Source organism: Trematomus bernacchii, unplaced genomic scaffold (genome assembly GCF_902827165.1).
Source record: "Trematomus bernacchii unplaced genomic scaffold, fTreBer1.1, whole genome shotgun sequence".
Taxonomy (NCBI): Eukaryota; Metazoa; Chordata; class Actinopteri; order Perciformes; family Nototheniidae; genus Trematomus; species Trematomus bernacchii.
The window spans coordinates 7673053-7745141 of record NW_022987567.1 but is presented as its reverse complement, the minus strand read 5'-3'; the positions used below and the strand labels follow the sequence as shown (position 1 = coordinate 7745141).

General features: G+C 39.1%; 4 protein-coding genes and 1 pseudogene across 5 annotated transcripts in view; 2 read left to right on the top strand and 3 right to left on the bottom strand.

Annotated features, from left to right (window-relative positions):
* The window catches only part of LOC117478971 (protein crumbs homolog 2-like), a 24702-nt gene extending 14424 nt beyond the window's left edge, over positions 1-10278 (bottom strand). Inside the window, 2 exon segments of the mRNA XM_034125952.1 lie at positions 402-1094; positions 10124-10278. Of these exon segments, the coding sequence (XP_033981843.1) occupies positions 402-1094; positions 10124-10190 (760 nt within the window). The 5' untranslated portion in view covers positions 10191-10278.
* A 5134-nt stretch (positions 10279-15412) lies between these two features.
* Positions 15413-28747, top strand: dcp2 (decapping mRNA 2). 2 transcript variants are annotated; one of them, XM_034125962.1, is made up of 11 exons: positions 15413-15657; positions 16420-16571; positions 16733-16860; positions 17334-17432; positions 18968-19120; positions 19514-19626; positions 21680-21784; positions 22383-22488; positions 26344-26433; positions 27032-27083; positions 27333-28747. In XM_034125962.1, exons 1-11 carry the CDS (start codon positions 15590-15592, stop codon positions 27428-27430), a joined length of 1164 nt encoding a protein of 387 aa, XP_033981853.1. In that variant the 5' UTR covers positions 15413-15589; the 3' UTR covers positions 27431-28747. The 2 variants fall into 2 exon arrangements, with proteins under 2 accessions (XP_033981853.1, XP_033981852.1); XM_034125961.1 differs by having other exon boundaries at positions 27330-28747.
* Positions 28748-32773: 4026 nt separating this feature from the next.
* LOC117478769 (zinc finger protein 239-like) lies at positions 32774-43140 on the bottom strand. The gene is made up of 2 exons (XM_034125672.1): positions 43105-43140; positions 32774-33860 (listed from the first exon to the last, which is right to left on the bottom strand). Exons 1-2 carry the CDS (start codon positions 43138-43140, stop codon positions 32910-32912), a joined length of 987 nt encoding a protein of 328 aa, XP_033981563.1. The 3' UTR covers positions 32774-32909.
* A 4214-nt stretch (positions 43141-47354) lies between these two features.
* LOC117478950 (bile salt-activated lipase-like) lies at positions 47355-56869 on the bottom strand. Its single transcript, XM_034125925.1, has 11 exons — positions 56732-56869; positions 55268-55415; positions 54853-54972; positions 54250-54447; positions 53436-53566; positions 52509-52616; positions 51112-51226; positions 50477-50663; positions 49304-49507; positions 48200-48403; positions 47355-47642 (listed from the first exon to the last, which is right to left on the bottom strand). Exons 1-11 carry the CDS (start codon positions 56798-56800, stop codon positions 47492-47494), a joined length of 1635 nt encoding a protein of 544 aa, XP_033981816.1. The 5' UTR covers positions 56801-56869; the 3' UTR covers positions 47355-47491.
* Positions 56870-68319: 11450 nt separating this feature from the next.
* The window catches only part of LOC117478954, an 11573-nt pseudogene continuing 7803 nt past the window's right edge, over positions 68320-72089 (top strand).

Genomic DNA, 72089 nt, shown 5'->3' with positions numbered 1-72089 from the left:
ATAATTACAAAAAAACACAAAATAACCGTTTACTTCAAGTAAGCAGGATATATATATATATAAAAAAAAGATGATAGTGCAAATGAGAGTGCAAAATATTTCCATAGCAGCGTAAACGTGACTGGTGCTGGATTTGTTTGTGTCTCTGTGTGTGGGGGGGGGTGTTAAAGTCCCGGTCCAGTGGGGGCAGGGGTGGAGAGGTGAGAGGGGAGAGAGTTCAGCCTCCTGACAGCCTGATGGACGAAGCTGTGTGTGTGTGTGTGTGTGTGTGTGTGTGTGTGTGTGTGTGTGTGTGTGTGTGTGTGTGTGTGTGTGTGTGTGTGTGTGTGTGTGTGGTGTGTGTGTGTGTGTGTGTGTGTGTGTGTGTGTGTGTGTGTGTGTGTCATTTGGGTTTACTGTACCTGCGAATCCCTCCAGGCACTCACACTCGTAGTGGTCCTTCTCGTTGATGCAGGTGCCGTTGTTCTCGCAGGGTCGTGACGCACACTCGTTGATGTCGATCTCACAGTTGTATCCCTGGAACCCGGGCACACAGAAGCAGTGAAACTCCGCCTCTCCGTCCAAACATATGGCTCCGTTCTGACAGGGCTCGGACAAACACTCGTTCACATCTTCCTCACACGTCTTCCCCTCGAACCCCGGTGCACAGTGGCACTCAAAGCCCTCTCGCCTCAACAAACACGTGCCATTGTTCCTGCAGGGTTCATCGATGCAGTCGGTCATGTGTGTCCTGCAGTCCTGTCCTCCGAAGCCTTCAGGACATCTGCAGAAGTATCCGTTCAGCTGGTCCACACACAGGGTTTGGGGCTCAGAGCACGGGTTACTCTCACACTCGTCCACCTCTTCTGTGCAGTTATCACCTGCCATACCGTCCGGGCAGATGCAGTGATACTCTGTCTCCCCGGGGGTGCTGGAGCAGTCTCCACATGGAGCGAAGGAGCAGGCGTCATACAGTTCTTCGCAGTGTTTGCCCATGTATCGAACACCGTCTTTGGCACAGATACAGGCGTAGTCGTTCATGTTGTCCACACAGGTAGCTGCATTCTGGCAGGGTGCAGAGAGACAATCATTTGCAGTGGCGTTGCAGAATATTCCTGAAAAACAAAGAAAGAAATAATCAATGCATGTCAAAAAACACATCTACTACAGTTAGCTAAAGGCCTTCCAAGAAGAGTCAGCCATTCCTGTGCAGGACTCACATCGCTGTTGCAGCCTTATCCATTTCTGCTATAGTGCTCAGATCTGCCAGAAGTAAAACAAATAATTGCACTATTCTGTCCTCTGTCCGGCTGTACTGCTGTGACCTGTCGCTATCTTGTTGCTATGTAAAATCTAGGTTTTTCACAAATAAATAGATAGCATTATGACATATAGGCATGGCCCGCTAATTAAAAAGATATCATTGACAATATCCCGTATGTCTCCATTCAGCAGCATCAACCGAGCTGATGATCTGAAATGACCCAGTGGCTGAAATAGCCTCCCTGGTTTTAAACCTGTTACAGTTATTTATTCGTAGCTCTAATCTGCTCTTCATGTGTGGGAGAGTCTGGCACGGGTCAGACTGTTCTATCCTTTCATTTATCACACAGCTCAGCCATGCTTACAGTGTGCCACTGGCTGCTTGCTTTTAACCTTAAAACTGGATCAGATACGTCTTGCTGTTTGATGTAGAATGAATGTGATGATAAGACACACACACAGAGAGATTGATGAGGGGTTTCTGATTTGAGATGGGAAATGTCAGATGAAGTTACCCTCAGCTCCATTTATTTACATATATTTGGAAGCAGCAGTGTGTACTTGTGTTTATTCACAGGTGTGATATGCATTGAAGTACAACTACTCAAGTATTGTACTTAAGTACGATGATGGGGTACTTTTACTTCACTTGAGAATTTTTATCTTATGCTACTTCTACTAAAATGAGAGCTGTGCAGGTTTACATAGTGGTAGTGTGGAGCAGAAATGTGCAACATGTTGTGCAGGATTTACATTTTTTTAAATAATAAGATATTGTTTTTTATAATCTATTTGTGCAACTCTCTATTTGTTTGACATTGTGTTTTCACCATGAGCACCAACAGGAGGAGGTTTCCTACTTTGTATGAATGAGCTTTTCATCAATCTTTTTCCACTAATCGGCTTTTACGTTTTTGTTTTCCAATACAAGCTTCTCCTCAAGTTTCTACATTGACCTCTCCAGTTCCTTTCCAAACAGTTCATAGATCTCAATAAACGCTCTGAGCCGTACGACAACAGCAATAGGCTCAGAAAAACAAGGGCCGTGCAGCACTATTTTTTAAGGCAGCAGAATACACTTTCTCCTTATTGGGAACAATTTTAAAAAGGCAGAGGTGGGAGAAGTACTCAGATCTTGTACTTGAGTAAAAGTAGAAGTATCAGAGTGTAGGAATACTCTGGCCGTTTCTCAATGTCGAGTAAACCTGCTGCAGAGCCACTATTTCAAGTATACTACGTCATCGAGTGGCGCCGAAGGACTGTTTAAATGCATGTTAAATGGCCAGCATTCGGCGCCACTCGATGACGTAGTATACTTGAAATAGTGGCTCTGCAGCAGGTTTACTCGACATTGAGAAACGGCCTCCGTTACAGTAAAAGTCCTGCATTCAAAATGTTCCTCAAGTAAAAGTAGAAAAGTATTCTCATCAAAATATAGTGAAAGTAGCGACAGTAAAAGTAGTCATTGTGCAGATTGGTCCATTTCAGAATAATATATATGATATGTTTTATAATGATTGATCATGAAAGTGTTCTCAAAGCTGGTAAAGGTGCAGCTAGTTTGAATGACTTTGTATACTGCAGGGTAGCTTGTGAATTTACTCCAGGTGGAACTAAAGTCTGATTTAACACTTGGTTATATTTCACATCATTCATCCACATCTGTAAAGTAACTAAAGGTATTAAATACATGTAGTGGAGGAAAAGTACACCATGTACCTCTGAACTGTAGTGGAGTAGAAGTACACAGTATAATAACATAGAAATACTCAAGTAAAGTACAAGTACCTCAAAATAAGTACAGAACTTGAGTAAATCTACTTGTAAAAAACCCGCTATGTGGACACAGGCCTTAACTAGGGCTGAATCTTATGTTAGTTTTCAAATTTGATGAGGATTAAATGAAGTTGAGGGGCGACTTGTATGAAGGGAGATTGTTTGACTAAAGAAGTTAAATGAGAATAATTTGGCATGCAGTTTTATGTTTCCACGGGCCCATTGTCTTATAATCTGTCTGTGGCCTACTGGGAGCACTAGTAGGATTTCTTGTGTTGTTTCACAAAGACGAATGCAAGCACGAATGTCCCCGCTAATGAACATTGGACCACCCTAACAGGTTCTAATTTATTACCTATAATTGTGATTATTGTCTCATTTAACCAGTGCACGTTATGACTGTTCTGTGCATTCTCCTGTATGAATGGCTGCTGCCGGGGTCGTTCTAAATGTCATATCACAAAGTGTACGGGAGTTACAATACACACACTGTCTCCTTGCAGCAGCCAATGGCATCAGCTCTCTGGGGAATGAGTCCACATTCCTTTTATTAGACCAATGTCTACTCCCAGTTCAAACCCCCCCCCCCCGTCCAATACTCCCAGCCTCCCAGCCTCCCAGCCCCCAACACTTTGATCAGTGTCCTGTTTCCAAATCGTCACTGAAGTGGAAGATATTAACAATGAATGGTGTTATGGAGGGGAAAGAGAGGGGGGAGGGGGGGCAGAGAGAGAGAGAGAGAGAGAGAGAGAGAGAGAGAGAGAGGGAGAGAGAGAGGGGACGGGGAGTAAAAATGAAAGAGAATATTTATTAAAGTAAAACCGAGAAATGTGCTATTTCTACTACTACAATTTAACTATAATTTGGTCTTTTTTGGGCATTTTGTGGGAAAACGGAGAGATAAAATCAGATAAAGACATTATGATGGTTTTTTATGACGCTTTTTAAGAAGCCCATAAATCAGTTTGACACCATGGCCCCCCCATGTGAACACCCCTTATTACAGCAGTGTCAATACAATACAAAATAAACAGCATAGTCAGATCCAAGACATAAAATAACACTTTAACTTATTAATAAAATGCATTCTCTCCCAGAGCTTTAACGAGGACTAATTAGCAGGTCTGTCATGCATCTTTTCAATCTGTTTTTCTACTTGTTTAAATAATAGACCATTCAGGAAAATCCATTTAGTTCAAAGACAACGATCATGTTGGTGCTTCATAACATCACTCACTCGTTTCTGTCAAAGTTACAGCAATAAGGTTCATTTCATTCGACTGACTGTGTTTTGTGTTTCTTTATTCTCACATGTATTTTGATTTAAATCAGAACAGGTGTTGAAAATCAGTCTGGACATCTCTATGGACAGGCAGGCAGGTGCCAGTAAGGTATAAGATAAGGGAATTTTGGTTGTGATTAATAATTTATCTGAGCATTTCTTTAGTTCTTTACTATAATGAATGCATCTCTACTAGTCTGTCTGTATGTGTATCACAGTGTATCTAATATACTGAAGCTCACTGTAGCTGACCTGTTCCTACATCACTATAAACACACACGCACGCACGCACGCACGCACACACTCTATTTTATTTTTAATTAATCCCACACACACTGTCTTACTGTCACAAATACTCACTACAGCATCAACTGTGTATTATTCCACCACTGAAAACAGTCCCCAACAAATACACTATTTTATAAGAAAATATAAGCCAATACAGTCAGCCAAGGTTTTGGGATATGTGGGAGGTGGTTTTAAATATTATTGTGTTCAGTAATTCAGCTTTTGATGTTAGGGTCAAGCCATGCTATGAGTAAAAGCAGGTACCCTTAACCCCATGTTTGATCATTTTCTGCTGTGTCTAATAATATATATTTTCGAGCTGGCCTCAGCTTTACGACTGCAGCCTCGTGTCACCCTCTCCAAGCAGAAGGCTCTTGTCATTTCCAATTCTTGTTGAGGTGCATCTCCCCCCCCCAGACACTAACTGTGTTTGAACCATTCAGATTACAGCCACCTGCAGACACACGCCCCAGGTGGCTGTCGAGGGTTTCAAGATTAGGCTCAACTCTGCTTGATGTGAGAAGGAGACTAGGATAAACATGGTAATCGAATGAGAAGGTGATCCTTTGCTTGCAAGAAACTTAACATGAGAGGTGTTTGGTCAAACATAAATCAAGCACTGTCACGAGGAGTGTGTTCAGACAGATCTATCTATCTATCTATCTATCTATCTATCTATCTATCTATCTATCTATCTATCTATCTATCTATCTATCTATCTATCTATCTATCTATCTATCTGAATTCAGTTATACCGTCAATACATATTACATTAATAATCAACTATTCTTCTTATAAGTTAAGCCTCTGCTTGTTTTTTAATGCTACGTTCACCACTTTCCACCATAGTGTTCATCCGGATAGGTTCAGATTACTAGCAATTATTAGTGGTGTACCTCAGGGCTCAAATCTCGAGCCACTACCTTTTTCCTTTTTCGAGCACGCTTATCCTTTTCATGCATTTAAATTAAACCCTGGAGCTCAATCAATGGCAACATTTGTTATGTGCTCACTTTCCACAGTATCTTAGCTAGGAAAGTATAGTTAAGATTAGGGTTAGGGTACAGGCAAACAAACTGGTCCAAATAGGGTTAGACCACTAAAGGGATAAATATGGTGTAAACAGTTGGTCAAGGCTAAGGCAAGATGATGTTTTAAGTTAATAAAAATGCAAGGATTGTTTGCAATCTGTAATAGGGAGTAAATGGATTACATTTGTATAGCACTTTTCCAGTCTTAGCAACCACTCAAAGCACTTTTACATACACACATATCAGCATTTACTTAATCACACCTATTAAAACAAAGGCATATAACTATTGTGATTCATTTTCTTAACCTAGGACACTCTGAGATAGTGAATGGATTGATCCACGGACATTATGACCACTATCTTGAGCAACATATCGCCCAGAAAGCTACTTAAGGACACACTATCCTCTGAATGTATGTGAGCTGTGTAACTGTCCAATATAGACCACCACGGTTTTGCTCATTCAATTTTAAAGCTGCAACAACTTCAACAACGCCTCAGCATGGTCACACAAACATATCTAACAGCAACAGTTTGCATCAAAATGATTATTTTTAATGGATTCAGATGGCAAAAAAAACCTAACCCCTAACTCTCATACTGTAGTGTTTCGAGTGGACCTCTATCTGAATTCTTAAATCTCTCGAAATCAGAAAAAAAAAGATTATTATTAATATTTTCTTTCAGATTAATACTTTTTCTGTGATAAAAACGTCATGTATTTTAGTGTTATATGTATTAGGATGTGTGATGGTGTCACACCCTATCACTATCACTCTATCTGGCACTTTTTATTCCCCAATTCCTTCCTTCACTTCGTTGGTTTTCACTATCTGAATTCTTAAATCTCTCTAAATCAGAAAAAAAAGATTATTATTACAATTTTCTTTAAAAACTGTGATGAAAACGTCATGTATTTTAGTGTTATATGTATTAGGATGGGTGATGCTGTCCCACTCTCTCACTCTATCTGGCACTTTTTATTCCCTAATTCCTTCCTTCATTTCGTTAGTTTTCACTGTGACCAACCCTTCCCTCTTTTTTTGATCCCCATCGTCACCCCCCCTAATCTTGATCCTTTCTCCCCCACTTTGCAGGTTTTCTGGCCTCCTTGACCTCCGAGCTGTTCCATAATCCCTCCGGCCTCTTTGGGCCAATCCCTTTGCTCCTCTAATCTCCGGGTGGCAGATACCTGCACAGATTACAGCCTCAAGCCTCACCAGCATGTGTCCACTCTCTGTCGCCATATTGTCTCTCACATTCTCCTGTCACGTTGAACCCACATTTCACCAGCTTTCCTTTCTCTAACCTGCATGAAATTAAGTAATCTTGCCAGGATTTCGTAACAAGAGGAATGTATATTTCACATTTCAGTTTTAAACATTTTTCACCTTTACTATTTTATATATGCATTTTATGCTGGAGATTATAAAAAATGTGTATGAAAGTACAAATCTAGTATTTATACTGATGTCAGGAATAAAGTGAGCATGGCAGAATTGGTTTGTATATACCAGAAATGGGAAGTAACTAAGTACATTTACTCAAATACTGTACTTGAGTATTTCCATGTTATGCTACTTCCTACTTCTACTCCACTACATTTATTTAACAGCTACTTTTAAGAAAAGTATTTAAGTAATTAAGTATTTTGACGATACTGTATTGGTACTTTTACACTAGTAAATAATCTGAATCCTTCTTCCACCACTCCAATAATACTCCAAGACTTATTCACACCACTCTGACCAAGATGTAAGGTTTGTTTCGCTTTGGTCCAGAAACAATTATTATTGGATGAATTTAATCCATTCAAAACTGTGTCCTAGCTTTTGAGAGACAAAGAATATATTTTTCGATTTGGAAACGTTGACGTGTTACCCGAATCCAGATTTAAAATACTCTACTACATATTTCATGCATCTCAAGACCAAGCATTGATGATGTTTTGGGTTTAAATGTCACATGTCTTAAAAGCAGATTTAAAGAGGAGCATGAACCGGACACACACACACACACACACACACACACACACACACACACACACACACACACACACACACACACACACACACACACACACACACACACACATACCATGTATACATCACTTCAGGGGACATTACATTGACTTATCCTAACCTTAACCATAACCAACACATGCCTTACCCTTAACCTAACCAAGTCTTCACCCTCAAATTAATGATTCCCCTCATGGGGGCCTCCATTTTGTCCCCATAAGGGAGGCGAGTCCCCACACGTGACTGTGTAAACAGATGTAGGTCCCCATAAGTATAGTAATGCTAGGCCACACACACACACACACACACACACACACACACACACACACACACACACACACACACACACACACACACACACACACACACACACACACAGTACAGAGTCACATGCAACACTATGAGCTGTCCATCATTCATGGTAATCCACACGAGGTGCAGGAGACACAGATCAGACAGTATAAAGAAAGGTGACTGTCTGCATCTCTACCAGCCATGCTCCATAACATGCAGTTTAAAAATAAACTCCCTAACACACTCAGCTAATTCTCTCCTGAGATCCACAGAAAGCACTAGAAACAGGTTGTCTCAATGATATCGCCCCTTGAACTGTAATAATCTGTCTTGATGCCCCTGAGATAAACTCATCTTGATTGATGCCCATTCTTTATTTGTGCCTTCAGTTGCCCGGCCCACATAACTATAAACTGAAAGTATTTGTGTTATTTTGCCTTTTGTTAAATAAGTGCAATTACTTAAATATGAACATGTTAAATATATATATTGAGTAGTTTGCAAGCTTCTGCTTCTTATTCCAAAACATTGACATTTATTTTGTGCATTTCTGTGATTTTTAAACCATGTCAGAAGTGTCAAAGCTCTCTTTAAATGGATCTCATACTAAAAAATAATCCTTAATAAAGTAATCTTGACAAAACACACAATGGATGGAGGCAAACGCACCATTATAAGAGCTATGAGTGAGTTCTCACTTGTTTTACATCGGTATATTTAAAGTTATCGCAACTGATGGATGCATTTTTTGAATGTTTTTACAAGAATGAGAAATGTATTTTGAGATGTTTAAAAAACTCTGTCTTTTCTGTGACAGATATCAGAGCTTGTCCACACTCACTGGGGTTCGTTATGAACACTGGAATTTCACTGCACATTTCATTTTCAGGTCATTTGTCCAATGTACGGTGGGCCTGAAGGGACAATTCCTGAGATATTTGTATACTGCTTTTTTATGCTAAACCGCAGGCCATATATAAATATAATAAGAAAACTGCAGAACTGCTAACTTATGTGTAACAATAGTAGTGTTTTTATGAAGAGCAGCATGCAGCCTGTCTGTTGTCTTTCTAAAAAAACATGTATTTAACCGCGAAAAACTGAATAGCCTACTGCTGTTAAATTATGCAATGTCTTTTGAGTATAATGTTCTAAACTTCAGTTCACATCATTATCATATTGTTGTACTCACTTTTATGTATATATTATTTATATTTCTTGTAGACTTTTCTTCTTGTTTTTGATTTGCTTAACTCGTTTCTAAAATAGTTTTTATATTAGTTGTATTTTGCTCATTTCTTTACAACTTAATTCCACTAACTGTCATGCATCAATCAACACCAGAGCAAATTCCTTGTTTGTGTAAACCTTATTGGCATTAAACCTAAATTCTGATCAAATATGAATTCTGAATCAAGCCGAGAGTCACAGGAGAGGGCTGCCTGGTGTTTCTTCGCTCAACAAAAACAAACTTTTTGGTCATTATGTGAGCTCATTCTGCGCCTCCATTCATGCGCATGGTAGATATGAATGAGATTCTCTGCACTGATCTCCTCCCTGTTTCCTCTGTTTCAGCGTGCCTCTGATTCTGACCAGTCATGTGTCAAATCTCATAAAAAGTGAGGATAAAAAAAGTCCTACGATCAACAGTCAAATCTTACACTAATGTTTAAGAGTCCAGGAAAGATATGAGTCTACAAATCATCACACAGTGTCAGTAATTATCCTCAAGGCTACTCAGTATTCTGGGAATTTACTGGAAACGAGCCAATCCACTCATCATTGTAGTAAAGACAAAAGACAACCCCCCCCCCAACCCAACAGTCTCCATCTATTTCAGGCTCCTAATTGTAGAAATGCACTTGTGATGAAGCAGCCCCTCTGAGATCCTGACTGTTAAGTGACAGGACAATCCTCACTCACCATTCAAACATCGTACCGTGTTCGTCAGTAATCATTCGGGAAGTACATGTGTGGTAAAATAGTTATTGTGGATATTTACGTCCTTGTACTGTAATAACTCTTTCCATGTAACCTGTTGCTCTCACCGAATTGGATTAAACTCAGAATGTCCCATGGGATTTACAAAGTAATTCACCTCCAAAGCTTTAGCAGTCAATTGCAATTACACATAAATGATCACCACGTTAAACTGATCACAGGGAATACAAAGTGTGGTCCACTCACCCCATTTGAACATCATCATCGTCAGCAGTAGTGTCTTTAGATTCAGATGCGCCTTCCCCAACTCCATGGTAAATCCACTGAACACCAAAAGTATGGAATATAAAGAAGAAGTCCTAGAGTAGACACATTGTGCAGGAGAAGCTGTGTTCCTGTGTTTAGAGGCGACCCATGCTTGTCTACTAATGAGTGCAGCAGCAGCCTCTCTGACTGCCTCTCCGCTCTGGACTCACACAGTGTAATCAGCCATGAGAGCCCAGAGAACACAGGAAAACACGAGCTGGATTAACACCTGCTAACACGCATGCTCATTCCCCGAGCTCTGTACTGCTAAGGGAAAGGCATGAAGACAAGAAGCTGCAAAACATAAGACAAAGTATCTAAGTAAATTAGTAAATTAGTAAATTAGTAAGTAAGTAAAATGCATTTATAAAGCGCTTTTCCCAGACATAGTCACAAAGTGCTTGACAAAGCATATATATCTGAGATATTGAGATTAAAATGTATTTTTCAAGAGCGACCTGGTCAAGAGGGCAGCATGAACAAAGTTACAACAAATGAACACTAAACAATACAGGCAGACGAATACAGCGGTCGTAAAACACCAATTAAATGGCACATTAACCAGTCAATATGCAAATAAAAGAAACTATCATAAATCATTAAAAACTGGCACAATTTAAAACGACTTCATTCAAGTCTCAACGACCAATGGATTCTTGTTCTCTGTCCTTTAAGATTGACCTGAACATTAAAACATCATACGAATCATAACATATTAAATAAAAACACAATAAAAATGTCTTTAGAGGACATGTGTTAAAAGAAACACATGTATACTGTTTAACTGTGGAAAAGGCACACGAGAAGCGACATTTAAAGCAAATTGCAAATAAGGTACAGTTTAGATTTCTAGTTTTAAGTTGTTCATACTTTGATTTGAGTGGGGGTTTGTTAGGGTTAGGGTTAGGCCCGGTAGATACAGAAATAGAGAATAGAGAAACCTTACAACAAACCGATCACAACAAGGTCTGTGGATTATCTGGAGTAACCTGATCATGATTTATTTGTATGCACAGAAACAGAGGTATGTATTTGTCAAATGTAAGCTAAATAAGCTAAAATTAAGTGTACCAAAATGCAAAAAGAATGCATGTATACAAGGGTGGATCTCAGTTTAACTTTCATAAAGATCTGTGTGAGTGTGTTATTGTGCAGTTTTGAGTGGATTTGTCTCAATGATATGATGATGGTTTGTCTAAGAAAGTCTCCACATATTGTTCCCTTACTTATTGTTGAAGGGTCTTTGAGGTACAGCCTATCAGGGTTGCAAATGTGGGTGTAATTTATGTGTTTATATACTCCGCTTCAACTGCACCTTTGACGGTATAAAAAGGGTAAGAAAATAGATGGGCGAATTGAAACCTTGCATACGTCTTTCTTCACTCACTTTGTTGACAGATGTTTACAGACGCAAACACCTCGTTGGTATAAATCCTGCGTCCTTGTGTGACCCATCTGCACCCTGGCGCTCCAGTGAATCCAGGCCAGGTTTTAGTCTGAGTGTCTTCAGCAGCTTTCGTGGCTCCTTTGTAGCGTGAGGCTTAGCAGTCAGACATCCATCACTTAGCCTGTTAGGGACTTGTTACCCCCCTGAACGCTCTCCCAAACACCAGCTGTGCCTGTCACCCCACAGCCACACACACAGTGATTTGCACCCATGAACTTTATGTCACCTACAGAAACGGGCACATGATGAGACCATTGTGCCTTGTGCAATTGGGTCCACTTACTTTATAATGAGTAGACTTAAAGCTTGAATAGATAACATTGGAGAAGCAAGCATGACTATACGATTATATTATATTTTTAATTAGTCTAAGAATTGGTAACACTGTCAGCCCCCTCCCTTCAGACCTCCCTCCGAAGTCACTCCTCCAAAACGTGTATCATTAACATAAAAGTATGATTATTAACGTAAATTATTGACATGGCTACTGTTACTATTCACACCTGACAGCTATTGAAGCCAGAGGTAGGTAAGTATGTAGGTAAGTAGGTAGGTAGGTAGGTAGGTAGGTAGGTAGGTAGGTAGGTAGGTAGGTAGGTAGGTAGGTAGGTAGGTAGGTAGGTAGGTAGGTAGGTAGGTAGGTAGGTAGGTAGGTAGGTAGGTATAGGTAGTTAGCTAGGTAGTTAGGCAGCTAGGTAGCTAAGTAGATAGCCCCCTAGGTAGGTAGCTAGCTAGATAGTTAGCTGGTAGACTGGATGTCCAATAATTCGTTCCAGTCTGAATGAAATGACTGAATTCATAATTTGTTAAAGTCCTTCAAAAACATTGGTCAGAGCATTTGATTTACTGATTGTTTTTAGGATGTAAAAGCATTTTACCAAACGTGAAAAAACCCTGTTTAAAATACGTTTGCTTTATGACAACACGTTTGTACCTGAATTTGTTCACATGTATGACACAACCACAGACAGCTCAACTTGTTGATTCCTGAGCTTTATCAGTGAACCACTCACTCAGTGACTCACAACAAGTTCTTTCATTGTTTTTTTCATTACAGTAAGTACACAAAGTAACAGAAGCATGCACTGTCCTTGAGAGGTCCCTTCCTATCAGGAGCAGATATGGACGAGTGGTGAATCACAAGAGGAGTGCGCAACATAAATGATACATGTTTTTATACCGTTCACTAATCATCCGTTCCTTCCCATGTGCAGAGGTGGGAAGTAGTGGAGTACAAATACTTTGTTACTGTACTTAAGTACATTTTTCTGGTATCAGTACTTTACTCCACAACTTATTTTTCTGACGACTTCTTACATGTTGAACACAAATACCTGTACTTTCTACTTCTTACATTGTGAACACAAATACCTGTACTTTCTACTTCTTACATGTTGAACCCAAATACCTGTACTTTCTACTTCTTACATGTTGAACACAAATACCTGTACTTTCTACTTCTTACATGTTGAACACAAATACCTGTACTTTCTACTTCTTACATGTTGAACACAAATACCTGTACTTTCTACTTCTTACATGTTGAACACAAATACCTGTACTTTCTACTTCTTACATGTTGAACACAAATACCTGTACTTTCTACTTCTTACATTGTGAACACAAATACCTGTACTTTCTACTTCTTACATTTTCCAAACAGGCTGGTTCCTTTAGTCTGAATGTGTGTTTGGTGGCGTGATCATTATTATTTAGAGTCATTGCGTGCCTATTGATTTGAACACGATCCGTGTATCCATCATTTCCTGGTCTTCTCTAAAGAAGAGGGACCAATGAAAACGTTGTCATGTTGCCGTTGTTCAGCATGGAAACATTCATTAGCTAACAATGACATTATTGTTCTATTAATATAAAGGGAGGTCAGGTACTCTTTAAAACAGCTGCTAGTTATGGGTACTTTTTACTGAAGTACATTTCAAAGCCCTCTTTACTTTGACTTGAGTAAAGAAGTTTAGTCAGTACTTCTACTTTTACCAGAGTATTTTTAAACACTCTGTACTTCTACTAGAGTAAAGGATGTGTGAACTGTTGCCATCTCTGCCCATGTGACATTGAAAGACTGCTTGCATCTTTGAGCTGGTGAACTGTTCGACCAGATCAGAGTACTTGTCAGAGTAGGTTTCCTGTTCCCTGTGATAAGCTGATCAGGACATGACACTCTGCCCAATGCAGCACACTCAGGACTTATGTTCGTGTGGGCAGGGATGTATATCTGTGCTTAGCTGACACACTGGCAGCAGCACCGTCAATCTTATCATGGTTCAATCATCAGTCACACATATTGTTTGAATGCTGACTGACAATTGTGAGTAAGAGATGACATGACCTCTATCATATAGTAAAGTTTAGTGGAATTAGTTTAAAAAAAAACATGCAATTTAAGACCGGTGAAGAAAGGGACATTGCTTCACATTGCCTCACCAGATTTAGTTTGATGATTTGGCACAAAGAGGTGTTAGTAGGGGGGCAGAGCACTCACCCATTTAATTAAATCCCAGTATTAAGCATGTGATTTGAATTCAAGCCCAGAATTGTGAATTCTTTGGGATTTATTTCAAAGAATACCTAACCTACCATACAGCTGCAGACGATGAATATGAAACTCCTTCACAACTCAATAGCTTTAGGTTTAATTGTGCAAAATATTACACGTTTAATTATGCACGTGGAGGTGTGGGTTTATAAGATATGAGTGTAAACAAGGATGAAAAGGATCTAATGAGAACACCCTACACTGGTTTGTATTCGCCAGTTTTGAAGCCTCGAGTTAGATAGTGAGTCGGCTCATTGTTTAAGTCATCAGATTAAAATGGCGGTAACAAGTCTGGGAGTTATTGTAAATTATGACTAAAAATTGAAATAGCTTGAGCAAGGTAGCAAAACAGCTTTCTAAACCTAATCAATATTGCCAAAGTGTGCCAGAGGTGGGAAGAAGCTAAGTGGATTTACTCAAGTACTGTACTTAAGTACAATTTTGAGGTACTTGTACTTTACTAGAGTATTTCCATTTTCTGCTACTTTGTAATTCTACTCCACTACAGTTCAGATGTAAATGGTGTACTTTTACTCCACTACATGTATTTAATCCCTTTAGTTACTTTACAGATCTGGATGAATGATGTGAAATATAATCAAGTGTTAAATCAGACTTTAGTTCCACCTGGAGTAAATCCACAAGCTACCCTGCAGTATACAAAGTCATTCAAACTAGCTGCAGCTTTACCAGCTTTGAGAACACTTTAATGATCAATCATTATAAAACATATCATATATATTATTCTGAAATGGACCAATCTGCACAATGACTACTTTTACTGTCGCTACTTTAACTATATTTTGATGAGAATACTTTTCTACTTTTACTTGAGGAACATTTTGAATGCAGGACTTTTACTGTAACAGAGTATTCCTACACTCTGGTACTTCTACTTTTACTCAAGTACAAGATCAGAGTACTTCTACTTTTACTCAAGTACAAGATCTGAGTACTTCTACTTTCACTTAAGTACAAGATCTGAGTACTTCTACTTTTACTCTAGTACAAGATCTGAGTACTTCTACTTTAACTCAAGATCTGAGTACTTCTACTTTTACTCAAGTACAAGATCTGAGTACTTCTCCCCCCTCTGAACACTGCACTGTTAATAGAATATAGTGTCCCTTTCTTATTTCAGACTGTGATCGACATGCTCCTGCACGATAGGTGGCGGTATGCACATAAGAGTTTGTATTAATCCGCAAAGAAGAAGAAGAAGAAGCAAACGAGGAAGAAGCAGCAGAATCCCTCCAGTTCTCGGTGGATGAACAAGAAGACTTGTTTTTAAAATTTCTAGGTGATTTGGTGTATCTAATGTTGGTCTGGGGCTCACCTGAGGTGCACGTGCAGATGGAGCTGATGTTCTTAAGGCTGTAGCGCCTGTTTGCTCTGAGATATCGCGATGTTTTCCTCCAACATGGAAACAAAAAGAGTGGAGATCCCGACCGGAATGCTGGACGACCTCTGCAGGTACCGAGCACCGGGTCCTTACCGACTTTACAGACCTCTTTGTTTGCTCATTGTACATTTAAGGGATAATAGTAGAAATAAATGTGACTTAATGGGATTTTGTTGCTAGGCAAAGTCCAAAACTGGCGCTCTGCGTTGATGCATGACGTATTGTTTTGTTGTTGTTGATGTAAGTAACTAAGTAGATTTACTCAAGTACTTTACTGAAGTACTATTTTGAGGTCCTTTTACTTTACTTGATGATTTCTATGTCTTGCTACTGTGTATTTTTACTCCACTGTATGTATTTAATCCCTTTAGTTACTTTACAGATTTGGATTAATTGTGTGAAATATAATCAAGTGTTAAATCAGACTTTAGTTCCACCTGGAGTAAATTCACAAGCTACCCTGCAGTATACAAAGACATTCAAACTAGCTGCACCTTTACCAGCTTTGAGAACACTTTAATGATCAATAACCACCTCCTGCTTTGTTATCTTTGAGCTGCCAAGTTAAATTGAAGCTTAGCTCCTATTGAACAGTTATTTTCTTACATACACTGGCGCAAGTAGTTCATTTATTTTTTGTTAAAGACTTGAGTAAAAAACAAATTCTGTTTCACAATTATTGATTGACCCTAGGACATCTTCATTCATTTAATCTTTCTCAATGTCCCTACTTTGTGCTACTTGGTAACTCGTGAGTCTCTCAGAGTGTTTACACATCACTAGCTTCTTATTCTGATCCCGTTTCGCCCGTGTTTTCTCCCGTGTTTCTCCAGCCGCTTCATCCTGCACATCCCCAGCGAGGAGAGGGACAACGCTATCCGGGTGTGTTTCCAGATCGAGCTCGCCCACTGGTTCTACCTGGACTTCTGCATGCAGAACACTCCCGGAGCTCCTCACTGCGGGATCAGAGACTTCGCCAAAGCAGATATCCTTACATGTCAAAGACGTAAAGGTCACCTATTATTTTTTAGTTACTGGGAGTTTGTTCCAGATATTTGGAGCATAATAACTGAACTTCTCCATGTTTAGTTGTGACGTTAGTTGTGTTAGCATCAGTAGACGTTCCTTTCCTTGACGGCTGCAAACTGTTCCATCACTGTCCGTTCCTGCTGCCTAATGGAGAAGACGTCCAGAAGATCCTGGAGCAGTGGAAGGAGTACAAGATGGGAGTGCCTACTTTTGGAGCCATCATTCTGGACGAATCTCTAGAAAACGTGAGTTGTTGTTTTATACTTTTACACTACAGCAATAGGCTACCTGACGAAGCATTTATTCTTGCAATCAAATATAACCACTACCATTCATCGCACACCGTCAGTGAACACGCTTACCACCAGGGGCGGACTGGGACTACAAATCAGCCCGGGACTCTCGACCGGCCCACCTCGGTGCCGCAAGTAAATACCACGAGGAAATTATCCGAGTGGCCCACATCGTCCGACCGGCCCACTTCAGTCCCGGCCCATCGGGATTCGTCCCGATGGCCTGTTCGCCCCTGCTTACCACCAATAACGAGGGAAAAATACAACATAATAAACATAGAAAATAAAGAAACCTTACATGTGGCTCCTGCAGAAACTATGAATGCAATGATTGTGGTTATTGAGAAAAAACTAATCCTATGCTTCGAATGAAAATGGAAGTAGGAGAGAAAGCTAACTGTACATTTCTTCTCTCTTCTCTTCAGGCTCTGCTGGTTCAGGGATACCTCGCTAAGTCTGGCTGGGGCTTTCCAAAGGGGAAAGTTAATGAGGATGAAGCTCCTCACGACTGTGCCGTGCGAGAGGTGAGTCTCATGTTCCCTGCTTTACAATCTCTACCAACTGAGAGCTTTCAGAGCCATGTGTTGGTAATGTTTGTAGTTCATAGCTAGAGGTGGAAGAAGTACTCAGATCTTGTCCTTGAGTAAAAGTAGAAGTACTCAGATCTTGTCCTTGAGTGAAAGTAGAAGTACTCAGATCTTGTACTTGAGTAAAAGTAGAAGTACTCAGATCTTGTACTTGAGTGAAAGTAGAAGTACTCAGATCTTGTCCTTGAGTGAAAGTAGAAGTACTCAGATCTTGTCCTTGAGTGAAAGTAGAAGTACTCAGATCTTGTACTTGAGTAAAAGTAGAAGTACTCAGATCTTGTCCTTGAGTGAAAGTAGAAGTACTCAGATCTTGTCCTTGAGTGAAAGTAGAAGTACTCAGATCTTGTACTTGAGTAAAAGTAGAAGTACTCAGATCTTGTCCTTGAGTAAAAGTAGAAGTACTCAGATCTTGTCCTTGAGTGAAAGTAGAAGTACTCAGATCTTGTACTTGAGTAAAAGTAGAAGTACTCAGATCTTGTACTTGAGTGAAAGTAGAAGTACTCAGATCTTGTCCTTGAGTGAAAGTAGAAGTACTCAGATCTTGTCCTTGAGTGAAAGTAGAAGTACTCAGATCTTGTACTTGAGTAAAAGTAGAAGTACTCAGATCTTGTCCTTGAGTAAAAGTAGAAGTACTCAGATCTTGTCCTTGAGTGAAAGTAGAAGTACTCAGATCTTGTACTTGAGTGAAAGTAGAAGTACTCAGATCTTGTACTTGAGTGAAAGTAGAAGTACTCAGATCTTGTCCTTGAGTGAAAGTAGAAGTACTCAGATCTTGTCCTTGAGTGAAAGTAGAAGTACTCAGATCTTGTACTTGAGTAAAAGTAGAAGTACTCAGATCTTGTACTTGAGTAAAAGTAGAAGTACTCAGATCTTGTACTTGAGTAAAAGTAGAAGTACTCAGATCTTGTCCTTGAGTGAAAGTAGAAGTACTCAGATCTTGTACCTGAGTAAAAGTAGAAGTACTCAGGTCTTGTACTTGAGTAAAAGTAGAAGTACCAGAGTGTAGGAATACTCTGTTACAGTAAAAGTACTGCATTCAAAATGTTCCTCAAGTGAAAGTAGAAAAGTATTATCATCAAAATATAGTTAAAGTAGTGACAGTAAAAGTAGTCATTGTGCAGATTGGTCCATTTCAGAATAATATATATGATATGTTTTATAATGATTGATCATGAAAGTGTTCTCAATGCTGGTAAAGGTGCAGCTAGTTTGAATGACTTTGTATACTGCAGGGTAGCTTGTGAATTTACTCCAGGTGGAACTAAAGTCTGATTTAACACTTGATTATATTTCACATCATTCATCCAGATCTGTAAAGTAACTAAAGGTATTAAATACATGTAGTGGAGTCAAAGTACACCATGTACCTCTGAACTGTAGTGGAGTAGAAGTACCTCAACATTGTACTTGAGTAAATGTACTTAGTTACTTTACACCACTGTTCATAGCTCATATTCCCGGGTGTTTTTCAGGTGCTGGAGGAGACGGGCTTCGACATAAAGAATCGTATTTCCAAAGACGTGTTCCTCGAGCAGAAGATCACGGATCAGGTGGTTCGGCTCTACATCATCCCCGGGGTGTCGCAGGACACAAAGTTCAACCCACGGACGAGGAAGGAGATCAGGGTAGGAATACTTCTGTCCCCTCGTCTCTTCACACTGCTTAGTCCCCTGTAGGTGGTTAAAGTCTCCTACGTGTATTGGGGTTACAGATGGGGTCCAAATCTAGCAAGCCACATGAATGTCTGGGAGCAAATACATTTTATATGCTACACGAATCCGTGCCAGGATCCGTTGGATTTTCTGAATATTGGGTTGCACTTTTATTCATGTACCTTTTGTTATTCATGTTTTATTATCTTTGCTTTTAAATGAGTGTTTTTGAATGCCATTTTATAAGATGTTTCTTAATGTCTTTAAAGCACTTTGAATTGCCTCGTGTTGAAAGGTGCTATATAAATAAACTTGCCTTGCTTGTTGTCGCTGAAATAAACATTTCTAAATCTTCCTCTCTTGCAGAACATCGAGTGGTTTCCTATTGAGAAGCTGCCGTGTCACAGGAACGACATGACGCCAAAGTCTAAACTCGGACTCGCCCCCAACAGATTCTTCATGGCCATTCCCTTCATAAGGTGAGCAAGGTTTTCATCTATCATTAGTATTTTTCCATTAGAGGAACATATATGTTTTTGCCTTCTTTCTGAGAGTGAGACGAAAAGAAGTTCATAGGCTTTATTGTCATCTGCACAGCTACAGTGTAGGTATGGCATTTCAAATCTTAAAGTGGACCTATCATGCTATATTTGAAGAATATAGTGTAGGACCATACCTATATAAGGCATATTTATACTTTTTTTTTTTCAAAATACCAAACAGATCATGCATTTTAGCCATGCCTCATTTCGCTCAATTTGACATTTTTTAGCTCTGTGTTTGTAAGGGCAGATAAGGGCAGAACAGCACCACCTACAGGCCTGGCATATGTACTACAGCGTCTCCAGCGCTTTCGAACGGCAATGGCCGTGTCTGTCTCCTCCTGATTGGTGGAGTTGGCCCAATAGCCGTAGCGCCACCGTCCTGACGTCAGGACAGTGTTCAAATCTGGATCAGTTTTTATCAGATCCGTTGCAGCCCCTTTTTTAGAGATTTGGGTATGGAGGAAAATAGAGAGGGTTGTGTTTTCTGACACTTGGTGAGTTCCCTGGAACACCGGGGACACATATTCATGTATAAAAGACATACAAAAGTGCATTTTGCATGATAGGTCCCCTTTAAGTCACAGGCTCCTCCAACAGTGCAACACAATAAAACTGATAATAGTGCAAGTGATCAGAATCAGAATACCTTTATTAGTCCCACAGAGGGGACATTTGCATCGTTACAGCAGGAAAGAGCCACAGACAGCTTAATGTTACCTATGTTAAGAAAAAAGTACTAAGTTATGATATAATAAAAAATATAATATAAAAAATAAAGGTAAAAGAAAAATACTTTCCAAAATACAAATCCTGTAACAGTTCTTAGGATTTAGCAGCCAGGTATATATTACACAGTTATTAATGGCATATGTATGTAATGTATATATTGCACATATTGCACATAGTTTGATGGTATTTAACTGCAGCAAGTTACACAATTTACAAGATACAAAATGCAAAAAAACACACCTTGTAACGGTTCTAAGGATTTAGCAGCCAGGTATAAATTACACAGTTATTAACGGCATATATATATATTGCACATATAGCACATATTGCACATAGTTGATTGGTATTTAGCAGCAAGGGGTGATATAGTCTGTGTTGTGGTGTGTGTAGGGGAGGGGGGGTCTACTAGGGGCTGTGTTGGTTGTATAGTCTGACCGCTGCAGCAAGGAAGGACCTGCGGTATCTCTCCGTGTGACAGGTGGGGTGCAGCAGCCTGTCACTGAAGGAGCTGCACAGTGAGGACAGGGTGTCCTGGAGGGGGGTGGGACATATTGTCCAGCAGGGAGGACAGCTAATACAAATAAAATAGAATAGAAATAGTGCAAGGAGAGTCTATATGAATTTTACATCAAGTCAAATTCCTCGTATGTGTGAACCTACCTGGCAATAAACCCGTTTCTGATTCTGATATATACAAGTAATTGGAATATGATATATTAGATAAATAATTTGTATACAAATCTTATGTATTATTATCCCTGTATACTGTGCTCTGTCTGAAAACGCATAACAATGTATGACTCCCTCATTGTTGATAAAATGTGTATATTTGGACTTAAAGGTGGGGTAGGTCATTCACTTCAGAAACACTTGCTATATTCCATGGAATGCTCTTAACATCCCGATAGCAATGAATATATTAAATGCTTTGACAATAAATACATTAAAAAATGTCATCTGTGGAAGCCGTAGTACTGTAAAAAGCACGACCAATCATCTGAGCCGGCCCGGCTAAAATAACTGGATGGCCTACCTGCCTGTCAGCCTTCCATCTGTGCACAAACGTATCTCGTGCCCTCATTGGTCATGTGCGCGTTCGTGTGTGTTGGAGGAGGGGCTCTGTAAGGAAGGCTGCGTACTTTCAAATTCTAGCGCACTCGAGCTGGTTTCTCCGTTCTTACCTACCCTACCTTTTAAGTGAAAGTGATTTATTGCCTCATACTGACTGATGTTACTGATGTCCTCTCCCTCTCTACAGACCGCTGAGAGAATGGATCAATAAGCTGAAAGGAGAGTCAACGGACAGCGACGACGACTTTGCAAACAACGGAAACACTCCAAACAAACCTTCAGACAACGCTCGGTAAAGAGCTACATCAGTCTTCAGCAGAACAAACCATCTAACAGCTAGAAGTTGTGTTTTTATGAAATGGGACTTATTTCTGCCGTTCCCTCTGCTCTTATGAGTGTTTTAGATTTTTATCAGCTGCTTGTTTTAGTTTTCTAGCACACACACTTAGCTTAGTCTCCAGAAACAGCTAGCATCTTCTTTTATTGAAGAAGCTAGAATAAAAAAACACTACTTGCACAGGCCAAAGGTCACTTTAGTCTTTGAGAACCTACTTACAAACTAAAATGTCTCACTTAATTGCTTCATGTTTGGTTTAAATGTATTTAGTGTGTCAGATTTGTCTGTAAAATGTCATCATTTTGTGTTAATCTGCATCGCTTGGGGCTGGCTTTTAACATACACAATATTAAAAAGTTAAAGAATTTGATTTGATTTGTCTGATGATTATTTGGACATCCTCTAATAACCACTTTTGCTAATTTGGTGTGATTACAAACGGGTCTAAAGAGATATTAGTTGTGTTTTCTTAAAGTTAACACTGTTGGACCCTTAAGAAGAAGTTAGAGGCATACATAAAATGTCCACTTTATGTTTCTCTTCCATCTTTCAGGTCGAAGTCTCGCCGCCTCCCAGGTAATGAAGCATTTCCAGGAGAGGCATGGGCCAAAAACAAGCAGAGGGCGGCGGGCCAGCTGAGCCAGTACGAGATCAACCAGGTGAAAGAAAAGACACTGACACTATGTTACAGAAACACTTTACATTTACCATTATTACTAAATGTTAGATTTATAGTTCATTACATCTCAAAAGCCCCTTCCCCACAATCAAATCAAATCAACATTTATTACAACCCCAAATCACAAGAAATGCCTCAAAGGGCTGTGCAAAGACAAAAACAAAATACAAACGTCATAGCATAAAAACATTATACCTCAACATTAGTATTTCAATGTGATGAAAGCATGTGACAGAAGTGATGCTAATGTAGATGGAAACTAGGTGATGGAAATTAGTTGACAAGGAAGACTGATGCGAAGAGATGGGTTTTGAGTTTGCGTTTGAAACGGAAATAGCTTCGCGGATCAGAAATGGAAGACGATTCCAAAGGGAATGAAAAGGCTCTGCCACCTACGGATGATTTTTTAAATTCTGGGGACGGAAAGGAGACATTATGTGATCGTGGGAGCCTGGTAGATATTTGCGGGGTAACTAATGATGACAGATACAGAGCTGCTAGTCCATGTAAGATTTGAAAGGTTAATAGTACAATCTTGAAGTCATATCTGGGAGCCAATGAAATGAGAACAGAGGTGATATGATCACATTTTCATTCTTCACAATTCACAATCATCATTCTGAAAGTGAACATGTCTATAGAGCGGCGCAGTGATGACGTATTGTTGTATGCCAACCCGGAAGTTAGTGTAGCAACTATAGGTTTAATTGTCTACCTGCACATGCATGTTTATGCCACAAGGGGGAAGGTCATGCTATTGTTTATTATTGATTTATTCTTTATATAAAAAGAAGAAGTGTGTCGTGTGCTGTAGATGCCGACTTGCAGAGGTGGGACCAAGTCATTGTTTTGCAAGTCCGAGTCAAGTCTCAAGTCATTGTTTTGCAAGTCCGAGTCAAGTCTCAAGTCTTTGCACTCAAGTCCGAGTCAAGTCTCAAGTCTTTGCACTCAAGTCCAAGTCAAGTCTCAAGTCAGGATGGGCAAGTTCAAGTCAAGTCCAAGTCAAGTCCAAGTCCTAAACTTTGACAAAACGAGTCTTAAACAAGTCCTTATGTGCTTTTCACCAAATGTAATGACATCCATCAACAGAATAATACTTAATAATCAAACTGCTCTTTATTAGTCACATTAATAATTTAATAATCAATTTTCTCTCTGCTGGTAAAGTAACGTGTTTGTCTTCTATTGTAAGAGGGATCAGTAAGGTAAGGCTACCGTGACGGTTTGATTCAGAAGGAGTTTAATGTATTAGATCCCTGATGTTGAGGTAACCAGAATGTTTATTTCCACTGTGTACAGCATGTTATAAGGGACCCACAATCTATCTTTATGCAAGGGATAATGTGCAGCGAGGCGTCTCTATGGGGAAAAGAACACCTGAATCTAGATCCCTCTGCAGGTGGTACTTTAACTATATTTTGATGCTAATACTTTTGTACTTTTACTTGTAACATTTTGAATGCAGGACTTTTTATTGTAACCGAGTATTCCTACACTCTGGTACTTTTACTCAAGAACAAGATCTGAACTTCTCCCACCTCTGACAATACATCCTGAGTGGTTACCACAAAAAAAACCCTGCTCTGAAGGTTATTTTCATTTTACAAATCCTGCACTCAGCTTTGCTTTCTCCAATATCATTGAAATGCAGCCAGATGCTGCTTCTTTTTTCGGTTTTCGCAAATGCCTTGACTTCTTCCGACGCGCTTGCATTTAAATCCGGCTCCCCGTGGCTCTGTAGCTGGCCTGTACCACTACACCTGCTGTCTTTGGAGCGTCTGCCCCCCACCCTTCTTTCACATAATGGTATGATCCTAGTGTGTCCTCACATATGATTGGCCACATGGTGGCCCAGCTAAATAAAGACCCGCCCCTGCCTGCAAGGATTCTCAGCAAGAGTTGCAGCGGCTGAAGATTCTGCTCTCCCCGACGGGAGTCTGCTCTTCTAGCGGCATCTCGCGATCGGCGTGTTGGAGACCCCTGAATTAAATTATCAAGTCACCTCAAGTCAGAAGGCTCAAGTCCAAGTCAAGTCCCGAGTCATTGGTGTTCAAGTCCAAGTCGAGTCGCAAGTGTTTTGTGATTTTGTCAAGTCGAGTCCAAAGTCATCAAATTGGTGACTCGAGTCTGACTCGAGTCCAAGTCATGTGACTCGAGTCCACACCTCTGCCGACTTGGGTTGCGGTCGAATAGTCCGTTTTGCCTAGGAAGGTTCCTAACGGAGTGAAATGACCCGGATGTCCCTCAGTGGCAGCCATGATAAGAGCCGTTTGAATTCTCTAGATGAAAGGAAAGGAGGTTTCAAACTTCCTTTATAACCTCCTTTAGCTTAGGAACCACTGGACCTCCCTAACCGAAAGGAGAGGAGAAAATGCTGCCCCACAATGCCTTGCGGCCGCGGCATTTGCCGTCACACAACAGTCGGCCGTTCACGGAAACAACCGATTATGAACGAGAAATGATATCATGAAAGTTACGGTGCTTATTAAGCATTTTAAAACGTATGTGGTAAGTTGCCAAAGTGCTTTGTTTTGAACGTTCATCAGTATTATAATCAAAAAGAGAAATATGAACGTTAGTTTTTACTGAAATGATCAAATAAAGTCAACATTTCACAGTCTTTACTGAGCTGTGTGGGGTTTGTTCAACTTTTAAAAGATGTTTGAATGGTGATATACACAGTGATAGATGTTAAGGACTAACGTTTATAATAAATACATTTGTATATTTTAAGATCTTTTCATACAATCATACGTATTGGGATCATTTGTATTAATGTGGACCGGAGGGAGAGGGTGACGAGCATAAGTTTCACTTTCCTTTTTTATTTCAATTCCAACTTTGGTCATGAAGAATATGTTTCTCTGTTGTCCCCGTTCATAAAGCATAAAACAACAGCATCAGAGCACGGTGCAGAGTCTCTAGATGAGTTTACAGTAGTCCCTCGTTCTTATTAAACATCCATGTTGTAGTCCGCTGTATAGAAAACTGTAGTTTCCATAGTTTCCCCACAGCAGCAGGCGCACATTTATGACCTCCGCTGGCGCATCATAAACACGTCGGATAGTGAAAGTGCAGTCGATTCTCTAAAGTACCGCAGTCTCTTCTCCTAAGTCCTTTTGAATTCTCCTATCCACTATCCCTTAACCCCATGACGTTTCACTCCGAGGTCAAGGGATAGACGATAGGGTTAGACGTTAGGAGCTGATTTTTGGACTATTCGACCGCAACCCTGGTGCCTGTGTGTCTGTTTGAGTAAATAAAGGAACTTTTTTCGACACCTATGATGCTCTTGCACTCTGAGTGGTGAAACATTAGCATCACACGATTCAAGATTTTCAGATTCAAGGCTTTATTGTCATGTGTACATTAGCTACAGTGTAGATATGGCAATGAACAACTTAAGTCACAGGCTCCTCCAACAGTGCAACATGAATATATATAGGACATAGAACAAATAAAACTGATAAAATAGTGCCAGAGAATGTTTGAGATGTGCAAGTAAATACAGATAAAATATAAATAGTGCAAGAAAAGGCTATATACAAGTAAATGGAATATGATATATTAGATAAATAGTTAGCAAGATGCAAACAGATACATGTTTATGGATGTTCTTTACAGAGCTGTTTAATAGTCCCTCAACAAAATGCAATGGGAATTCTTTCATTGGATGTCAGAATATTGCAGGAAATAAGATTTTTGGGAAACATGTTTATGATTACCCACACCACATATTACCACCTTATTATGATTGTTGAAGGGTAAATGCAATCACCAGAAGAAGAGCTGCTCCTTCACAGTTAACTCATAACTCCTGTTGTTTCCTCTGCAGAGCCCAAGTTTGAAAAGTAATGGTAAAAAGAGTCAGGACTCGTCTGCGGTGAAGAAAGGAGCCATTGATAATGGGGCCAACAACCAGCAGGTACAATAACGGTTTCAGATTTCTGTTTTAAAGTATAAAGAACATCTGATGTTGAACCTTATAGATAGATAGGTAGGTAGATAGATAGGTAGATAGATAGACGGATAGGTAGATATATGGGTAGGTAGGTAGATAGATAGATGGGTAGATAGATAGATAGATAGATAGACGGATAGACGGATAGGTAGGTAGGTAGATAGATAGGTAGATAGATAGATAGATAGATAGACGGATAGGTAGATAGGTAGATATATGGGTAGGTAGGTAGATAGATAGATGCATAGATAGATAGATGGAGGCTGTGGCTCAGTGGATAGTATGATGGACTTCAAATCAGGGGATAGCAAGTTTGAGTCCCACTGCAGTCAGCATGTCCTTGTGTCCCTGGGCAAGACACTTCACCCCATATTGCTCCTGTGGGGATTGTCCACAGTACTGAATGTATGTAAGTCGCTCTAATGTAATAGATGGATAGATAGATAGATAGATAGCCTGTTAGACCAGTTTTAAAGGTATGTATCATTTTAAAAGGATCAACCTTTGCTGCTCTGTGAATGATTTTTATTCCAAGTGTTGTGCTTTTATACTTTTTCTACAGAAAGAAGATAAAAGACTTCAACCCAGAAGACTGCAAGACAGTTTTGAGAAAGGTTTGTCCATTTTGCATGTGTAACTTTGGGACTGCACGTACTCTGTTGAAGCTAACTTAGCAAAATATAATAATGAAAAACAACTAAGTGGGGAATACAAATCTTCCTTTCAATCAGAAGTGCATATTAGGTTAAACACATATGAGGAATTTCCTGACTGCATACTCAACACAATAAGAGGATTTCAATTGTACAAACAATAACAAATATGTGTTTATACGAGTAAATGAGCTTCTCTTTTCACAGAAGGATCTCCAAGCAAAGACTCCGAGCACATTCTGTCCTCCAAGGTCTTCCTCAATTTCAAATTTGACCGAGAAGCCATCATGAAATGTTTCGACTACTGACAGCGCTGGTTCTCTCCTGTGATGGCATCAAACCGTGGATACTAAAAGGACTTTTTTTTTACCTTTTATAGTCAAATCTGGGATGTTACTGAAGCTTGCCCTTTCGGCGCATTTCTCGTCATGTATGTAGTTGTTTATTTCCCATTGAACACATCCAATAAGGCTTTTTCTACCCAATTGTCCAGACCTTAGAGAAGGTATGCTAAGCTAACAGCACTGTGTTCAATATGTCTCAGGCAGAATCCTAACTTTACTTCTTTGAATAACTTAATTCATGATTCAATCTGCAGGAGAAAACACACGAGATCAGGACTTTAATCTGTTGTCTTTTAAAAGGTCAAACGTTTTGAGACCATAATGGATTTTAAGCACATTTGAGGTGACGGTGAAACATCAGCTGTGATATCTTGGTGAATTTTGCCACTGTTGAATTCATCATGAAATTGTGATTTTTAAGATTATTTCGGTGTTGTTAATTTCCTCCGTTCTTCAAACTGAGTGCCTACAAAGTTGTGTTGGCTGTTAAAAAAGGGGAATGTATTGAGAATATTATTGGCTTTATATATATTTATATAGTGTTATAGGCTGTATTACGAAAATTACTTAAGATTTTAAACGGGAATGAAGAGTTAAATATTGAATACCAGTGGTCTTTACACTTGGTCTTAGCAAGTTGAATGTCATTTACATGAGATGCCAACATTGAAAGGCAATCATCTATGTGGCTTTCATTCAAAATGTCACGTTTTTGCATTGGATTTTAACATTTTAATATTGTCATTCATCATGTGCACACACGAGGAACATTACATCTCAATGTGGTTAACTAGTTTTAGTATTTTAAGCCACAGACTTCCATACATTGTTAATTTGCCTTAAAGTGACCCACATCACGCGGCTGTTCGTCCGTTTGGTTTCGGCAGGGTTTTCATGTTTAATGTCATGTGGAGATTTCACCAGTCAGTCATTTTTCTACACAACGCACTCGTTAACGGCTCTATCATTTGGATGGTATGACAGGTTGTAGCCTCCTAGCGTTGGAGCATGTTGGACGAACACTTTGTTAGACTACAGTGAGCCTAACAGGTACTCAAAACCTTCACTGAGGACTCGGCAGGATTTCGTTTTTCAAACCCAAAGACCAGATCTTTGCAATGTCCCTCATACAGTAGGTCTTGTATACATGTGACTTGTTATTGATGTGATGCTCACTGGGTTTTCTTTGTTATTGATTGTACAGATGGTGATCTCACGTTGTCTTTCGGCTTTAATGTGTTTGTCTTAAACTGTGAATATTAATAAAGTTCGTTTTTTTTTCACATGTTGTTGTTGATTTTTAAACATGAATGATTTAGCTCGGGTCAGAAGAATTTCATTGCCATTTCTACATTGTAGCTTTGTGCATATGACGATAAAACCTTTGCATTTTGAATTGAATTAGAATTATATTCAATACAATACACATTTCAACGGTCCTTTCTCCCTGAGAAATGCTCACAAAGTGGAAATCGTGTTACATTTGATTTGTGACACTGATAGGTTTCATCAAACAGTTATTGAAATTCAAACATTACAGATAACAAAAGTAATTTTCAGAGGTGAGAGAAGTACTGAGATCTTGTACTTGAGTAAAAGTAGAAGTACTCAGATCTTGTACTCGAGTAAAAGTAGAAGTACTCAGATCTTGGCAAGTTTATCCCAGCAGTGAGTCACTGCAAAGAACCAAAGCAGCAGGACCAGTTGTCCGAAGGTGGGCCTAACAATTAATAGCACCCAATCTATTCAGCCACAGCACAGCACCCGAGCCGTCAGGGGAGAGAGAGACGCACAGGCCACGGCAAAATCCCGCAGATGATAACAACACTGCGCCCAGGGGAGTCTCCAGCGGAGCAATTTCTCCGCCACCGCACCGGCAGTCAGATGCGCTGTCCGGATGCGAGTGTGCGAAACGGCTGCCACGCCAAACAATTCATTCACGCCGTGCTCCAGCCACCAGCAAATTAGTTGACAGGTGAGTCACGAGCTTCTTCTTCTTCTCTCGTTTTTGGCGGATTGTAAACAACTTAAAAGGTGCATACCGCCACCTACTGTACATGAGTATGAATCATCATATCATTCCAACTCTTTAACCTATGGTCTAATCAAAATAAATAAATAAATCAACAAAAACATGAAATAAATAAAACAAAAAACCTATGTTCTTTCCTGACCTAATGTTAAATTATTTTTCCTACCCCAGTTTCACTCAAGAATGTAAACAGTGCCTTTCTGGTAGCTCTTACTCCCTCTCCTTTTGTTCCCAAAACACCAGCCACACTCCATTCCCTCTCTGCCTCTAAAACTTTAGCCTTTAGTTTGTCTCTTTCCGCTTTATAGATGTCACCATGTAACAAGATATGTTCTACATCTTCTTTAACTCCACAGTTCCCACACTTGTCACTGTCACTTTTCCCCATGACATACAGCGTACCATTCAAAGCCGTGTGATTTATTCTGAGTCTAGCGATCATGATTTCCTCCCTTCTGTTTCTTTCTTTATAAATATTAATTGTAATTGTCTTTTGCACTTTGTGATACTCTTTGCCTTTCTGGTCTTTCTCCCACCTTTTCTGCCAGATCTCCATCCCTTTCTTCTTAATTACTGCTTTTCCTTCTCTTTTACCAAGTTGAACTGGTAATGTTATTTCCTTTTGTAGTGCACTTTTTGCTCATTTATCAGCACACTCGTTCCCTTTCACCCCCTCATGAGCAGGCACCCAGCAGAACTGCAGATCTATACCGCCTCTGTGAAGTCTTAACAGGCTATGATTCAGTTCTATGAGAATGTCTTCTCTGGCAGTTGTTGATTGTATGCTTTGTAATATGGACAATGAATCTGTGCATATCACCACCCTATCTGGTCTGACCTCTTCAACCCACTGTAATCCTATTATTACAGCAAGCATTTCTGCTGTGTACACTGATAATTGATCAGACGCTCTTTTTGAAATAGATATTTTAAAGTCTGGGATGTATATACCAACTCCAACACACTCTTCCTTGTTCTTAGAACCTTCTGTGTAAATTTGTAGGTAATTGTAGTACTTTTAATTCAGATACATACTTGTTTTAATTCCCACTTCATTTACTTGCCACTCTTTTTTCCTTTCTACAATACTCATATCTATTTTAGCTTCTGGGGAAAGCCATGGAGGAACACTGCTAAATGGGGTTGCTTTAGCAAACGTGATATTCTCCACTCCATATGCCCTCGTTCTCTCCTTACTCGTCCAGCCAAACCCACGCCCCTGGAATTGAGCATATTCCCAGCAATCCTGTAATATTCTGTTTGTAATATTTTCCTCTCCACTTCCTTGTAGCCTGACCCAGTATGACAGAGCAAGTTTCTCTCTTCTGATCTCCAGAGGTGTTTCTCCTGCTTCTATCAGAACTGCATTGATAGGGGATGACTTTATCGCTCCAATACACAACCGCAATGCTTTATATTGTAGTCTATCAATTTTTAAGTGATGTTTTTGATGTAATTGATCTGTAAATGTCTATTAATGCTTGTTTGTCTGCGCCCCAGTTACATCGCAATACATTTAATACTTTTTAGCATTTTGTTTCCACTTGTTTAATATGCATTTTCCATGTATATTTGCTATCAAACCACAGTCCTGGTATTTGAACTCATTCACCTTTGTCATTGGACGATCATATAGTGTTAGCTGTTGGCCATCAATCTTGCGTTTGTTTGTGAATACCATGTAGCATGACTTGCTTTCTGACACCTCTCCACTTTTTTAATCGCTCTAGCTATCTTCTCCATTACGTATGGGGCATGTCTTCCCCTCATCCAAATAGCCCCATCATCTGCGTATAGAGCCGATTGGATGCATGTGTCTAAACATGTAAATATATCATTGATCATGATGTTAAATAATATTGGACTGACTGCACTCCCTTGGGGAATACCATTTTCTATTTCAAAATTGTTTGGGAATATCTGCTCCAACCTTTACTCTAAATGTCCTGTCTGTTAAAAAGGCCCTTAGCCAATTGTACATTCTCCCTCCAATACCCATTCTACTCAATTTGATCAGTAATCCCTCCCTCCAGAGTCATACGCCTTTTCAATGTCAAAGTACACTATTGCCATTATCTCTTTCATTTTCAATGTTTTTCCCACATCATTATTCACTCCACATCCAGAGCTGACCTATAATCCTGTCTCTTCTCCTTCACGTTTTCATTCTCTGCTAGTAACTGCTGTTTTTGCTGCCTATGAATATCACTGAGATGTTCCCCACTATGTACTGCTGCAAGTGTCCTTCCTAACATGTCTGCCTTCTCTTTATCTGTCACTGCCGGCCTCTCCCCATCGACCAGACATCACCTAATGTTACTCCTCTGCCAATGGTAGAACACAATTCTCTCCATGTTCTCTTTTTTGTGTATTTGATTGTCCTTCGAGCAGCTGCCCTTTTCCTTTGATACTCCATAACATTATTTTGTGTCATGTTTTTCTTTAATTCTCTAAATGCATCGTTTCGCTCTTTAATAGCCCTGCTGCATTCCTCATTCCACCATGGCACCACTTTCTTCCTACCCTTGGTTGTTGTTTTGGGTATACTGTTCTCTGCTGCATTTAGAATATGTTGCGTTATTTGGCTTGTAATTACCTCTATGCTTCCCTCTGATGTTAGCAGGTGTACCGACTCCTCACACCATATCCTACATTTCCCCCAATCAGCTTTAGCAAAGCACCACCTGGTTATTACACCTCCTTCCTGCATATATACATTAGTATTCATTTTAGTAAGCACTGGATAATGGTCACTTCCTACAGTGGAGTTATTCAAAACAAACCATTCGCATGTATGAACCAAACAGTTTGACACTAATGTCATATCCAGGCATGAAACTTTCCCCCTGTGTACATCTACTCTTGTGCCATGTCCATCATTAAGGCATACTAGTGTTCTTTCCTCCAGCATTTCTTCCACTATATTTCCGTTACTGTCTGTATAGACTGTTGTGTGCATTGAAATCACCACACCAAACTTCCTTCCTATGTTTATTGCCTGTTATTTCTTTAAATATATCAGTGGTTAGATTTGGACATGGGATGTATAAATTGATTATCCTAATGTTATCTTGTTTTCTAGGGTTACAGATTTCCACTATAATACAGTCTATATCATCAGGAGATTGCACCTCCCTATATGCCACACCATCTTTGAGAAATGACTGCAGGATCTCAGGTATGCAAAGTGGACAGGTAGACGAGAAAGGCTTTTTTGAGTCTCAGAGACCAAGGTCCTGCACGACTTCAGGTCATTTTTATTTTTGGTAGTCTGATCATTTTAACAAAGAATAGAATCAAACTGAAAACATATGTTCTAGATACATGAAGCAGATTAATGAACAGTGAAACTCGCTCATGGACTTTAAGGTGAATACTTTAAGAAAAGGTTTTCCCACACTCTTAAAACCACTATGGTTTTTCTCCTGTGTGAACACGAAGATGTGATTTGAGAGCACTTGATGTAGTGAACGTTTTCCCACACTCTTCACACCAGTACGGTTTTTCTCCAGTATGAATCCGTTGATGTGCTATGAGAGCACCTGATGTAGTGAACGTTTTCCCACACTCTTCACACCAGTACGGTTTTTCTCCAGTGTGAATACGGTGATGTATTTTGAGAGCACCTGATGTAGTGAACGTTTTCCCACACTCTTCACACCAGTACGGTTTTTCTCCAGTATGAATCCGTTGATGTGCTATGAGAGCACTTGATGTAGTGAACGTTTTCCCACACTCTTCACACCAGTACGGTTTTTCTCCAGTATGAATCCGTTGATGTATTATGAGAGCACCTGATTTAGTGAACGTTTTCCCACACTCTTCACACCAGTACGGTTTTTCTCCAGTGTGAATCCGTTGATGTGCTATGAGAGCACCTGATTGAGTGAAAGTTGTCCCACACTCTTCACAGCTGTACGGTTTTTCTCCAGTATGAATCCGTTGATGTGCTTTGAGATGACCTGATTGAGTGAAAGTTGTCCCACACTCTTCACAGCTGTAAGGTTTTTCTCCAGTATGAATCCGTTGATGTGCTTTGAGATGACCTGATTTAGTGAAAGTTGTCCCACACTCTTCACAGCTGTAAGGTTTTTCTCCAGTATGAATCCGTTGATGTGCTTTGAGATGACCTGATTTAGTGAAAGTTGTCCCACACTCTTCACAGCTGTAAGGTTTTTCTCCAGTATGAATCCGTTGATGTATTTTGAGATGACCTGATTGAGTGAAAGTTGTCCCACACTCTTCACAGCTGTACGGTTTTTCTCCAGTGTGAATACGCAGGTGGCGCTTTAAATTTCCAAATGTTGTAAAGGATTTGTCACATTGCTGACAGCTGTGACGTCTCTCTCTTCCTTTCGGTTTCTAGAACAGACGGACAGAGAAAGAGAGAAAGTCAATCTAAAAAGCATAAATACACAAGTTAACACAATAAAAACTCACTTAATATAAACCTCGAGTTAACAAAATACTACTTATCAACTGTTTGTGTTTATTATATTTGTATTATATTTGATACAGTAATACAGCAATGTTCTAACCAAAGTATATACCAGAGGTGGGGGACTCGAGTCACATGACTTGACTCGAGTCACACGACTTGACTCGCATATTTTTTGACTTGAGACTTGCTTGACTAACATTGATAAAAGACTCGACTTGACTTTGACTTGGTATTCATGACTTGAGACTTGACTTAGGCTTGAGACAGATGACTCGAAAGGAATTTTAAAATAAAATATTTGCATTTGTTTTTGTATTGTGCGAAGCAATGAAGGGAGAGGGCAATGAAAGAAAAAAAAAGAGAGAGAAAGTATCTCATTCGCAGGAGAAAGTAGGAAGTGGAGCGCATAGGAGACAGCAGTTTCATTGCAGACTGTTATGTTTATGTGGGGAAATACATACATTATTTGAGATATATTTCAAACTCGGACTTCATTTTAGGGACATTTCGGCCAGGGGTGTAGAGCTATTTGTTCAAGCACCAGATCGGCAAAACAGGAGGGTCTGTGAACCAGTCTGCCTTGACCTATGTATTCATGTCTGTGACTCTCACAGTATCTGCTGCCCACAGCTGTTTTATAGAAGAAAAACCTCCTTCACTTCATGAAATCTCTGCAGCACCAGGAGGCAGCACGTGTAACTCGGCAGAATCTGAGAAGAGCAGCACCAGCTGCAAAGAGCTGTGCCTTCACTGTGATTACCTTCATTAGAACAGCTAACGAGCGGCCGCAGGCTGCTACGTTTTAACCACACACACACACACACACACACACACACACACACACACACACACACACACACACACACACACACACACACACACCACACACACACCACACACACACACACACACACACACACACACACACACACACACACACACACACACACACACACACACACACACACACACACACACACACACACACACCACACACACACACACCACACACACACACACACACACACACACACACACACACACACACACACACACACACACACACACACACACACACACACACACACACACACACACACACACACACACACACACACACACACACACACTATTACCTGTTTTATGATTTCAGAGCCCTCCATTGTTGTTAATGTTGAAAATAAAACTCTAGTTTTCATAACCACTGTCTTTTAACTGATTTAAATGCGGAAACTGGGGTTATTCATCAGGATTTCGTAGGACTTGATCTGATAATTAAAGAATCGTATCGTATACAACAACGTTCTAACCATATTGTGCATTCATATTGTATATTTCAAAACAGGTTGTGATCTTTCATTTGGGGATAACAGTGTTAGGCATTTGTGAGGTGCAACAACATTAACATGAACCTTTCTGTTGGTCGCTTGTTAGCAGACCCTCCACGCGATAGCAGAGCGAACAGGTACAGCAAGCGAGGGATCATTGTCCACTAGTAAATCGATTGCAGATGGCGTCGTGCTCGCGGACGGATACAAAAAAATAATAATGAATGGGTCGCGAAATATACTTTGGTGGCCGTTAAACCTGGGCGGCCCAAGTAAAGTCACTAGAGGTTTCTCAATATTCTAATTTCCCCTCCTCGACTCCTCGGTCCTCCGGTAGTGACCCGGAAATGGATTTCAGCGCGCCATGTTGAAGGACATCTCATTTCTCTAAATGCACATCGAGGACCGAGCATCGAGGAGGCTCTCTGGAGGAGCTCTAACCGAGGAGACACTGATGGGTCCTCCACGGCTACTCCGCGGATGCATTTCCGGGAACGGTGGAGGCGTTACGCACGGCCGGACTTATCTCAGCCAATGACAGCTCTGCATGCATCCCCTGGAGATTATTTTAGTAACTGCTTTCATCGCGACGCGATGTTTACAGTGAGAACAGCTGTGAGGTCCGTGCAGAAAGCAGAGCAGTGTGTAAAATATATATCACTCAGTATAACAGGCCTACTCTCTTGATTTGCTTTAGTTTAGTAGATATCTACAAACAAAGAGTCGATATTTTTCTAAGACCATTTAGTGCTTCACATAATAAAATACACAACGGCTGTAGCCTGATTATGCTTTAGGAGCTGTAGGTGTGTGTGGTACAGTATGTAGGTGTGTGTGTGTGGTGTAGGTGTGTGTGTTGTACAGTGCGTAGATGCGGCGGACAGACGGGTCTCAGTTGGTTTGGTGTCCTACAGATGGAGCCTCTTATTTTGGACCCCAGCATACAGCTTCCTGCCGACTGCCAGCCAGTTGCCAGCCAGTTGCCTGCCAAAGACCAGTATTCAGGAATGTTAGGCCCTCCCACTATTCTCCAATTTCAGGGTTTAACCAGGAGATGGCTCTATATATTAAATAACTAAGACTTAGTTTTTCACAATAGAAAATGCAGATATTATATAAAAAACTAAAGTTAAAATCTTGTTTTTAATGCCCCAAGAGCAATAACATCTTGTCACAAGCTTTTTGGAAGAAAAAGACTGACTCAAGAGACCTGTAGTTGACTAATTACAGGCCTCAATAAAGTTCTGCCATTGGTTGTGAAAAACAACGGTGGACATAGTGGAAAGTGAAATTGACATTGTCGAATTTAATAAAAATACAAAATAATGTATCTGTGTACGTGTTTTACTATGTGATCTGCACTTATCAAACATCTAATTAAGGCGAGACACCCCAGGTGAATAGGGTATTTTTAACTTAAAGATATCAGCTAAATATTTCTCCAGTTAATTACTTACAATAAGGCAATTGTTTTTTGTATTACAAGTTTTCTGAAATAGCATGTTTAAATATCCAAATGAACCATTATCTCATGAAATATGCGCATATTTTAACACATTTCAGGAACCGAAATCTGAACTTTGGATAAAGCCAGGATCAAAATTATTGTTTCATTTTGTAGTCATATTAGTATCTAAGGCTTTTACAGAAGGGATTTTGGATATCTCTTTGTATCACTCCATAAATCAGAAAATACTGTCAACAGCCCTAAAATATCAATTTTCACCATGTTTTTAGGTATAAAATGTTATATAATTCAGGCTATGAATTATATATGACCAAACCCTTCTGTAAAAGCCTTCATAATATTGATAGGAATATAACTGGAAGGTTTGGTGTATGTAACTGCTGAGTGATTCTACAATTTAGGGTACATTCCATGTCCATTGATGTCCATTGATGATAATTATAATTATTCTAACTATTTTCTTCAAAAATATCATATTTTGCCTATTATTGGAAAGCATGTTATAATATCACACAAACATTATGTGCATCCTATGCTTTATTTAGCTTGAAATGTGTCATGATGTTCTTAAATTGTCAGTTTTTGCTATGTCCGTTTTTCAGTTGAGGGTGTCTTGGATTCAAAATAATGAATAAAAACCATTAAAGTAAATTTAAAAAATGATTCATTTATTTCAAAAGTCTAAATACTAAAGAATAATAACATATTTTTAATTGATTTCCCCCTTTAAATAATTTAAATATCTTAATATATGAATGTCCGCAAAAGTTCTGTCAACTATGTTACTAACAGAACTTCCCCCTTTAACTCAAAAATTGTTTGTCCCAATACCATGTCACCAGCATCACATGATGCCATGTTCCTCTTTGGCAGACATTTTGAACACACTGTGGTGATTGTCCTCTACATTTTTACAATATTTTATGTATAATAGCACATGGTCAATTAATATACTCATTGACAATCAACAATGTTACGTACATTGTTATGGTTTACAATTGTTTAATGATTTTAATTCAATTATATGTGCAAATGTGATGTTAACCTGTTCAAGAAAATGACATGTGGTCATCCAGGCAAGGCCTACCATTGAAATGATGGGTCAAAATAGGGAAATTGTCAACTAGGTTACCTGTCAACTGAGTTACCCAGTACTGTAATAACTGTAGTAACTTAGTTGACAGGTAACCTAGTTGACAATTTGTACGACATGTAGACGTCATTACACATCATTATCAATGGAATTTTGCACTTCTGCCTTGAAATTAACATAGTGCTGATGGTTAATAATGTGTCCAGTCAACTATGTTATTTGCGTCAAATGTTTGACTTTCATTGTCAACTATGTTGCACCTCATTTTTTCAAATTTAAAATATCTAAAATAGTGCTTCTGATATCCTTTATAGTATAATGTATATCTACACAGGTTGGAGTTTTACATGACATCTCTTAAAACTATCAAAATGACCTGTATGGTAGTTTTATAATACAAAATATCCCTAAACTTAATGACAGTGCTGAACATATCACATGAAAAAACAAAACTTTAATACAATTATTTTTTAAACTTTAAAAAATCTTTGGATATATGGTAGAATAGACTCAAGAGCCTTTCAAATTTGATTTTACTTGAAGTGCAGGACTTAATCAAATGATTGTAATGACATCAAGTTTGTCCGTAACATAGTTGACAAACTGAGTAGTGAAAACATCCTTTCCCTTAAAATAAAAAAATATATAAAAATGTTTAAGCTTTGCAACTAGTGGATATGTTACACTGAGGAATATACTAACTTGAACCACTGATTGTTCTATCTATACATTTTATTTGGCATTAGTAAATAATTATGCACATTTACAGATATTTTACATGATATGAGTGATAACACGTGTTATAAGGGCTATTTCGCACAATAGGTGTGCCTTGAGATTTTTACTTGTCCTTTGGTGTGCCTTGGGCACAAAAAGTTTGGGAACCACTGCTGTAGAGAAATGTAAACGTTCACCATCCCCCACCCGCCTACTGTATGTTGCTTTTTGACATGTAAATGAGTAACTACCCCCCCTCTGAGTGAATACCTGTTGTACCTGTCCGGGGCTAAGCCCATAGGACGATGCTCTGATGTCATCACCCTCGCACATTGGTCATATGTTTACAAAAAACGATGTTAACACTTTCTCGTTCTTAATATATGCTATATTTAGGGTCGATATGTGTTGAATTTACTTTAAAATAGCAGATCACTGTGATTCACTTCTCCGCGGCTCCTCCGTGCAGAGAGGCCCCCCCCCCGTTGACAATTCACGAGCGTCTAACTCTCTCCCCCCTGTGAAGAGATATCACAGGGGGGGGTTGGGACACACACATTCCGATGGCCAATTCGTTTTAAACAAAGAGTGGGGTGGGGGCAGGTGAACGGTATGGTCAATGTTTGTAAACACTGTGACATTTTGACTTTATTTGATCATTTCAGTTAAAAACTAACGTTCATATTTCATATTACTGTTTTGCCTGGCTGGACCTGTAATTTACAGGAAAGGAGTGCACGCTACTAAAGAGACACGCTACCATGGAAACCAAACAATGGTGTTGCTGTATTGAAGTCCGAGTGGAAACAGTCATATTTGGAGCGTTATGTTAGAATGAAACAGCGAGGTCGTGACTCACAAAAAAAAAGTGTTACTTCACTAACTGTAAGCTTGTCACTCAGAGTAACCTACAGTTAACTTAACTGTTGGAAAAGAAAGATCAGAGTTAGGAGTGTGAACACACAGCTGAGAGCTGCCGTTTCATTCTGACTGTTTAAAAAACGGTAACAACGGACTATTTTTCTTAGCGGATGCATGTAAATTTAAATCAATACATAGAACTATGTTTTAAATCAATAAAAATATTTTCTAAATCCATAAAAGCATTTTAATTAATATTGGGAGTCATGTCGTTACTTTGTTGAGAATGTGGCCATGTAATAAGCGGGATAATTTGCAGCGACTTGGTCATTATGGGGAAAAATAACACCCAGGGATCAAGATCCCTCCGCGACGCGGAGGGATCAGTAATTTTTAGTGAATTACTGAGTTTAGGCACGTTAATAACATTTTAATGAAGTTGAATACAGTATATTCATATTTGTCAGTGATTTCATGTCAATTCGGCGAACATAAACGATTAAATTAGGATTAAAAATCGAGAGCCGGCTGCTGTTCGTTACGGTAACCCAACTAGGACACTTGACACAGTGGCTTTTGGCAAAGCACACAAAGAAAACAAAAAAAACCGAGAGAGATGAGTTATTGTTATTACATACGTGACTTCACTATTATTTAACAACTATTTTTATTGGGTTCTTTTATTTGGGGTTAAGTACATTGTCAGAATAAGTGAGAAATGGATTTAACTTCTGTTAGACAGCTATCATACTGAATAAATATTTATGCAAAAATGTATGGCATTAATAATGTATATCTAATTACATTTAAAAATGTATGGCATTAATAATGTATATCTAATTACATTAACTGTGAATGTCTTTCATTTTATTTAAAATGAAATAAAATTACATAAAACATTTTCCATAAAAAAGTTGATTCAAGAACAAATCAGTACTTTTCTTATATGACTATTATTGCTAAATTTGAAAGGTCTTTACCAGCTTTGGAATTATATATATATATATATATATATATATAGCACCTTCTGCCATCCCATCTCTACTGACATATGGATCTTAACAAAGATCCGCTATACATTAGTACCAGATATACTGTACACGGACATTTTAGTGAACCAGACCAGCTGTTTCCGCCGGGTCTTCGCTTCCCGGGCATCACGTTGTTTACAAGTGTGTTCAGATGCTAAATGACAAGTGCAAGTGACAATTGTTGTCGTCTTCGCTGTGAACGTTTTTTTCTCCGTTATTTTGCCATTTTCAGATTTAAATTTCGAGCGGAAAGCTAACCAGGAAGTAATAATTACTTAAGCGGAGAACGGAGAAAGTAAACGTTACAGCAGGCATAACAACAGCCGGTGTTTATTTTATTATAATATATATCATTTGTTTTTAAGCTCAATATATAGTTATATCCGTGACATATGGATCTTAACAAAGATCCGCTATACATTAGTACCAGATATACTGTACACGGACATTTTAGTGAACCAGACCAGCTGTTTCCGCCGGGTCTTCGCTTCCCGGGCATCACGTTGTTTACAAGTGTGTTCAGATGCTAAATAAAAGTTTAGCTTGTACTTTTGATACCCCGCCTCTCGGCACCACAACATCCAGTTTACTGTACATGAGCGATGTCGAACATTGAAAAGTCCTTATAAAATCTCTGTTATTAGATCAGTACTTTTCTTATATGACTATTATTGACTTGAACACTGAGAATGTATTTATTAACTTCAGACATTTGAAATATTTGAAATCAGATGAAAACAAACTGTAACGGACCCTGCCGTGTTATCTATGATTACTATGCCTTACTGTACATTCATAATTTCAGCCGGAGGTAGGTGGTAGGCGTTGCGGAGGAGCAGATTGCGAGTGAGGTGCCTGTTCTAAACGAACTATTCCAGCTGTTATAAAGCATTAAATAAAAAGTAAGCAAGGAATACAGAATGTTTCGTTACGTAACTTTGTTGAGAATGTGGCCATGTACATGTAATACATGGGATCATTTGCAGCGACTTGGTCATTGTGGGGAAAAATAACACCCATCCTGATCGTTTCAATGAAGTTGAATACAGAATATTCATATTTGTCAGTGATTTCATGTCAATTCGGCGAACATAAACATCAATGATGATGATTAAATTAGGATTAAAAATCGGGAGAGCCGGCTCGTTCGTTTTTTCCGACTAAACAACATCTATTATTTAGAAGTTGATTTCACATGACTCCAGTGTGGAACCCCACTGCACCCCCTGGTGGATCAATGATCCATTGCAGCTGGCTTCACAATAATTAAATGTATTTATCATGGGGGCGGTATCAAGTCTGACTGGGGGCCGGCCGGCCATCACGGAACGTGCATGAACCGATCACGACCCTCGCACTTTAAACTGTCCAAAATAAGACGCTTCATCTGTATGCTTACTTTTAATACTTGTAAATACAACTTTTGGCCCGTAATTTCAATTCCCCATTTCAGCGACCAGAGAGAGGGGGGGGGGGATATATCTAGTCTCTGATTGTGTTACATTATTATGAGAGTGCTCTCATACTTGTTTGATTCTGAATTGTGTGTGTATGTCCGCATCTGTAGCCTGTTATTGTCTCATTATACCGCACTGTGAATGAATTAAAAGTAAATATATAAGTGGTCATGAACACATCTGTCCATCAGACAGAGGGCTGCTGTGCCTCCTGTCGTCATTAATGGACGTCTCTTTAAAATGACCGCTTAGAGGAGAGGAGATCTCATTTCTCTAACCGCCTGCTGCTTCCCCTCCTCTCTCCTCGGTTCCCCTCCTCAGTCCTCCGCTCGCATCTCCTGTGGGCGGCACTAAATCTCGAGGATAGGAGTCGAGGAGGGGAAATTAGAGTATTGAGAAACCTCTACTGTGTGGGAAACCCTGGACTAGGGCTGTGCGATTATGGCAAAAATCATAATCACGATTATTTGGGTCAATAATTGATATCACGATTATTAAATACGATTATTCATTGACTTTGAAAACTTTAAAACAAATTAAAATAATAATTTGAACAGTATCTGTTTAACTGTTGATTACCCTGAACGTATAATTCAACTGAAAAACCAATAAATTAAATAAATGATACATTTATATTTACATTTAAATAAATGATATCAAAATAATAAATACCAATAAAAAAGATCAACAAATATTTTGGAGCGCACTTCAACAAGCTACTAAACATATATAAATGAGATCAAATATGTTGCAGTGCACTGTCACAACCTAGCAAAGCAAAATAATCGTTTTTTTCGATTATGTTGTTTTTGTAATTGTGGCAGGCCAAAATCGTAATTGCGATTAAAAAACGATTAATTGCACAGCCCTACCCTGGACTTGAATTTTGAATTGAGCCGTCCCTTATAGATACTATCTCTTTACGTATTAGTGATGGGAATTCCCAAGGCTCGCCGGCAGTACACTTTCCGTCACAGGAACACGCTTTGCTGGCGGTGAAAAGAATCCCACCAGACTCCTTTGCCCCTCCAACAGAGGAATGTCCTTGTCCTTTTTCCTTTTCGTCATTTCAAGTGATAAAACTCTTTTGGACGCCCTCGGCTCGAGTTCAGGGCGTTCCGAGCTGAATAAGGGCGTCAAATGACGGCAAGACGCCCGCCTTTCGGAAACGCTGGAATTAGGAATATATTGTGATGAAGTGCACACTGACCTGAGCTCCAGGGGTCTCTTTCTTCTTCTCCTCCATGCTGCTCATCAGCTGTCCTGACTGTCCACAGAGCTGTCCACAGAGCTGCTTCAGGTGGAAAACTGTCAGGAGTGAAGAGGAGGAATTCAAAGAGTTTATTCAATGATATGTTCTATTTCTATATGCTTATATGTAGTGTTTTATCACATCATGTGCAGTGCCTTGTCTTATCTATGCTACTGTGACGTAAACATGTTCAAAATTGATCCATTTAGTCAATGTGATGCTAAGCAGAGGAGAAAATTATAGAAAGGTCAGATAGTTATTAACGTTACATGCAAATGACTTTAACCATTACGATAAAAAGTTGGTTTTCTGTGTAAATTATTATAAATATAATATAAATATTTAGATATAATTCATCATAATCTGTGTAGCAACTTACATTCTAATTTACAGCTCACAGTTTGTTCACTTTTATTTAATTAAAATAACTTTATTCACATAGAAAGTGACATTAATGGTTTGAACCACGGTTATAACGCTATCCGTGTCATTAACTATCACTAAGTTAACACAGAAAGCAAACATTAGCTAGTGAGACTGTTTAATGTACTCCATGTATACAGTATTTTCTGTATATTGTGTATTCTTTAGATACTCTAGTGATGTGTCCTGTGTGTATACTTGCTGCTAATGCTTCATTTTTATTATATCTTATTGTATCTTTTAAATATGTTTAACTCGTGTAATGCCTGAAAACACTTCTGCTGTGACACAATCATTTCCCAGTTTAAGATAAATAATTATTTAAATAAAGTATATCTATTTATCTAATGAGCTAAACCGTTGCTTAGCTTAGCGTTAGCTGCTAACTGAAGAACCCCATTCATTTCAATGGGAAAAATGCTACGTCACGGTGAATGGCGATGCTAATAAGCTAGTTAGCATATATTTAAAACCATATCTATGGTAAAGAGCACCAACACAACAACTTAAACTGTCTTAAAGACAACTGGTGTAATAAATAACTAACATAAAGTCAGCTGAGCTTTACAAATCAACTGTTACTCACCCAGAGCCGAACTGGAATAATAACTGTAGCTGTTAGCCGATAGCCGTTAGCTGTTAGACTTTAGCTGTTAGCTATGGGCTCAGAACAGTCTCATAATACACACATGCACACAGAAGGATTCACACTTGTATTTCCAGATCCACACTTGTGTTTTTCAATGCACACACAAATGTGTTCCGTTTCATATACATGTAAATAAAATCCAAATACAGAAAAAAGTTTTACATATGTATTTTTGATCCTCACATATTTGTTTTCCGTTTAAATCCCCTGAACCTACAAACACAAACCGCTTTCTGTGCATGGATCGCTGTGCATTCGTGTGTGGGTTTTTTGAGACTCCCCTGACGGCCACCCGATTCGTACTTGTAATTTGTTCTATCTATAGCCAATCAGATGTCTCCTTCATTCTAAGCCAATCACATGAGCGGGTCCCCACGAGGGTATGATTTATTGCGTTCATGACACTTCATATACGCATTTTGCGCTGTCCGGAGCACGGTTTCCGCGGACAGAATTTATTTTACCGGACAAATTTGAAACTTACCGGTCATGTTTCAATAAGAAGAAGAAGAAGAAGAAGAAGAATTGTGTAGCAGAGTTTCCGTTAGCAGGTAATTACCGGACTATGACCGGATATGGCTAATAACACGGGAGTAAAAGGATCATCTTTTTTCCTCTCTCCCTCCCTCTCTCCTGACAGCCCGTCAGTTTCTCATGCAGCTCGCTAAAACTTCACTCGCGTTTATGTCCATATCGATCAGATCCAGCTCTCCTGATTGGCCTTTATAGAGAGCACCGATCAAACTATTAAGAGTGAATATCGGCCGATAATGACCGGCGGGGCTCCCCCCGTTGACAGTTCACTGTCTAGCACTGGCTTCGTAGTGCACTGATCGATTAGGCTAAGCTAACCTGTAGCTGCTCCCTCCACACTCACAACAACTTCATACAGACATAAATAAAGCAGCTGTATTTGCCATACAGGAAACACACATTTAAAACGGTTTTGCCTGCCGTTTTTATGTACACAAGCATTCATTAATGGTTCGGAAAGTGGCACTGTACCTTAATAATATAAAGGCTTGTATTTGCGTGCATTTCTTGCTCGGAAAGTGGCAATGTACTGAGAGTGGAAGTGTCCTGAGATTAGCGCCTGCAGGCAGGCTCCATGGACCTGTCAGCTCCGGACAGCGCAAAATGCGTACATGAAGCGCTACGTCATGAACGCAAGAAATCTACCCTCGTGGGGGCGCGCTCATGTGATTGGCTTAGAATTGAGGAGACATCTGATTGGCTATAGATAGAAAAAATTACAAGTACGAATCGGGTGACCGTCAGGGGAGTCTCAAAAAACCCACACACGAATGCACAGCGATCCATGCACAGAAAGCGGTTTGTGTTTGTAGGTGCAGCGGTTTTAAACGGAAAACAAATATGTGAGGATCAAAAATACATATGTAAAACTTTTTTCTGTATTTGGATTTTATTTACATGTATATGAAACGGAACACATTTGTGTGTGCATTGAAAAACACAAGTGTGGATCCGGAAATACAAGTGTGAGTCCTTTTGCGGATCATGAAATACAAGTGTGAATCCTTCTGTGTGCATGTGTGTATTATGAGACTGTTCTGAGCCCATAAAACTAAGCTAATAGGTGTAAATACACTTAATGAAACCTCTGCAGGTGTTTAATCCAATTCTTCTTCTCTCGGTTTTTGGCGGATTGCAATGGACTTTAAGGCCCAATCCCAAACCGCCCCCTACACCCTACCCCTACACACTACCCCTCCGTTTGCGCGTTCGCGCAGAGGGTCCGCCACATTAAGTGCTGTTCCAAACCAACGAGTGTGGAGAGGTGTGGTTTTAGATATAATTACATACTATTTAAGTTCTCGGTTGTTTGTCGATTTGGCTGTTTAGCGCAGTGTAATTGTCTTTAGCCCACTGTGAGAGTTTTGTTAAATTAACAGCTGCCATGAATGTAGTAGTGTCCATGCTGATGTGCTATAGCTCCCCCATCTGTTGAACTGAGGAAATACAATCATAATACACTTTTTCAAACAAAGTAGTGCTTTAATGCAGTTGTTCTCAACTGGTGGGTCGCGACCCAAAAGTGGGTCGCGGACCCGTTTCAAGTGTGTCGCGGATGTGTGAGTGAAGAAAAAAAAAGTCGAAAAAAAAAATTGGATTTTTTTTTTTTTTGGGGAAAAATGCAAACTTTTATTTTGAAGGACCGATTTTCTAACGCTGTGCATGCAGTAGGCGTTGGACTGGAAGTACCGGAGACCATAAATGGTTTTGAAAACTTCTGTCACGTAGTGATCATCTTCCCAATAAAACATCTCTGCTGATGTTTTTTCGAGTCTTCTGGCCAATCAGAATCAAGATTGTTGACGGAAATCCCCACGGAGAATAACTGCGGTAGAACTATTCTTTATACATCCATGGGTACAACTTCAGATAAAAAATGAACACATAATGAAATATGACCCCCCGGTTGGATGATTGACAGGTCACAGAACAATGGGAGCTATCTACCCTTACCCACAATGTAAAGTAATTCACACAGACTATCTCCTCTTTACTCTTCTCTCAGCAAGCTGTCAGAACTAAGTGAAAAACAAACAATGGCATAAAAATATATTAATCGGGTAGTAATAGATTTATTTATTTTCTTCTCAGAGTGTACCAGAATGCGTAGTTTATGTTAGTATTTCTAAAAATCTCCTGGGGGAGAATCCCCCCAGACCCCCCTGCTGGGGTTGGGTTTTCAGCATGTGTGCCTTTTTATATAGTTCAGCTTTGATTCCATCATCTCATTAAACCTTTTTTTAAAGCATACTTTAGTTCTGTGAAGGGATATATGCACTGTACTTCACTTTTATTAATATTGTATTCTAAAAAGCGTATATATTACAGCACGATTTTTTGTTGAATAGATTTGAGTGCTTCAAAATGTTGGGTCGCGATGTATTGACCAAGTAAAAAGTGGGTCCCGAGGCCTGACCAGTTGAGAACCACTGCTTTAATGTCTCCTTTATGATGCTGTCATGTGTGGTTTAATATAAAAGCACAATAATTAGTAGGCTAGCATCTTAGCTTAGATTCCATACATGTAATGTGTTTGTTTTTTCGCACTACAATGTATAAAGGTCAATACAAGACATAAAATAATGAAACCGAGGAAATTGAATTGTATTTGCCATTCATTTATTTTTTCATGAACCAATAATAATTGAACACTGGTCATGTCCACACTGAAGTGCACAGCTGATGCATGTGATCTTTATTCGGGGATGATTGTGGGGATGATGTTGGGGAGGTTGGGTATTAATTGTTCCATAAATCCACGAAAGGCATTCTCATATTCTCTCCCACATAGCTTTCGTTCATCTTAGAGTTGAGCTCCACAAACTTCTGTCCAGTGCTGTTGAATGTTGGCCAGGTAGCAGGCACGCTCAGTTCTCCTTCGTTGGGGTCCCTGGATGGATGGATATAAAGCAATCAAATAAAGACAGTTATAGTTTTCTACTTCAAATAAAGTCCCCTACGTGTATTGGGGTTACAGATGGGGTCCAAATCTAGCAAGCCACATGAATGTCTGGGAGCAAATTCATTTTATATGCTACACGAATACGGCCAGGATCCGTTGGATTTTGGGAATGTTGGGTTGCAGATTAAAATGTTCCAAAGGGGGTTCGTTTAGCATGAAACACTTGAAATAACTAAAGGATAAGTTAAAAAAAAGAAAGTAGAAAGAAAGTGAGGTCATAGAAAACTATTTCTGCTAATAAGTGAGCAATGATTGAGAGTCAGAGCTAAACATTTCAGATGTGCTTTTAAATGAGTGTTTTTAAATGCCATTTTATAATATGTTTCTTAATGCTCTTAATGTCTTTCATTTTTGTAAAGCACTTTGAATTGCCTCGTGTTGAAAGGTGCTATATGAATAAACTTGTCTTGCCTTGCCTTCAATATCTAATTCAGGTTTGTTTGATTTCTGTGATGCTCCTATGTCTTGTATCGGAAGATTTTTACCCTGTTCTGGCGAAGTTTGTCCAGTAGGCGATCATGTAGCCAGAGAGGTCCCGGTGGTTACTGGCTGAAAAGATCAATGGTGTCCTAAAAGGCTTTCCGAACACGTAAGGCACATCGTCCGTATTGTCGGCTCTCACCCAGCTAGGGAAGGATCTGCTAAAGTGGCCGGGCTCAGAGAAAAGGTAGGAGTAGGTACGGCCAGTTCTTTGGAGAGACAAGGGAAGAAAAGGGATATGACAATGAGTTCACAACGAAGAAGAATTATAGTTTTCAAAATGTGTGCATCGAAAAATGGCATTAGATGAGGTGCTATGGACAGTCTTGCACTAATGCACATTTCTCAAAGTTATTGAAGTGACCGTTATTTTTTATTGATTGTTGTGCTTTGATTTATGTCTTAATGTGTGCATATGTATAAATGTGTCTGTTGATTCTGTATAGGATATACATATTTGTATACATATTTTTATATATATTTCAATTTTTGTATTCGGGATTGTGGGAAACAGTATTTCGATCTCTCTGTACACACAAACTGAAAGATTGATAATAAAGTTGACTTTGAATTTGACTTGAAGAGACATTATGATTGTTGAAGGAACCTGTCAGGGTTGACTTGGGACTTAATCTCTGACTCAAGTGCAAACAGTTGAGACTTACTGTCTTTTAAAACAGGTAGCCAAAATGTTACACCACAGATATAAAAAAAACAAGAGACTAAAAGGAACTTTTAACTTTTTCAAAAAAGCAAACTTCATAAAAGAAAATCCCCTACTTAATGCGATGACTTCCATGCATTTATAGAAAGGTATATCATATTCCAATTACTTGTTTATAGACTATTTTGTACTATTGCTATTATATTCTATTTTATTTGTATTTACTTGCACTATTTTATCTGTTCTATTGTGTCACACCGTTGGAGGAGCCTGTGACCTAAGATTGTAATTGTCTTACACTGTAGCTATGCACACATGACAATAAAAGTCTTGAATTTTGAAAGGTCACACCCTGGGTTTGTTCCTTAAATTCTAAAGCATGGTGTGGAATCAAAGGGCTTGTAGATAAACTGGAAGCATCTGTATAGCAAGATGTTATAATCACTTTGCGTTGTCAGCATGAAGCTTCAGAGCAGCCTGAGTAGAAGCCAGGAAGAGGAAGTCTGTTTCAATGTCCACGAGAGTTTTCTTGAGGCTCTCCTGGCTGGGCGTTGGTTCCCAGGTTGAGTTATATAGTGAAAGTGCAGCCTGCAAAGTAGCGTCGCCCTTATCCTTCATGAACGCAGCCAGAAGCTTCTCCACATCCTCGCTGCAATAAAAATAAGTGCAGAATTGGGTAATATTAAGTTACTCAAATTAACCATCAACTAGTTGTTAATTAACATGCATATTAGCATTATATTGGCTCTTTATTAGTCATTATAAAATACTTATTAATGCCTTTTTCTACATGACCTTATTCTACAAGTAATAGGCCATTAGTTGAGAGTTTTTCCTCAATAACCCTCTCATTAGTGCTTATTTATTGCAAGTAAGGAAGTTGTTGATGGTTGACAGTCAGGTGATTATAACCTTCGTCCTGAAGCCTTGGAGAAACTTGACATGTTTTGGGAAGTGTCTGAACCTCTCTTTAGTGGTTCATTAATACAACAGATATTTCAACGTGTGCCTACTTTGTTCATGTACTGTGGAGGTTCATTTCAGTAGTTGTGTGCTATAAAGTATTTACAAAGTGTGAAGAGGAGAAAACTTCAGAATAGGGAACCTGTTCAGGTCAATTAGAGTCAAACTATAGCTTATTGGTTATGAACAAGACTTCACTTTAAAATAGGGAACATATTCTTAGATAGAAATACCTAATTTTGAGTTATTTAGACACAATTAACACTTATAGTTTCATGTCTTTTTACATAAGAATAGATCATATTTGATAAGTGTTATTATGGGAGAATTACTATTCTTGTGGTACTACTGCCTTATTAGGCCCATATTGAGCAGAGCGTATTAAGACCAAAACTCATGTGCAACAACTTCCTTACGTACAATAAATAAGCACTAATTAGAGGGTTATTGAGGAAAAACTCTCAACTAATGGCCTGTTACTTGTAGAATATGGTCATGTAGAATAAGGCATTAATAAGTGTTTTATAATGACTAATAAAGAGCCAATATACTGCTAATATGCATGTTAATTAACAACTAGTTAATGGTGAATTTGTGTAACTTAATATAAAGTCTTACCCAGAATTGTTAATGTGAACAAATTACATCAACTCACACAGGGACGGGCAACAGGTCGATGTTGACTCTTGGAATATCTATAATGGTGTAGATGTATCCGTCCATGTCATTGACTCCAGCGAGGAAATCAATGTCCGCCGCATTGTGGAACAACTTGGACGGATGATCCGGCAGGAAGTCACCGTCGATGACAGGAGATAAATCCAGGTGGTAGACAATGGGTTCTGACAGGCAGATACAACCAGATGCTTATTGCTGTGTCAAATGTTCATATAATCATTTAAATAATATACATAGATTATGTCTTCTGATTCCCTTTTACTCATTTAAATTGTATTTTTAATGCTATATGTGTTTAACAGAGACATATGTTTAGGATTTACATTTCAGGAAGGGCAAAAGGTGGATTTGCAAATGGTTAAGGACTGGTTTATGATTTCATTCTGGGGATGTGTAGATGATGCCTAAGAGAATGGATGGGCGGGACCAGTTGGCTATTTTGGGAATTGAGATAAATACAAAATGATACATATATTATTCACTGGGATGCCATTAAAACAATGCAGAAGGAGGGGGTGCAACACAGTGACTTCTTCCACTACATTGCCCTGATAGAAAGCATCAGAATCTATAAACTCAAAACGCTAATTGTATGTGGAGAGCAGTCCTTACCACTGGCTGAGCTGGACAGATTGAAAGATCCCGCCAGAGTTAGGGCTGCAGGATCTATCTCCTTCAAACAGGAAGCCATGTGCTCATCTGTGGGACAATTGACCTTCAGAGCAACCTGGGGAGAAGTTAGAAATCATCTTTAGAATGGAAACAGACAACTTTAAAACCCCCATAGCGTTTCCAAATAATAATAATGATAATAATAATAAATAATACAATAGAAATGTAAATAAAAAGTTAATATTTCTAATAGAGGTAAAACGATTAAAATATATAAAAAAAACTAAAAATGCTATTGAAACTGTTAAATAAATAATATAAGATAAAACCCTTTAAGACCTATAAAATAAATAAAACAATATAAAAGTAGGTGGTATATTTGTTGGGGTCGCTGTGACAAGACTTGCCCAGTTTGCAGGAATACTTTGAGGAAAGCTAACTGTTGATTCAACTCTTACTGTAGCTCTGTTTCAACTGTGAATGCTCGATGATGTCCGACCAACATTTCTGACATGTTAGTGACACATCAGACTGCTTGGGAGCAGTTAATAGAGCATCTTTTATCCTTGCTGAACTCTGGACAATGCTCAGAGGAAAAGGCCAAAGAAAGCTGAAATGATGACTCTAAAATGAGTCGGGAAACATCAGAAACAAGCCTAAATCTAAATGATCATGTCTGGCTTTATAGGGAACAGATCTAAATACACTTTCTGTTTTAAAGGTCCCCTATTATGCAAAATCCACTTGTTCATGTCTCTTCTACATCAACATGTGTCCCCTCTTCTTCATGTCTCTTCTACATCAACATGTGTCCCCTCTTCTTCATGTCTCTTCTACATCAACATGTGTCCCCTCTTCTTCATGTCTCTTCTACATCAACATGTGTCCCCTCTTCTCCATGTCTCTTCTACATCAACATGTGTCCCCTCTGTGGAAAGAGACTCTGAAAGTTTCAGGAAAAAAGATTCTCTTTATGATGTCAAAACGATTTATTTGTCTTGTGTAACCATTAGCCAATCAGCAACCAAGGTAACCCCCCCCCCCCCCCCCCCCCCTTATCACCTGAATATCCTCCAAGAGCACCATTGTGTTCTTTCTAACCAAATATCTCTCAGAGGGGCGTGGGGAGGGGCTCCTTGTTTTCATCTAAAGTAACAGCCAGAGAATCAGCACTTTGGAAACAGGGCTGAAAGAGAGGGGATTATGGGATGCTGCAATGATCTGTTTGGTGTTTCAGCCAATCAGAGACAGGTTCTGTGTATATCTGAGACCTATAATATATTGATGAAAAACAGTATAATAGGGGACCTTTAATGTTTTCTAAATATATTCTCATCTTTAACTATTCTAAAAGTTCAGTACAAGGAAATAAAACACGTGAGTAAAGTGTGATGTACCTCCACAGCGTACAGGCGGGGGTCCTTGTTGATGGTCCATGGGCTGACGGCCACACCGCTCTGGGAGATGGCTCTCTTGAAAAGTCCTTTGTTGTGAGGACTCAGAGTCTGAAGTGAAAGTTAGAAATAATTTCATCTCAAATAATATATCTACAGAGATGGCAAAAGTACACACATCCTTTACTCAAGTAGAAGCACAGATACTCGTGTTTAGTGAAAGTAGAAGTACTGACTAAACTTCTTTACTCAAGTCAAAGTAAAGAGGGCTTTGAAATGTACTTCAGTAAAAAGTACCCATAACTAGCAGCTGTTTTAAAGAGTACCTGACCTCCCTTTATATTAATAGAACAATAATGTCATTGTTAGCTAATGAATGTTTCCATGCTGAACAACGGCAACATGACAACGTTTTCATTGGTCCCTCTTCTTTAGAGAAGACCAGGAAATGATGGATACACGGATCGTGTTCAGATCAATAGGCACGCAATGACTCTAAATAATAATGATCACGCCACCAAACACACATTCAAACTAAAGGAACCAGCCTGTTTGGAAAATGTAAGAAGTAGAAAGTACAGGTATTTGTGTTCAACATGTAAGAAGTAGAAAGTACAGGTATTTGGGTTCAACATGTAAGAAGTAGAAAGTACAGGTATTTGTGTTCAAAATGTAAGAAGTAGAAAGTACAGGTATTTGTGTTTAAAATGTAAGAAGTAGAAAGTACAGGTATTTGGGTTCAACATGTAAGAAGTAGAAAGTACAGGTCTTTGTGTTCAAAATGTAAGAAGTCAAAGTAAAAAGTTGTCAGAGAAATAAGTAGTGGAGTGAAGTGCTGATAGCAGAAAGAAGTACTTAAGTACAGTAACAAAGTATTTGTACTCCACTACTTCCCACCTCTGTATATCTATCATCTCACACAATGAGTACCTGGAGGCTGACACTGGCTCCACCTGCTGAGTTCCCGAAGATTGTGATGTTGTCGGGGTCTCCTCCGAATTTGCGGATGTTCCTGTGCACCCAGGCGATGGCAGCCTGCTGGTCCCAAAGACCGTAGTTTCCTGAGAGAAATCAAATGTTTAACTCCATCCCGGCAGAGATGGAAAAGTACTCAGATTGTGAATTTGAGTAAAAGTAGAAGTACTCAGATCTTGTACTTGAGTACAAGTAGAAGTACCAGAGTGTAGGAATACTCTGTTACAGTAAAAGTCCTTCATTCAAAATGATACTCAAGTAAAAGTACAAAAGTATCAGCATCAAAATATACTTCAAGTAGCGACAGTAAAAGTAGTCATTGTGCAGATTGGTCCATTTCAGAATAATATATATGATATGTTTTATAATGATTGATCATTAAAGTGTTCTCAAAGCTGGTAAAGCTGCAGCTAGTTTGAATGACTTTGTATACTGCAGGGTAGCTTGTGAATTTACTCCAGGTGGAACTAAAGTCTGATTCAACACTTGATTATATTTCACATCATCCATCCACATCTGTAAAGTAACTAAAGGTATTAAGTACATGTAGTGGAGGAAAAGTACACCATGTACCTCTGAACTGTAGTGGAGTAGAAGTGCCAACAAATGTAAATACTCAAGTAAAGTACAAAGCTCTCAAAAGTGTAATTAAGTACAGTACTTGAGTAAATGTACTTTACACTACTGGATCACGGTATAAGTCCTTAAAGAGTACAACTCTGGCAGGGAGGCCACCATATATTTGGCTCTGAATAATTCTGTCACCCACCAGCAAGTTCTGGTTCTCCAGTGCTCAGGAAGCCCAGAGAGCCGACACGGTATCCGATTGAAACCACGATCACATTCCCTCTGTCGGCCAGCTCCTGCCCGCTGAACTGAGTGTGCTCCAGGGTGTGAAGACCCATCGAGCTTCCAATCATGAAGGCGCCACCAGAGATCCAGACCATGACCGGCATATCGGAGGACACTGGAACACAGAGAGCATTAAAGGTCACCTATTATGCAAAATCCACTTGTTCATGTCTTTTATACATCACCATGTGTCCCCTCTGTGTAAAGAGATTCTGAAAGTTTCAGGAAACAAGATTCTCTCTCTTTTTGTCCTGATCCATATAAAAACCTGTCTGGAAATGAGCTGATCAGATTTTGGCCACTTTATGATGTCATAACGATTTTTTGGCTGGTGTAACCATTAGCCAATCAGCAACCAAGGTAACCCCCCCCCCCAATGATCTGTTTGGTGTTTGGAGCCAAACACTTCAGAGACAGGTTCTGTATATATCTGAGACCTATAATATATTGATGAAAAACAGTATAACAGGGGACCTTTAATGTTGTTCATTGGATCTAATATGGAGGACACTTTGTTTACCTGAGCCGTTGTGAGGAACCCAGATGTTGAGATACAGACAGTCCGTGCTGCCTGCGGTTGTGTTAAAGGCAACCTGCACCTGGAGGCAAATGTCCTTAAACGCAGTGGCATCCAGAACATCTGTTGACACACACACACACACACACACACACACACACACACACACACACACACACACACACACACACACACACACACACACACACACACACACACACACACACACACACACACACACACATACACACACACACACACACACACACACACACACATACATACACACACACACGCTCAATAATGATGTGAAATATAATCAAGTCATAAATCAGCATTTAGTTCCACCTGGAGTAAATTCACAAGCTACCTTTGAATCTGAAGTGAATTTGAATATCATCTCAGTCGGTCTACTCACCAACCCAGCTTGGGTGAGGCTTTGGTTTCATGAAAGTTTCAGGGACGTCAGCAAAGGGAATCCCCCTGAAGACGTCCATGTGGCGTCCGGACGCCAGAGGGATGTTCTCTCCCCGAACCAAACCTCCCTCTGTGTTCACCAACCCGAGCTACAGCAAGAAAACACACATTATTCAGTTTGATTCAACATAGAAGTACAAAATGAAGCAGATTCAGGCCAATGAGTCAATGAAAACAGACCTCAGGATCCCTGATGAAACTATACATTGGGCCTTAAGAAAAATCCATTGCAGTTTAAAGTGGACCTATCATGCTATATTTGAATAATATAGTGTAGGACCATACCTATATAAGGCATATTTATACTTTTTTTTTTTCAAAATACCAAACAGATCATGCATTTTAGGTGAGTTCCCTGGAACACCGGGGACACATATTCATGTATAAAAGACGTACAAAAGTGCATTTTGCATGATAGGTCCCCTTTAAGTTAAATTAAATGTAATTGTAGTCCACTTCATTTATTTAAGAGCTTTAGCTACTTTTAACAAAATACATCTCTAAAATGATTTAAATGTTTTATAAAAAAGTTAATCAAAATGCTACTTGATGCAACAATATTATCTAGAAATGTCACATACATAAATGTAATTATAAAACACACATACAGGCTCTGCACAATGAGTACTTTTACTTTTTATACTTCAAGTGCATTTAGCGGATAATACTGTTGTACTTTTACTTAAGTAAGATTTTGAATGCAGGACTTTTACTTGTCATTGTAATGAAGTATTTTGACAATAATCTATTACTTTTACTTAAAGGGGACCTATCATAAAAAATGCACTTTTGTACGTCTTTTCTACATGAATATGTGTCCCCGGTGTTCCAGGGAACTCACCAAGTGTCAGAAAACACAACCCTCTCTTTTTTCCTCCATACCCAAATCTCTAAAAACGGGGCTGCAACGGATCTGATAAAAACTGATACAGATTTGAAATTGTTCTGATGTCAGAAACAGGGAGCTCCGCCTATATGGGCAACTCTCCACCTATCAGGGGAATGAGAGGTTGCCGTGGCATGGTAACAGCATGGTAACAGCATGGTAACAGCATGGTAACAGCATGGTAACATGACGCTCGTGCCTCGCCCCCCTCCTTTGCAGGGGGGCGTGGTCAGCTGCAGCTCATTTGCCACAGAATCAGCCCTTGCAAAAACAGGGCTGGAGTAGAGCAAATAGAGCGAAATGAGGCATGGCTAAAATGCATGATCTGTTTGGTATTTTGAAAAGAAAACTTCACAGACATGTTTTATATAGGTATGGCCCTACAATATATTATTCAAATATAGCATGATAGGTCCACTTTAATTGAAGCATCTGAATACTTCTTCAACCACTGACTTGTAGAGATACTGAACAGAGAAGTTAAACACAGTTATTAGAAAACATTTTTGTGACACTTACAGAGATCGCAGAGACCGTCTCCAGAAACACAGCGATGGCCACCACACTCTTCATCTTCATATTCATCATGTTGACGGTGAGTGAGTTGCTTTCGGATGTCTGCCGGACTTTTAAGGCAGAACCACGCCCCCGTACATCACGCCGACCAGTGGGAGGGGGGCATTTAAACAGCTGTGTCCACAACACTTTCATCATTACTTTATCTGGATACCCTTCAACATTTAAAAAACATATTGCTCAAAACAAAACTATTTCCTTGACCCTTGCCTTGATGTGGGTGTATGTGTGTCCACCTACGCTCCTGAATCTGCCAGCCTACACGTGTCCTTGACTTCATAGGAAAGGTTTGTCTGGAAAACCTGTGATTCTCTTGGTTTCTTACTTTTTAAGGGTCATTGTTAATGTGTTGTTCAGAAGGGAGATTCAGCACATAAGACATCACAGCTATACTAGTTATACAGTAAGGCAAGGCAAGGCAAGTTTATTTATATAGCACTTTTCAACACAAGGCAATTCAAAGTGCTTTACAAAAATGAAAGACATTAAGACAGAGCATAAAACACATTAGAAACATTAAAAAGTAAAGATAATAAAACATGAATAACACAGGTACATGAATAAAAGTTACAGTGCAGTGTGAGATGTGAATAGTTCAATTAAAAGCAGGGCAAAAAGAAAAGTCTTCAGCCTGGATTTAAAAGTAGTAAGAGTTGAGGCTCCCATTGAGCATGGTATGGTTGATGACAATGTATTATTTAAACAAGAAACACATTGAGAACCACCTGAATATGACATCACCCATTAGAGTTGTTAAGTGATGGTTTTGACTTATGAAATTAAAGTGCCATTAATGGGTGAAGTGCATCAACTCGTGCTAGGATTGTTTAATCGTAGAACAGCTGCAGGTACTAAAATGTCTATAACGTTTATATATCACAAACTGGAGCAGAGGAGATGGTTTTCGATCAGAGCTATTAGTATAGAAATGAAAAGTAAAGTTGAGATTGGACTATAAGCATTTTTAAATGTATATATATCCTTTATTTAACCAGGTAAAAGTCTCATTTAGATTAAAATCTCTTATCCAAGAGCGACCTGGCCAAGAGGGCAGCATGAACAAAGTTACAACAGATAAAACACAGACAATACAGGCAGACGAATACAGCGGTCGTAAAACACCAATGAAATGGCAAACTATTATAAATCATTAAAAACTGGCACAATTTAAAACGACTTCAATTATCGGATAGAGCAGTCACATCGAACAATGGTTTCTTGTTCTCTGTCCTTTAAGATGGACTTGAATTCCCCCATAGTGATCAAATCTGACAGTTTAAGCTCCTTCTGTACATTATCCCAAGCAGACGGGGCAGCATATTGAAAATCGAGGTTCATCCAGGTTGAATACATGTTTGTTTATTGGTGGTTATCAACCTCATAGAAGTAGGTCAGAAAGCGAATCTGTCCAAACTGTTTGGTTTGTAAAACGCAGGACATTCACCCAAGAGAGCCTGGCACCATGGTGTAGAAAATCAACATTGACAGTCTGAGTCAAACAGGATGTGCTTTTATACACACACCGTCTCATAATTCTTTCCAATGGTGAATTTGGAGTCCATGACACTTCCAAGATGCTTCCTATTCAGTCAGCTAACCTGGTCCTATATGATTATGCTCACCTAGGGGTGGAAGGAATTGAGAAGGTAGACAAACTGGCAAAAACAATCACTTAAACAACAGTTTTTAGTACAGTACGTTACAGTTAACAGTTATTTCTGAAGACCTGAGAGTCCTGGCTGGTTCACAAGGTAGCAGGAGATCTGAAAAGTATTTTGGCCCTAAACCATTTAATGCTTTATAAACCAGCAGCAGTATTCGGCTTCTCTGACAGACAGGAAGCCAGTGTAAAGTCCTCAGAACTGGAGTGATGATCCACTTTCTTAGTGTTGTCTTTCTTATACATTTTTTAGTGAGACCTGCAAAGACACCATTACAGCAGACTAGTCTACTGAAGATAAAAGCATTGACAAGTTTTTCCAAATCCTGCTGTGACATTAGTCTTTTAATCCTCGATATATTCTTAAGGTGATAGTAGGCTGACTGGTGGGTCGCGTTTCGAGTGGGTCGCAGATGTTTGAGTGAAGAAGACAAAATATGTATCTTTTGTTTTTTGGGGAAAAAAGTCAAACTTTTATTTTGAAGGCCCGATTTTCTAACGCTGTGCATGCAGTAGGCGTTGGACCGGAAGTACCGGAGTCCATAAACTGTTTTGAAAACTTCTGTCACGTAGTGATCATCTTCTCAATAAAACATCTTTGCTGATGTTCAAGATTGTTGCCCGGAAGTCCTCACGGAGAATAACTTTGCGGTAGAACTATTCTTTATACATCCATGGGCAGTGCTTGAATTGGAATAAAAAAGGTGCCAGTACTCTAAATCAGCAACTGTTTCAAGTCATTTTATCTGTACAGCTCAAAAACAAGAATTTGGCTCAAAGTCATAGTATATCCTATAATGCTGGTGGGTTTGTCTCTTTACTGTATATTTTAGAAAGGCTCACTGTACTTAAACAAAATGACTCAGGGTGCATCTGAGATTAGAGGGGGTGCAGGGGTAAAGTGCTATTTTTATAAGTGGGGAGTGGATCCAACACAAGATTTTTTTTTTATATTGAAGTTAAATGCATCAATCTGGTGCACTTTGAGAGATCTATGGATACATCTCTCAACATCCATATGAAACAGAACTGTAAACAGATTTACTATTTCTTTATGGATATTTTACAAATCACACTCCCCTTTTAAACTCTATTCTTGTTTTACTGTCATATTGTATTTCATTTAGTGAGTTTCTCAGATGAGTACCAGGAGACAGCGTTTGGTACTCTGGTACAATTGTGGTGAATGCATCTGAGTTAGATGAATTTGAACCGAATTGTCTACAGGCATAGCAGAAGAAGATGGCATCTTTTTTACAGGAAATTCCAGCCAATCTCTGTTTTTAAACCATGAGCTGCAAAATGAGCGCCTTACCTACCCACTGTACAGGCGAGTTGGGAACTTGTTTAAATATACCTGGGCAGGCTCTGTTTTGCCGAGGTTCTCTGGCACTTGCGGGCCGCCGAGGGGTGGCGGTGTTTGGGGCGACGAAGACAGCTGCTCCGGGGGCGAGGCGGGCAAAGCCGCCGGCACCTCATGACGCATCTACTGAGTACTGAGTACCGCCGTACCGGCACTGTGCCGGTACTCAGTAAGAAGTAACGGTACCAGATGGGTAAAAATCAGAAGTCCCGGTACGGTCAACATGTATATTTCTACTTTTTGAAGGCTATTTTATTTATATTTGAGATGTTTACATATTGAATTGTTTATTTATAGTCTTTTAATGTCTCTAATGTACAATGCCTGTCTTTTTATGCTGCTGCAACTCAACATTTCCCAAATTGGCATCAATAAAGTACAACTTATCTTATATTATTGTATTACTGGTTTGAAGGCCAAAGATTCATGAGGGAAGTCTTAAAACAGGTTTAAATATCCTAATCCTGGGAATAGAAAAGAAAGGTGGTTTAAAGGTCAAAGATGAGTTCGGGTAACAGTGAAACAGGAACATGTGTGTCTGGGGATGCAAAATGGATGAAAGAGAAGGATGAAAGGAATATAAAAAGGTTAGAAAAGTGTCAAAATAACTATAATTTCACGGGAAGACTAGGGGTAGAGGAATGAGAGAATTTGGTTAGGGGTCTTGCCAAATATCTGGAACAAATGACCAGAAACCATGCAGGTCCGCTGCAACTCTGACTACCTTTTAAAGGGGACCTATCATGCAAAAATTCATTATTTAAACGAACACATTGAGAACCACCTGAGAATGACCTTACCCATTAGATCACGGGTGTCCAAACGTTTTTCTCTGAAGGCCACAATACAAAAATAATACGAAGGGTTGGGCCGCTCACTAGATAATAGTATATTGCCTTATCAGTTCAGTTATAAGTCAGCAAAATCAATTAAATGTAGGTAAATTAAGCTTGATTCTTGAAAATGCTTTGAGAAACACAGCCTACATCACGGCTCTCCAAAGGTTTCATTTATTTTGTTGGCAGCTCATTCCTTAAAACAGAAGCTTCAGATTGCTTATAAAAAGAGGAAATTGAAAAGGTAGATTTCAAGCTTGTTTGTAAATAAGTTATTGGGTTTTTTTTTTATCAACTAAGATTTGTTTGAAAAAGTTTGCAACTTGAATTGATTGAATTTATTTGAAAAGTGGGCACACATGAATACTGTGATATATATATATATTTGTACGTATATATTTAACTAGTAGGCCTACAATATATGACAAGCACAAGTTCAATTTGTGGGCCATATTTCATTATACTATTTGAATTAGCTGAGGGCCGATTCAAAATGGGCCGTAGTAAAAAACATACATATTGCTCAAAACAAAACAATTTCCTTGACCCTTGCCTTGATGTGGGTGTATGTGTATCCACCTACGCTCTTGAATCTGCCAGCATACACGTGTCCTTGACTTCATAGAAAAGGTTTGCCTGGAAAACCTGTGGTTTTTCTTGGTTTCTTACTTTTTAAGGGTCATTGTTCTTTGTTAGAACCAAGGCGTACATGTGTTGTTCAGAAGGGAGATTCAGCACTAAGACATCACAGCTATACTAGTTATACAGTAAGGCAAGGCAAGGCAAGTTTATTTATATAGCACTTTTCAACACAAGGCAATTCAAAGTGCTTTACAAAAATGAAAGACATTAAGACAGAGCATAAAACACATTAGAAACATTAAAAAGTAAAGATAATAAAACATGAATAACACAGGTACATGAATAAAAGTTACAGTGCAGTGTGAGATGTGAATAGTTCAATTAAAAGCAGGGCAAAAAGAAAAGTCTTCAGCCTGGATTTAAAAGTAGTAAGAGTTGAGGCTCCCATTGAGCATGGTATGGTTGATGACAATGTATTATTTAAACAAGAAAACACATTGAGAACCACCGGAATATGACATCACCCATTATAGTTGTTAAGTGATGGTTTTGACTTATGAAATTAAAGTTGCCATTAATGGGTGAAGAGCATCAACTCGTGCTAGGATGGTTTAATCGTAGAACAGCTGCAGGTACTAAAATGTCCTATAACGTTTATATATCACAAACTGGAAGCAGAGGAGATGGTTTTCGATCAGAGCTATTAGTATAGAAATGAAAAGTAAAGTTGAGATGGACTATAAGCATTTTTTAAATGTATATATATCCTTTATTTAACCAGGTAAAAGTCTCATTAGAATTAAAATCTCTTATCCAAGAGCGACCTGGCCAAGAGGGCAGCATGAACAAAGTTACAAACCGATAAAACACAGACAATACAGGCAGACGAATACAGCGGTCGTAAAACACCAATGAAATGGCAAACTATTATAAATCATTAAAAAACTGGCACAATTTAAACGACTTCAATTATCGGATAGAGCAGTCACATCGAACAATGGTTTCTTGTTCTCTGTCCTTTAAGATGGACTTGAATTCCCCCATAGTGATCAAATCTGACAGTTTAAGCTCCTTCTGTACATTATCCCAAGCAGACGGGGCAGCATATTGAAAATCGAGGTTCATCCAGGTTGAATACATGTTTGTTTATTGGTGGTTATCAACCTCATAGAAGTAGGTCAGAAAGCGAATCTGTCCAAACTGTTTGGTTTGTAAAACGCAGGACATTCACCCAAGAGAGCCTGGCACCATGGTGTAGAAAATCAACATGGACAGTCTGAGTCAAACAGGATGTGCTTTTATACACACACCGTCTCACAATTCTTTCCAATGGTGAATTTGGAGTCCATGACACTTCCAAGATGCTTCCTATTCAGTCAGCTAACCTGGTCCTATATGATTATGCTCACCTAGGGGTGGAAGGAATTGAGAAGGTAGACAAACTGGCAAAACAATCACTTAAACAACAGTTTTTAGTACAGTACGTTACAGTTAACAGTTATTTCTGAAGACCTGAGAGTTCTGGATGGTTCACAAGGTAGCAGGAGATCTGAAAAGTATTTTGGCCCTAAACCATTTAATGCTTTATAAACCAGCAGCAGTATTCGGCTTCTCTGGCAGACAGGAAGCCAGTGTAAAGTCCTCAGAACTGGAGTGATGATCCACTTTCTTAGTGTTGTCTTTCTTATACATTTTTTAGTGAGACCTGCAAAGACACCATTACAGCAGACTAGTCTACTGAAGATAAAGCATCGACAAGTTTTTCCAAATCCTGCTGTGACATTAGTCTTTTAATCCTCGATATATTCTTAAGGTGATAGTAGGCTGACTGGTGGGTCGCGTTTCGAGTGGGTCGCAGATGTTTGAGTGAAGAAGACAAAATATGTATCTTTTGTTTTTTGGGGAAAAAGTCAAACTTTTATTTTGAAGGCCCGATTTTCTAACGCTGTGCATGCAGTAGGCGTTGGACCGGAAGTACCGGAGTCCATAAACTGTTTTGAAAACTTCTGTCACGTAGTGATCATCTTCTCAATAAAACATCTTTGCTGATGTTCAAGATTGTTGCCCGGAAGTCCTCACGGAGAATAACTTTGCGGTAGAACTATTCTTTATACATCCATGGGCAGTGCTTGAATTGGAATAAAAAAGGTGCCAGTACTCTAAATCAGCAACTGTTTCAAGTCATTTTATTGTACAGCTCAAAAACAAGAATTTGGCTCAAAGTCATAGTATATCCTATAATGCTGGTGGGTTTGTCTCTTTACTGTATATTTTAGAAAGGCTCACTGTACTTAAACAAAATGACTCAGGGTGCATCTGAGATTAGAGGGGGTGCAGGGGTAAAGTGCTATTTTTATAAGTGGGGAGTGGATCCAACACAAGATTTTTTTTTTATATTGAAGTTAAATGCATCAATCTGGTGCACTTTGAGAGATCTATGGATACATCTCTCAACATCCATATGAAACAGAACTGTAAACAGATTTACTATTTCTTTATGGATATTTTACAAATCACTCCCCTTTTAAACTCTATTCTTGTTTTACTGTCATATTGTATTTCATTTAGTGAGTTTCTCAGATGAGTACCAGGAGACAGCGTTTGGTACTCTGGTACAATTGTGGTGAATGCATCTGAGTTAGATGATTTGAACCGAATTGTCTACAGGCATAGCAGAAGAATGGCATCTTTTTTACAGGAAATTCCAGCCAATCTCTGTTTTTAAACCATGAGCTGCAAAATGAGCGCCTTACCCCACTGTACAGGCGAGTTGGGAACTTGTTTAAATATACCTGGGCAGGCTCTGTTTTGCCGAGGTTCTCTGGCACTTGCGGGCCGCCGAGGGGTGGCGGTGTTTGGGGCGACGAAGACAGCTGCTCCGGGGGCGAGGCGGGCAAAGCCGCCGGCACCTCATGACGCATCTACTGAGTACTGAGTACCGCCGTACCGGCACTGTGCCGGTACTCAGTAAGAAGTAACGGTACCAGATGGGTAAAAATCAGAAGTCCCGGTACGGTCAACATGTATATTTTCTACTTTTTGAAGGCTATTTTATTTATATTTGAGATGTTTACATATTGAATTGTTTATTTATAGTCTTTTAATGTCTCTAATGTACAATGCCTGTCTTTTTATGCTGCTGCAACTCAACATTTCCCAAATTGGCATCAATAAAGTACAACTTATCTTATATTATTGTATTACAGGTTTGAAGGCCAAAGATTCATGAGGGAAGTCTTAAAACAGGTTTAAATATCCTAATCCTGGGAATAGAAAAGAAAGGTGGTTTAAAGGTCAAAGATGAGTTCGGGTAACAGTGAAACAGGAACAGTGTGTCTGGGGATGCAAAATGGATGAAAGAGAAGGATGAAAGGAATATAAAAAGGTTAGAAAAGTGTCAAAATAACTATAATTTCACGGGAAGACTAGGGGTAGAGGAATGAGAGAATTTGGTTAGGGGTCTTGCCAAATATCTGGAACAAATGACCAGAAACCTGCAGGTCCGCTGCAACTCTGACTACTTTTAAAGGGGACCTATCATGCAAAAATTCATTATTTAAACGAACACATTGAGAACCACCTGAGAATGACCTTACCCATTAGATCACGGGTGTCCAAACGTTTTTCTCTGAAGGCCACATACAAAAATAATACGAAGGGTTGGGCCGCTCACTAGATAATAGTATATTGCCTTATCAGTTCAGTTATAAGTCAGCAAAATCAATTAAATGTAGGTAAATTAAGCTTGATTCTTGAAAATGCTTTGAGAAACACAGCCTACATCACGGCTCTCCAAAGGGTTTCATTTATTTTGTTGGCAGCTCATTCCTTAAAACAGAAGCTTCAGATTGCTTATAAAAAGAGGAAATTGAAAAGGTAGATTTCAAGCTTGTTTGTAAATAAGTTATTGGGTTTTTTTTTTATCAACTAAGATTTGTTTGAAAAAGTTTGCAACTTGAATTGATTGAATTTATTTGAAAAGTGGGCACACATGAATACTGTGATATATATATATTTGTACGTATATATTTAACTAGTAGGCCTACAATATATGACAAGCACAAGTTAATTTGTGGGCCATATTTCATTATACTATTGAATTAGCTGAGGGCCGATTCAAAATGGGCCGTAGTAAAAAACATACATATTGCTCAAAACAAAACAATTTCCTTGACCCTTGCCTTGATGTGGGTGTATGTGTATCCACCTACGCTCTTGAATCTGCCAGCATACACGTGTCCTTGACTTCATAGAAAAGGTTTGCCTGGAAAACCTGTGGTTTTTCTTGGTTTCTTACTTTTTAAGGGTCATTGTTCTTTGTTAGAACCAAGGCGTACATGTGTTGTTCAGAAGGGAGATTCAGCACATAAGACATCACAGCTATACTAGTTATACAGTAAGGCAAGGCAAGGCAAGTTTATTTATATAGCACTTTTCAACACAAGGCAATTCAAAGTGCTTTACAAAAATGAAAGACATTAAGACAGAGCATAAAACACATTAGAAACATTAAAAAGTAAAGATAATAAAACATGAATAACACAGGTACATGAATAAAAGTTACAGTGCAGTGTGAGATGTGAATAGTTCAATTAAAAGCAGGGCAAAAAGAAAAGTCTTCAGCCTGGATTTAAAAGTAGTAAGAGTTGAGGCTCCCATTGAGCATGGTATGGTTGATGACAATGTATTATTTAAACAAGAAACACATTGAGAACCACCTGAATATGACATCACCCATTAGAGTTGTTAAGTGATGGTTTTGACTTATGAAATTAAAGTGCCATTAATGGGTGAAGCATCAACTCGTGCTAGGATTGTTTAATCGTAGAACAGCTGCAGGTACTAAAATGTCTATAACGTTTATATATCACAAACTGGAGCAGAGGAGATGGTTTTCGATCAGAGCTATTAGTATAGAAATGAAAAGTAAAGTTGAGATTGGACTATAAGCATTTTTTAAATGTATATATATCCTTTATTTAACCAGGTAAAAGTCTCATTTAGATTAAAATCTCTTATCCAAGAGCGACCTGGCCAAGAGGGCAGCATGAACAAGTTACAACCGATAAAACACAGACAATACAGGCAGACGAATACAAGCGGTCGTAAAACACCAATGAAATGGCAAACTATTATAAATCATTAAAAAACTGGCACAATTTAAAACGACTTCAATTATCGGATAGAGCAGTCACATCGAACAATGGTTTCTTGTTCTCTGTCCTTTAAGATGGACTTGAATTCCCCCATAGTGATCAAATCTGACAGTTTAAGCTCCTTCTGTACATTATCCCAAGCAGACGGGGCAGCATATTGAAAATCGAGGTTCATCCAGGTTGAATACTGTTTGTTTATTGGTGGTTATCAACCTCATAGAAGTAGGTCAGAAAGCGAATCTGTCCAAACTGTTTGGTTTGTAAAACGCAGGACATTCACCCAAGAAGAGCCTGGCACCATGGTGTAGAAAATCAAATGGACAGTCTGAGTCAATGGTGCTTTTATATACACACACCCGTCTCACAATTCTTTCCAATGGTGAATTTGGAGTCCATGACACTTCCAAGATGCTCCTATTCAGTCAGCTAACCTGGTCCTATATGATTATGCTCACCTAGGGTGGAAAGGAATGAAGGTGAACTGGCACAAACCTGCAATCACTTAACACACTAAAACATTTTTAGTACGCAGTACGTTACAGTTAACAGTTATTTCTGAAGACCTGAGAGTTCTGGATGGTTCACAAGGTAGCAGGAGATCTGAAAAGTATTTTGGCCCTAACCATTTAATGCTTTATAAACCAGCAGCAGTATTCGGCTTCTCTGGCAGACAGGAAGCCAGTGTAAAGTCCTCAGAACTGGAGTGATGATCCACTTTCTTAGTGTTGTCTTTCTTATACATTTTTTAGTGAGACCTGCAAAGACACCATTACAGCAGACTAGTCTACTGAAGATAAAAGCATCGACAAGTTTTTCCAAATCCTGCTGTGACATTAGTCTTTTAATCCTCGATATATTCTTAAGGTGATAGTAGGCTGACTGGTGGGTCGCGTTTCGAGTGGGTCGCAGATGTTTGAGTGAAGAAGACAAAATATGTATCTTTTGTTTTTTGGGGAAAAAGTCAAACTTTTATTTTGAAGGCCCGATTTTCTAACGCTGTGCATGCAGTAGGCGTTGGACCGGAAGTACCGGAGTCCATAAACTGTTTTGAAAACTTCTGTCACGTAGTGATCATCTTCTCAATAAAACATCTTTGCTGATGTTCAAGATTGTTGCCCGGAAGTCCTCACGGAGAATAACTTTGCGGTAGAACTATTCTTTATACATCCATGGGCAGTGCTTGAATTGGAATAAAAAAGGTGCCAGTACTCTAAATCAGCAACTGTTTCAAGTCATTTTATTTATACAGCCCAAAAACAAGAATTTGGCTCAAAGTCATAGTATATCCTATAATGCTGGTGGGTTTGTCTCTTTACTGTATATTTTAGAAAGGCTCACTGTACTTAAACAAAATGACTCAGGGTGCATCTGAGATTAGAGGGGGTGCAGGGGTAAAGTGCTATTTTTATAAGTGGGGAGTGGATCCAACAGAAGATTTTTTTTTTAATATTGAAGTTAAATGCATCAATCTGGTGCACTTTAAGAGATCTATGGATACATCTCTCAAAATCCATATGAAACAGAACTGTAAGCAGATTTACTATTTCTTTATGGATATTTTACAAATCACTCCCCTTTTAAACTCTATTCTTGTTTTACTGTCATATAGTATTTCATTTTTAGTGAGTTACTCAGATGAGTACCAGGAGACAGCAGGAGACACGTGTCCTTGACTATGAAGTCAAGGACACGTGTATGCTGGCAGATTCAGGAGCGTAGGTGGACACACATACACCCACATCAAGGCAAGGGTCAAGGAAATATTTTAGTTTGAGCATATGTATGTTTTTTACAATGTTGAAGGGTATCCCAGATATAGTAATGATGAAAGTGGTTGTGGACACAGCTGTTTAAATGTCCTTCCCACTGGTCAGCGTGATGTACGGGGGCGTGGTTCTGCTTTAAAAGTCCGGCAGACATCCGAAAGCAAATCACTCACCGTCAACATGATGAGAAGGAAGATGAAGAGTGTGGTGGCCATCGCTGTGTTTCTGGAGACGGTCTCTGCGATCTCTGTAAGTGTCACAAAAATGTTTTCTAATAACTGTGTTTAACTTCTCTGTCAGTATCTCTACAAGTCAGTGGGGGAAGAAGTATTCAGATGCTTCACTTAATAAAAGTAACAATAGATTATTGTCAAAATACTTCATTACAATGACAAGTTAAAGTCCTGCATTCAAAATCTTACTTAAGTAAAAGTACAACATATTATCCGCTAAATGCACTTGAAGTATAAAAAGTAAAAAGTACTCTAATGGTGCAGAGAAATGGCCTTTATGTGTGTTTATAATTACATTTATGTATGTGACATTTCTAGATAATATTGTTGCAATCAAGTAGCATTTTGATTGACTTTTTATAAAACATTTAAATCATTTAGAGATGCATTTTGTTAAAAGTAGCTAAAGCTCTTAAATAATGAAGTGGACTACAATTACATTTAATTAAAACTTAAAGGGGGACCTATCATGCAAAATGCACTTTGGTAACGTCTTTTATACATGAATATGTGTCCCCGGTGTTCCAGGGAACTCACCAAGTGTCAGAAAACACAACCCTCTCTATTTTCCTCCATACCCAAATCTCTAAAAAAGGGGCTGCACAACGGATCTGATAAAAACTGATCCAGATTTGAACACTGTCCTGACGTCAGAACGGTGGCGCTACGGCTATTGGGGCCAACTCCAATCTCCACCATATCAGGAGGAGACAAACCACGGCATTGGCCGTTCGAAAGCGCTGGAGACGCTGTAGTACATATGCCAGAGGGCCAGTAGATGGTGCTGTTCTCACTGAATCAGCCCTTGCAAAAACAGAGCTAGAAATTGTCAAACTGAGCAAAATGAGGCATGGCTAAAATGCATGATCTGTTTGGTATTTTGAAAAAAAAAATATAAATATGCCTTATATAGGTATGGTCCTACACTATATTATTCAAATATAGCATGATAGGTCCACTTTAAACTGCAATGGATTTTTGTTAAGGCCCAATGTATAGTTTCATCAGGGATCCTGAGGTCTGTTTTCATTGACTCATTGGCCTGAATCTGCTTCATTGTGTACTTCTATGTTGAATCAAACTGAATAATGTGTGTTTTCTTGCTGTAGCTCGGGTTGGTGAACACAGAGGGAGGTTTGGTTCGGGGAGAGAACATCCCTCTGGCGTCCGGACGCCACATGGACGTCTTCAGAGGGATTCCCTTTGCTGACGTCCCTGAAACTTTCATGAAACCAAAGCCTCACCCAAGCTGGGTTGGTGAGTAGACCGACTGAGATGATATTCAAATTCAATTCAGATTCAAAGGTAGCTTGTGAATTTACTCCAGGTGGAACTAAATGCTGATTTATGACTTGATGATATTTCACATCATTATTGAGCAGAGCATATTAAGACCAAAACTCATGTAGCCTACAACAACTTCCTTACTTGCAATAAATAAGCACTAATTAGAGGGTTATTGAGGAAAAACTCTCAACTAATGGCCTGTTACTTGTAGAATATGGTCATGTAGAATAAGGCATTAATAAGTGTTTTATAATGACTAATAAAGAGCCAACATACTGCTAATATGCATGTTAATTAACAACTAGTTGATGGTTAATTTGTGTACCTTAATATAAAGTGTTACCAAGTTTTTCTACAGTATAGTATTAGTACCTTTACTTAAGTAAAGTATCTGAACACTTTTTCCAGCAATGGAAGTAATGGATCATGAAAACCTGGTAATTTCGTTAAGCCCTTCATTGCTCTAACACTGTGTGTGTGTGTGTGTGTGTGTGTGTGTGTGTGTGTGTGTGTGTGTGTGTGTGTGTGTGTGTGTGTGTGTGTGTGTGTGTGTGTGTGTGTGTGTGTGTCAACAGATGTTCTGGATGCCAATGCGTTTAAGGACATTTGCCTCCAGGTGCAGGTTGACTTTAACACGACCACAGGCAGCACGGACTGTCTGTATCTCAACATCTGGGTTCCTCACAACGGCTCAGGTAAACAAAGTGTCCTCCATATTAGATCCAATCAACAACATTAATATCATCAATACAGGTCTCAGATATATACAAAACACGTATCTGAAGTGTTTGGCTGAAACACCAAACAGATCATTGCAGCATCCCATAATCCCCTCTGTTTCAGCCCTGTTTCAAAAGTGCTGATTCTCTGTCTGTTACTTTAGATGAAAATAAGGAGCCACTCCCCACGCCCCTCTGAGAGATATTTGGTTTAAAAGAACACAATGGTGGAGATTCAGGTGATAAGGTGGGGGGGGGGGGGGGTTTACCTTGGTTGGTGATTGGCTAATGGTTACACAAGCCAAAAAAAAAATCTGATCAGCTCATTTCCAGACAGGTTTTTATATGGATCAGGACGGAAAAAGGGAGAGAATCTTGTTTCCTGAAACGTTCAGAATTCTCTTTACACAGAGGGGACACATGTTGATGTATAAAAGACATGAAGAAGTGGATTTTGCATAATAGGTGACCTTAATGCTCTCTGTGTTCCAGTGTCCTCCGATATGCCGGTCATGGTCTGGATCTCTTGGCGGCGCCTTCTTGATTGGAAGCTTCGATGGGTCTGTCAGATCCCTGCAATACACTCAGTTCAGCGGGCAGGAGCTGGCCGACAGAGGGAATGTGATCGTGGTTTCAATCGGATACCGTGTCGGCTCTCTGGGCTTCCTGAGCACTGGAGAACCAGAACTTGCTGGTTGGTGACAGTTTAATTTCTCACAGCCAAAGAGATGTATATTAATAAAACATATATACATTATTCTGAAATGGACCAATCAAACAATCACTACTTTTACTTTTGGTACTTTAACTATATTTTGATGCTGATACTTTTGTACTTTTACTTGAGTATCATTTTGAATGCAGGACTTTTACTGTAACAGAGTATTCCTACACTCTGGTACAAGATCTGAATACTTCTACTTTTACTCAATTACACAATCTGAGTACTTTTCCATCTCTGCCGGGATGGAGTTAAACATTTGATTTCTCTCAGGAAACTACGGTCTTTGGGACCAGCAGGCTGCCATCGCCTGGGTGCACAGGAACATCCGCAAATTCGGAGGAGACCCCGACAACATCACAATCTTCGGGAACTCAGCAGGTGGAGCGAGTGTCAGCCTCCAGGTACTCATTGTGTGAGCTGATAGATATACAGAGGTGGGAAGTAGTGGAGTACAAATACTTTGTTACTGTACTTAAGTACTTCTTTCTGCTATCAGCACTTCACTCCACTACTTATTTCTCTAACAACTTTTTACTTTGACTTCTTACATTTTGAACACAAATACCTGTACTTTCTACTTCTTACATTTTGAACACAAATACCTGTACTTTCTACTTCTTACATTTTCCAAACAGGCTGGTTCCTTTAGTTTGAATGTGTGTTTGGTGGCGTGATCATTATTATTTAGAGTCATTGTGTGCCTATTGATTTGAACACGATCCGTGTATCCATCATTTCCTGGTCTTCTCTAAAGAAGAGGGACCAATGAAAACGTTGTCATGTTGCCGTTGTTCAGCATGGAAACATTCATTAGCTAACAATGACATTATTGTTCTATTAATATAAAGGGAGGTCAGGTACTCTTTAAAACAGCTGCTAGTTATGGGTACTTTTTACTGAAGTACATTTCAAAGCCCTCTTTACTTTTACTTGAGTAAAGAAGTTTAGTCAGTACTTCTACTTTTACCAGAGTAT

Bases quoted from the DNA above. Each gene is read 5' to 3' on its own strand.
- LOC117478769 (XM_034125672.1), bottom strand. From the start codon at position 43,140: ATGGAGGAGAAGAAGAAAGAGACCCCTGGAGCTCAG. The intron at 33,861-43,104 runs GTCAGTGTGCAC...CGTCTGTTCTAG, and splicing joins AAGAGACCCCTGGAGCTCAG to AAACCGAAAGGAAGAGAGAG.
- dcp2 (XM_034125961.1), top strand. From the start codon at position 15,590: ATGTTTTCCTCCAACATGGAAACAAAAAGAGTGGAGATCCCGACCGGA. The intron at 16,861-17,333 runs GTGAGTTGTTGT...TCTTCTCTTCAG, and splicing joins TGGACGAATCTCTAGAAAAC to GCTCTGCTGGTTCAGGGATA. The intron at 19,627-21,679 runs GTGAGCAAGGTT...CCCTCTCTACAG, and splicing joins ATGGCCATTCCCTTCATAAG to ACCGCTGAGAGAATGGATCA.
- LOC117478950 (XM_034125925.1), bottom strand. From the start codon at position 56,800: ATGATGAATATGAAGATGAAGAGTGTGGTGGCCATCGCTGTGTTTCTG. The intron at 50,664-51,111 runs GTAAGGACTGCT...TCTGCCTGTCAG, and splicing joins TCTGTCCAGCTCAGCCAGTG to AACCCATTGTCTACCACCTG. The intron at 47,643-48,199 runs GTAAAAATCTTC...CCATCCATCCAG, and splicing joins ACAAACTTCGCCAGAACAGG to GGACCCCAACGAAGGAGAAC.